Here is a 71,519-nt window from a genome sequence, read left to right on the forward strand (position 1 = left end):
GAAGAAGTTTGGGGAAATATTGTGGGATACAGTACTAGACGATGATAAGTCAGCAAAGAAATTCGGGAAGTTATGGCGGGTGGTGTATAACACGTTACTTCAGCAGGTCTCTGAGAGAAAGGCAGCAGAAAGGGCAACAGAAGCTCATAGGAGGATAAAGGGTATGGTCGTGAAGATGATCCCCTGGCACCTTCTGTAACTAAGGTACTTATGCCTAAGAGTCCCCAGCAAAGTGGTGTGGAGGATTTTCCTATAGGCGCAGTGGAACCGTCTGCACCTTTTCTGTCAGAGGGGGAGGGCGAGTCGGATGGTGGGGGTAAGAGCAAACCAGCTTTGCCTCCGCCACCAGCTTCAGGCGGGTTGGAAGGTGGGGGTGGGAGCAAGCCAGCTTCGCCTCCGCCGCTACCCCTCAGCGAGCCGGCTCCGGTTACGGCTCCGGCGAGGGGGCGTTTCCCCCGCGCGAGCCAGCTCCGGCGGGGGGGTTGCTTCCCCCGCGTGAGCTGACTCCGCTTGAGTCGGCTCCGGTTTCAATGTCAGCTCCAGCGGGGCTTCCCCCGCGCGAGCCAGCCTCTGCTTCACTGCCCCCCCTGCGCGAAACCTCGGTGTCTGCACCGAAGCGCCAGCAGCATAGCACCCTTAAAGAGTCTGATCCCGTCCCAGGGGCGCACCGTGATCCATGGGGGGAGATGGCTAAACAGAGGAGGGAAGCTTGGGCTGCTTTGGCAAAAGAAGTAATGCAAATGGGGGATGGTGAAGCGGTGGAAATAGCTTCTAGTCTTGCATGTCCAGTTACATACACACCACAGTATGATGCACAGGGGAACCTTACGCATAATATAGCAGAATATACTCCCTTAGATTGGAAGCTGTTAACTCAGCTACGTTCTACGGTTAGTCAGTTTGGAGTAAAAAGTGAACCTGTTAAGCAAATGTTAGATTATCTTTTTAATACTCAGATTTTATGTCCTAATGATTTAAGAGGAATAGTTCGGTTGATATTCACTCAGCATCAGCAGTTATTGTTTAATGCACATGACCCATTACATGGAGTAACAGTAAAGGAGCTGATGGGCTTAGAGGCATTTTTAGGTACAGAGGCACAGATGATATCGGGAGCTGATAAACTTAGAGAGTCTATGTGGTTAGTGTGTGCTGCAATAGATATGGTTAAAGAGCCAGGAGGGTTACCGGCTTATATGGGCATTAAACAAGGTAGGGAAGAATCATTTGGAAATTTTATTGATAGAACAGCTACTGCTATAGATCGGGCTGGTGTTGCAGGGCGCTATTGAAGCAGTGTGCCTTGCAAAATAGCAGTCCAGCAACCCAAAGAGTGTTAGCTACTTTAGGGGCAAATTGGACTATTGAGGAAGCATTAGAGCGAATGGCATTAATGCCAACAGCTTCACAGGCATTTATAGCAGAAGCCTTAAACGAATTAGGATTAGGGTTGCAAAAGCATAGTCTACTCAAAATCAGGTGTTAGCTGCTCTTGCTCCTCTCCAAAGCGGCTCACTGGCATTCACGCAAGGAGGTTCAAAACCATTCATCAAGTGTGGCAATGAGGGACAGATACAAGTTGCCACCGTGACATCAGAGACACCAGCTGCTGCCATAACATCGCTGCTACCTCCTGTCTGCAACCCGCAACAACAGGGAGCCTCGGCTTGGACTTATCAGCAGCAGTAGACGTCACACTAATGACGAACCGGCCTGAGAGGATACCCACTGGAGTAAAGGGTCCTCTTATATTAAATGGACAAACATGTGGAGCATTATTGCTGGGACGTTCTTCTACAACTATGTTGGGATTATTTGTTTTGCCTGGTGTTATCGATGCGGACTTTACAGGGGAAATACAAATTATGGCTTACACCCTTTATCCTCCGAATAAAATTACAAAAGGAAAACGCATTGCACAATTGGTACCACTGTCACAAATGACATCAGGAATACAATCATTTACTGGGCACGCACGGGATGAAAAAGGTTTTGGCTCTACTGGTGTTACACTTTTAACTGTGGATTTACAAAATAGACCAAAACAAAAGGTTTAAATTACCTATGGGCATCAAAGCATAACCCTTTATGGATTACTGGATACAGGAGCAGATACTAGCATCATTTCTCCAGAAGCATGGCCACAACATTGGCCTCTATTTCCTTCATCAAACATGCTCACAGGAGTGGGAGGATTTACATTGGCAAGCAGGTCACCGTCTTTGTCTGTGTGCATTGAGAATCAACAAATATCTGCTGCGTTTTCAATTGTTCAACTGCCTCCTACAGTTTCCTGCTTAATTGGAAGGGACATTTTAACACAATTGGGAGTGGTGTTAACTAATCAGCACCCTTTGGGCTAATTGCCATTGCTTGGACTTTCCCCATTCCACTCACCTGGAAAACGGATACACCGGTGATGGTTAAGCAATGGCCATTAAAAGGGGAGAGTCTTATGCATGCCCATGAATTGGTACAGGAACAATATACAAAAGGGCACCTACGACTGTCCACAAGCCCTTGGAATACACCTATTTTTGTAATCAAAAAGAAATCAGGGAAATATCGTTTGATACATGATTTGAGGGCTGTAAATGACCAAATGGAACCAATGGGGGCCTTACAGCCTGGTCTTCCAAATCCAGCTATGATTCCAGAACACTGGCCACTTTTAATTATTGACCTAAAGGATTGTTTTTTCACTATTGGCCTGCATCCTGATGACATGAAGAGATTTGCTTTTACTTTACCAGCAATAAATCGTGGGGAACCAGATAAAAGATTTGAATGGACATCTCTTCCGCAGGGCATGCGCAACTCCCCCACTTTATGTCAGCTTTATGTTGATGCTGCATTACAGCCACTACGTCGTAAGTGGCCAGCAACTATAATATATCATTACATGGACGATATTTTGTTTGCACAGCAACAGCCATTCTCCTCTTTACAGATTAACACCATTAAAAATACTCTTGCTGCATATTCACTTGTTATTGCTGCAGAGAAAATTCAGACTACAAAGCCCTGGAAATATTTGGGATGGACTTTGACGGATCAAATAGTGATACCACAAAAATTGGAATTACAATTGGACATTAAAACTCTACATGATGCACAGAAGTTTCTGGGAGACTTACAGTGGCTGAAGCCTATTGTGGGAATACCAAATCATTTATTAGAAGCCCTACGGCCTTTGTTAAAAGGCGTGGACCCTACTACTCCTGTACACCTGACAAAGGAGCATCGTCTTGCCTTGCAGCAAATTAGTAATTGTGTACAGCAAGGGTATGTGTCTCGTTGACAACTCGACTACCCCATTGACCTTACTATTTGGAATAGCCCTTACCACTTGCTTGGTGCTATCTCTCAGTTGCAAAAGAAAACGGGGGAGATACGGGTGTTGGAATGGTTATCACCACCACTACAGCACAAGAAAACAATATCTTCAAAAATTGAACAATTGGCTGCATTAATCAAAAAGGGGCGTCTCAGAATTCTTGAAGTGGATGGTAGGGAACCTGCTACTATTAGATTGCCTATGGAAAAAGAAACCTTGGACTGGTACTTGATAAATTCAAAGAATTTACAAGAAGCATTATTGATGTCACCTGCTAAAGTAGAGACTAGTAAATTAGTGCCTAGAGTTTTGCAATGGATGACAGAATGGAACTGGATTACTCGACCTTTGAGAGAAGAAAACCCCATAGAAGGAGCTATTACAGTTTTTACAGATGCAGGAAAGAAATCAAGACGTGCTGCTGTTACCTGGCAAGAAAAAGGACAATGGAAGCATCAACTCCTCACAGCAGACCCTGCAGATAGCTTAAGAACTTTGGAATTGTTAGCAGTAGTATGGGCGGTGTCCAACTTACAGGAGCCTTTAAATGTGGTCACAGACTCTATGTATGTTGCAGGAGTAGTCAAACGAATAGAGGAAGCAGCAATTAAGGAAGTGAATAATAAACGATTGTATGAGTTACTGATACAGTTAAGGAAGGCTTTACGAGAGAGAAATGCAGCGTATTCTGTGATTCATATTAGGAGTCATAAATGGTCTGAAGGTTTAGGAGAAGGGAATGAACGTGCAGATAAATTGGTTACCCTACCCATTGATAATTCTTGTCCTATTGACAAGCACACATTGGCCAGAGAAGCACATAGTAGATATCATAAAAATGCAAGAGGTTTAGCAAAACACTTTGAGCTGAGTTTGTCAGAAGCCAAGGCCATTGTCAGAGCATGTCCAACATGTAGTTACCATAATGGTGGGATAGGTCTAGGCATCGGGGTTAATCGTCGAGGTTTAAAAATAAATGAGAAATGGCAAATGGATGTTACACACATAGCTAGATTCGGTAAGGTCAAGCATGTGCACCACCATAGATACATATAGTCATTACATATGGGCTACGGCTCAGGCAGGAGAGAAAGCTATACAGGTTATCAGATGCCTGTTAAGTTGTGTCGCTGTTATGGGAGTTCCAAAGAGTATCAAAACGGACAATGGTCGAGCTTATGTAAGTGCTAGGGTCCGGAAATTTTTGAATCAGTGGTCTGTTAAGCACGTGACAGGTATTCCACACTCTTCTACTGGACAGGCAATAGTGGAAAGAGCAAACGGTACCCTTAAGCAGTATATTGAAAAACATCAAGATTTGACAGATCCACAAGCATGTTTGGCTAAGGTTTTGTATGTGATTAATCATTTCTGCATTTTTGGGGAAGATGATACCCCTCCTGCAATGAAACATCATCCGAGGTCAGGTCAGGAAAATACTAAGGAAACAGAGGTCTGGGTTAAGTATAAGAACCCAAGTACAGGATTATGGGAAAAACCTGCAAAAGTATTATATTGGGGTCGGGGGTATCTTTGTGTTTCCTCACCTACAGGACCTTTGTGGGTGCCTGCTAAGTGGACTAAACCTGTTTTTGATGCAGCCTCTGGTGGATCGCCTTACGGAGGAGGACAAGGAGCGGCTGGGGAAGAAACTGCTTCTAGTCCTACAACCACTACTGTTACAATTGAAGGAGTACTCAGAAGCGGTGGAAAGAGCACTGACACGTCACTACCGGACAGCCCAGGAGTTGATTGGTTTTATTGACTCATTATCAACTTTTCGCTTAACAAATCCAGCGAAAGAACATTGTCTTGACTGTCACAATCCACATTGTGCTGCCTGGATAGCTCTACGTTGTAGGGGTTGTGAAAGAACTTTTTGGATAGAACAATCATTATTGTGGGATTTGTGGTGTCACACTTGTGAACACGAGCACACGTGGGGCAAAAGCTGGCAAGATGAATTAAGGAGACAAACAGGGCAAAACGCATATATAGCTTTAAATCTTTATGAGTCTCCTGAACAGAAAATTCTTGCTTATTATCGATGGGAGGTACAATGTATTGTGAATAGAATTAAGGTTCAAAGTAAATCACGTATAGTTTCTATAAGGTGTAGGAAATTAGTGCCTTTAACACAGCATTCAATTGTAAGACCCTTCAAAGGGGATCCTGATAGGGCATTAGATTGCTGCATTGACAAGTTGCAAAAATTGAGTTTGCAAGTGGCAAGACCGGTAAAATCAAGAGCAGCAAGATTGAAGACAGATAAGAAAAAGAAGACAAAAATGGAACGGTCTCATTTGAATAAGGATATCAGTGATTGCTAATTAATTTTCTATGATTAGAACAATTTTACAGTTGTGGGACCCTCGAGAGGATATAGTTGTTGAGGAGGTTAACGAACAAGAACTACGATTACGAAATAAGATACGCCTTGTATTAAAGAAAGAGCTTGAACTATTAGCCTCATATAGTAAAAAAGCTGAAGAGGCTTTGCGATCACCACCATTGAATTGGTTGCTTTAGATTGAAGAAACAGACTTTTATACTGGTCCTTACTTATATTCACTTCCTTGTTATGTTTGCAAAAGAGATAATGATAAGTGCTATGCATGAGTAGCTTTGCATTTTGCAGATTGTAATCAAGTTTATTGGTATTCACAGAAGTCAGTAGATTATTTATAGTGTGCACCTTGTTTTAGAAGGTAGATTTGAAATTTTATCTGAGTTAGAGCTCTTGAACAAAGTACTGGCCTGCCAGGACGGACAAGATTACAGCTTTTTGAAAGTGCAGAACAAGTAGTTATAGCATATCTTAGATGGAAGTTGCAGGAAATACTTAGAATATTTGAAATTAATAAAGCCTCACGCATCATAGCAGCTCGCTGTAAAGCTGATTTGCCTTCAAACTTACCTCATGCTATACCTGTGAGCAAGGATGCTGATTTAGAATTAGACCAGCATATTCAAAAATTGACTCAGCCTTACAATAGACAATCTAGCAAACCAGGGAAAAGACAGCGAAGAAAAGAAAAACAATGCAAGCAGAAGGAAGAAAAGGAGAAGCAAAGCAAGCAGAAAGAAAAATGAGGTTTGTTTTTGTTGTACTGCTCAATGCTGTAGCAAGTGAAGCAGTAGGAGTAACACACTTTAGTCAACCAAGGGAAAATTTATGGGTAACACTTGCTAATCAAACTAACCAATCATCACTTTGTCTTAGTCTTGGAGGAGTCACTAACCCATTTCGAACATGCCTGGTGGGACTTCCGGTGTGGTCTCCTGGAGAATTTTGTAGTTTGATAAACAATCAAACCTTATGTATGTCTAACATGTCAAACATCACATTGCAGGTGCAACAAGGGTATACTGTAGGTCAGAGTGATGGCTATCGTCAATGCTTACTAATCCAATCACTTAACACCTCTTTGCATTCTCCTCCTGAAGAATTGGATCTTTTTGGAAGTACAAATGCCAGCCTATCTAACACTACAGCTGGTGGATGGTTTAGCTTCAAACTGTCGGGTGCTCAGAATTTAAACCAACCTAAAGAAACATGGGCCACCCTAGATTCATCCCTGAATGTGAGTGAATTCTCTCCACAGCATTACAGTCAATGTAACGGCACAAATATCACAGCACCAATGAAATTCCCCACAGGAATGTTTTTGATTTGTGGAGACAGGGCATGGAATGGTATACCAGCTAAACCACAGGGTGGACCCTGTTTTTTGGGAAAATTGTCACTGTTTCATCCTAATGTGTCCTTGCTAATGCAGCTGAGTCAAAATTCAAACAGGAGAAAATGTAGCATACATGATTTAGACTGCAGCAAGATAGGAGATCCACGGTTTTGGGGCACATTCAAACAGGTGGTGGTTTCAACTATCTTGCCAGGAGGATCTGCCAATAAAGCCATGAATTTAGCAAAACAATTTGGATGCTGGGCAAGGGATGAGCTGAACAAGACATCACAAATTCTAGACATGCTAACTGCAGATGTGCAAAGTGTTAACCATGCTGTTTTGCAAAATAGAGCTGCTGTAGATTTTTTGCTCTTAGCACAAGGGCATGGATGTGAAGAGTTCGAGGGAATGTGTTGCATGAATTTGTCTGATCATTCAGTGTCCATTCACACTAAGATAAAAGAACTGCAACAGGGACTTCACAAACATAAAGAAGAAGACGGTTTAGGAATTGACGAATGGCTTAAAGGCTTAGGACTTGGACCGTGGCTGAGGAACCTTGTGATCTATGCTATAGGACTGCTGGGTGTAATTTTACTATTTTTGCTTATTTTGCCTTGTATCTTTAACTGTATTCAAAACATGGTCAGCCGTACAATAGCAAAAACATGACAAACTAATCTCCTTGCACAAGAAGAAAACGGGGGAAATGTGGAGAGTATTATTAATAATTGGTTAGCTGAGAAAGGCCCTACTGACATAATGCCGCTGGTTAAGCTGAAGGAGAAAAGTCAGCAGTCAGCAAGCTGAAGGAAAAGTCAGCGGTGACCTTGCTGCAACATGAGGATAGGGAGTTGAGATTAGTCCTGAATATATCCTAAGAATATGTAGAAAGTATCAAAAGTAGAACCATAGGAATGTAGAAGTAGGCGTAGGTGCTGATATGTAACTGACCAATCCTGAGCTCAAGTTTTGCAATATGTATGAAGCTCATTATTAACTGTATTTAACCCGCCATACTGATCAATAAAATTGAGCCTGTGATGATCAAACTGATGTCCTGGTTCCCTTCCGTCGACAGAGACATAAGAAAATATAATTCTGTGATAGATATAATGACAATTAGGTTGTTGTCTAATGTGATATATATTTGAACATCAGAATGTCTGGACAACTCCCTGAAGTTCAAAGCATGAAGCCATTCAGTTGAGAGGCGCTGTAATGACCAGAGAGCATCTGAAGAAGGAAATCTGGGATCAATGGGAAGGTCATAGATCAGGCTGGTCGAGTGAAGAGATGTCCTTAGACATGGCCATTTAAACATGAGAACTGGAAACACTGGAAGGAAGAGGATCATGAAATATTAGACTAAGTGTTGGAGACTAACATAGAGAAGAAGACTGATATTTTTTCCTGGAATCAGTACAAGAATCCAGTAGATCCAGAAAATTCGTGTTCCTTGTGGAAAAATATGCCATCTCCTAAAAGTACTCAAGTGAGTCAGATAATAAAGATTTGCTTGTATATTAGGAAACTAACAGGTATTAAAACCTCTGCCCCTTTATAGGCAGACATCAGCTGTGTGCCCATGAACAGGAAGTGCCACTTGTGCCCTGAGGTGCCCAGCTGGGATTAGATCTCTCAGAGAGCACCTGAAGGAGAGCAGAGCACTTTGCAAGCTGCAGGTCCCTGAAAGCCCTGCAGGGCTCCTGTCCCATCAACATCTGCTCTGCTCCAGTCTGAAACAGGGCCCAGCACGGTGCCGGGATCCTCAGAGAGCTGTGTGCTGGAATTCAATGTCCTCCCCATCTCGCAGCAGCCCTGCATTTCCCTCCTGCAGCCTTGGTCTCCAGCACAGCCATGGAGGCTCTTTGGGCTCTGGACTGTTGCTGCAGCCCCCAAGGGCAGCTGAGCTCTGCCTTTGGCACAGTCACGTCTGGCCAGCACAGGCCATGCTCAGTAATTCCCTGTGTGTGCCTGGCCTTGCTGTCAGCCCCAGCAGTGGCTGCGTGGCCCCTTTGTGGTCCTGTGCTGGCCCATCCATGGTGGCCCAGCCCCTGTGCAGGCCCAGCCCAGGCCAGTAGCATTGCAGCTGGGAACGGCCCCTGTGCCGTGGTGCCCACAGCAGCCTTGGGGCTCTGTGCCCCATGGCCTCCCTGCTGGGCAGCCTCTGCCAGCTCCTGCAGAGCCCAGGGCACCTGTGGGGCTGGCACAGACAGCCCTGCCCCGGGCTCTGCCGGCCTCTGGGCCAGCAGAGAGGCAGCCAGGGCCGGCCATGACCAGGAACAGGCCCTGAGCCCTGCAGGAGGATGGAGCTGGGCCACAGCCAAACTCAGCCCAGGCCAAAGCTGGGCTCAGCAGCCAGGGCTGCCAATGCATGGGGACAGAAGCTGGTGCTCAAAAATGTCCTGGGCCCCTCCCTACTCTGTCCATGCCACCAAGGGCACAGAGCAGCCTCCTCTCTGGGCCACTTGCCTGTTTGCAATGCCTTGCACAGGCGCTGGCCCTGCCCCACAAGGCCTGTCCTGAGTCCTGCCCCTGCACGCTCAGCCAGGCTGAGATGGACACTGATGGTTTCTGGGCCAGGCTCTCTGAGCCCAGCCCAGCTCCCTGCAAGCTCTGCCAGCTGCCCTGAGCTCTGGGCAGCACCAAGGGCCTCTCCCCAGCCCAGCCCAGCCCAGCCGGCTCTGGCCCCAGAGCTCTGCTCAGGCCAGGCTGCTCTGGGCACTGCCCCACGGCCTCAGCGCCTGGCAAGGGCACAGCAGCAGCTGCAGCTGCCACAGGACTCAGCCCCAGCCCTGGGGGAAGGTGCTGGGCCAAGGGCAAAGGAGGCTCCCTGGCCCTGCCCTGCTCCCCTCAGGCTGAGGTGCTGAGAGCTCTGCAGTCCCTGCTGCCATCCCATCTGCCCAGGGCAGCACAAGAGGCCCGGCCTTGGGGCCCTCAAGAGCTGCTCCTGCTCCAGGCCCAGGGCCCATGCCAAAGCTGGGGCAGCTACAAAGCTGTGCCCATTTCTGTTCCTTGCTGCTCTGATGGGGATTGTTTCTCAGCCACTCAGAGTTTGTTGATGAATTTTCCTCCTGCAGAGGCCTCTTCTTTCTTGAGCTCTTCAGTTCAGTAATTCATGGGAAAAGGCTCATAAACATTTGTTCAAAACACCTGAACAAGAAAAGCCACAGGGAATACTCCAGGTTTTCAATTCTTTTGTGGTTAATTAGACACATTTCTGAAGTCTATTCAAACTGAATATACTGTATTGAAAACAATGAAGAGAGAACTGATTTATCCTGTTAAATTTTCTTTTCCTCTTTACAGAGTGATTTCAGCAATGTCCAATTCATATTGACCCCATAACCTTCTAATGCAGTTTGAATAAATATTAAAATCAAGAGCTTTAAAGCTGACGATCAGTAACGCTTTGTCCCCACCACTTACCCACAATTTCCCTCATCCAAGCCCTGAGAATCGTATGGATCAGGAACAGGTAAGATACCATCCCTGGAAGTGTATAAGGAAAGACTGGATGTGGCACTCAGTGCCATGGTCTGGGTGACATGATGATGTTGGGTTCCAGGTTGGACTTGATGCACTCCAAGGTCCTTTGCAGCCTGGTTAATTCTCTGATGATTGTGACACTAAGCAAGGCCCTGGGGAAGCAAGGGGCCATTGTGACACTCAGCAAGGGGCCTGGTAGCACTAAGGGGACAATGGTGACACTGCGTGTGACATGGCAGCACAGAGCCAAGGGGCCACTGTGACACTGTGGGACTGAATGGAAGCAAGGAGTCCATGGTGACAGACAGTCTGGGTCCTGCTGGAACCACAGAGGCCACTGGGACACTGTAGGGCCTTGTGGAACCAAGGGGCCATTGTGCCACTGTGGAACCAAGGAGACCCTTGGGAGAGCGTGGGGACAATGGAATCAAGTAGACATTGCAGCATTGCAAGGACTCTGGGAACTGAGGGAACAATTGTGACACTGTGGTGCCCCGTGGAACCAAGGATCCCTGGTGACACAGCAGGATCTTGTGTCGTCAGGGCTCGATTGTGACACTGCAGCACCAAGGAATTCATTGTGGAAATCTGAGGCCTCATGGAACCAAGAGGCCACTGTGACCCTGCAGGGCCTTGTGGAACCATGCAGAGCATTGTGACGGAGCTGGACCTGGTGTCATGATGGGGCCGTTGTGACACTGCAGGCCCCATGGGAGCAAGGGGCCAGTACAGCTCCTCAGGGACTCCTGGAATGAAAGAAACATGTTTGACACCATGGTGGCCCTTGGGACCAAGAGGCCATTGTGACACTATGGAACCAAGGAGAGCATTGCTGCACTGCCAGAGGTCGTGGAACCAAGGATCCACTGTGACACTGCAGGGCCTTGGGGGACCAAGGGCCATTGTGACACTGTGGAGCTCAAGGATCCAAGGGACTTTGTGACACCAAGGGGTCCCATGGAACCAAAGGGACATTGTGACACCAGGAGGCCTCATGGAATCGTGGAGAAAATTGGGACACTCTGGGGCCCAATGGAACCGTGGTGAAACCAAGATGTCTGGGAGTGTGGATCAGCTGGAGGGTAGGAGGGCTCTGTAAAGGGCCCTGGAAAGGCTGGATCCAGGGCCCAAATCCAACAAGGTAAGGTTTAAAAAATCCAAGTGTCAGGTCCTGCACTTTGACCACAACAATCCCTGCAGTGCTACAGGCTGTGGACAGAGTGACTGGACACCAGCCAAGCAGAATGGGACCTGAAGGGACTGATGGACAGCAGGCCGGACATGAGCCAGCAGTGTGCCCAGGTGGCAAAGAAGGCCAATGGCTCCTGGCCTGGCTCAGGAATGGTGTGGCCAGGAGGGGAAGGGCAGTGATTCTTCACCTGTGCTGGGCACTGGTTGGACAGCACCTCGAGTGCTGTGTCCAGTTCTGGGTCCCCCAGTTTAGGAAGGCTATGGAGGGGCTGGAGCATGTCCATAGAAGGACAACAAGGCTGGGGAGGAGTCTGGAACACAAGTCTTGTGAGGAGTGGCTGAGGGAGCAGCTGGGGTTGTTTATCCTGGAGAAGAGGAGGCCCAGGGCAGACAAGGCGGTGTCAGGGCATAGGCTGGACTTGATGATCTCCGAAGACTTTTCCAGCCTTGCTGATTCTGGGATTTTACTGGAACCACCCTTGGAGCAGTTGCAGGATGAGCCCTGGGCCTCCTCTTCAGGAGCTCCAGCAGCCCAGGTCCCTCAGCTTCTCCTGCCAGCCCCAAAGCCCATCCTGTCAGTCCTGCAGAGCCTCTGCAGCTCCTCCTCACTGCCCAGAACAGGGAGCCCCAGAGCCAGACACAGCAGCCCAGATGTGCCCCCCTGGCCTGGGGTGCCTCTGGCAAGGGAGCAGCAGGAGGCACTGCAGGAGCCTGCAGACAATTGCTGCAGCACTTGTAGGATGATCCTGCTGCCCAAGGGACTTTCCCATGGTGCCAAGTAAGGAACTGCAATGGGGAGTGGGGCCAGAGAGGGAAAGGCAAACAGAGATGGTCTGTTTGCAGGGCAGGGAACAAGGCTGTGTTATAGGAAGAGATTTGTAGTAGGAAGAGTAAAGAAAGTAAAGGTGAAGCCAAGGAAATGCTCAGGGCATTTTGGGGGTGGCTGCCAGGCAGCCCTGGCTCTGAGCAACAGCGTCTGCAGTGGCACAGGAAACTCCCAGCTGATGGGAACAAACTTTCTGGCTGACTGCCGAGGCCACGACAAAGCTGAGTGGTTTCCCTGGTGTCCCCCAGGCCTTGCTGGCCCCAGGGGCTGATGGCATTTGTGCTCCCTCAGGTTCATGTCCCCACAGCAACAGCATGGGGGTGCTCCCCCTGCTCTGTGCAATGCAAACACGGGCTGCTGAGCCAGTGCTGCCGTGTCTGTGCCTGCAAGGATGGGGCACCTGTGTGAGCTGGGGGAGAGGCCAGGCCTGCAGAGGGGGGATGTTGTTGGCAGCTCCATCAGGACGCTCTGGGACACTGCCCTGGGCTGTGCAGCGCACTGGGGATGGATCAGCCCCTGCTCTGCTGCTCCTTCCCGTCTGCCCCAGGGCCCTTGCAGAGCCCCAGCCATGCTGTTTGCCCTCAGCCTGCCCATGGACAGCCTGGGGCTGCTCGTGGGGATTTTCTGTGCTGAGCATTGGCCTGTCCATGTTCTTGAGAGAGCCTGGGCAAGGGGCCTGGAGTCCCCAGGCCCTGGGCTGAGGTGTCTGTGCTGCCCCAGCAGTGCCCATGGCCTGTCCCTGCTGCAGCCCCGGCACTGCCACCCCCAGAGCTGTGCCCGGCACCGAGAGCACTCAGGCCCTGCAGCAACACCAGAGCCAGCAGGGCAGTGGGGCAGGGCCACGGCAGCAGCACTGGCAACACGAAATGCTGGTGCTGCTGCATACAGCTGCTGGGGAAGCCCTGATCAGCCCCCAGCTCTGCACACAGACATTGCTGCTGCAGCTCCAGAGAAGGCAACAAAAGGCCATCTCTGCAGAAACCTTTGCTGGGACATCCTTTAGTTCGTTTAAAGGAAGCAAGGGCATAGTCCCTCATTGACACAGTCTGTGACCATAGGGATGGTAGAGAGAAACAAAATGGGAAATGGCATAAAAAGTGACCTTTCTTTGTGGACAAGATTAAAAAAGTAAATAAAAGAAAAAACCCACAACCAAATGAACAAAAAGTATAAAAAATTACTTTTATTACAAATGATTGGCAGAAATAGGCCAGCTCTTTAATATTTCCAAAACCATCCAGTCAGCAGTCTCCTCACAGCAGCCTTGAGCTCCTGGTTCCTCAGGCTGTAGATGAGGGGGTTCAGGAGTGGAGGCACCACCGAGTACAGAACTGACAGGGCCAGATCCAGGGATGGGGAGGACATGGAGGGGGGCTTCAGGTAGGCAAAAAACCCAGTGCTGAGAAACAGGGAGACCACAGCCAGGTGAGGGAGGCAGGTGGAAAAGGCTTTGTGCCGTCCCTGCTCAGAGGGGATCCTCAGCACAGCCCTGAAGATCTGCACATAGGTAGCAACAATGAACACAAAACAACCAAATAGTAAAGAAATGGAAAAAACAATGAGCCAAAATTCCCTGAGGTAGGATTTGGAGCATGAGAGCTTGAGGATCTGCGGGATTTCACAGAAGAACTGGCCCAGGGCATTGCCATGGCACAGGGGCAGGGAAAATGTATTGGCTGTGTGCAGCAGTGAATAGAGGAAGGCACTGGCCCAGGCAGCTGCTGCCATGTGGGCACAAGCTTTGCTGCCCAGGAGGGTCCCGTAGTGCAGGGGTTTGCAGATGGACACGTAGCGGTCGTAGCACATGATGGTCAGAAGGGAAAGCTCTGATCCAATGAAGAACATAAAGAAAAAGATCTGAGCAGCACATCCTGTGTAGGAGATGTCCCTGGTGTCCCAGAGGGAATTGTGCATGGCTTTGGGGACAGTGGTGCAGATGGAGCCCAGGTCAGTGAGGGCCAGGTTGAGCAGGAAGAAGAACATGGGCGTGTGCAGGTGCTGGCTGCAGGCTACGGCACTGATGATGAGGCCGTTGCCCAGGAGGGCAGCCAGGGAGATGCCCAGCAAGAGGCAGAAGTGCAGGAGCTGCAGCTGCCGTGTGTCTGCCAATGCCAGCAGGAGGAAGTGCCTGATGGAGCTGCTGTTGGACATTTGCTGTGTCTTGGCATGGGGATCTGTAAGAAAAGTAACCATGGAGTATTTGGGTTTTGAGAGGACTTTAACTATCCCAGCACAGCCTGGGGGAACTTTCCCCCCTCTGCCTGCTCAGGGCTCTTCTGCCTGGAGCTGTCCCTGCCAGCAGCTGCTTTCCTGTGCCCAGGACTGGGCCCTGCCAGTGCTGCCAGAGCCCAGCCCAGCCCTGGGGGCTCAGCTCTGCCCTGCAGACCCCTCCCTGCCCAGGGGCAGCTCTGGCTCTGCAGGCTCTGATGGTGACATCAGTGCAACCCTGAGGAGGCTGGAGAAGTGATATTGACACTGCCTATGAGGGGTCCTGTGCTGATTTCTGTCACTGCTTGCTTTATTCAGAGCTGAGATCAAATTATTTATTTTTTCTAAACATGAACTGAGAGATAAATATCTACGTGCATTTTTCCATCCCAGCAATCCAAAGCAGTAGATTAATAAATTTTTCTCTTTTATGCAGCCCCTGCCTTGCTGTGCTCCCTTTATAATCTACTTGGAAATGTTCTGCAGTTAAATGCCGGGATGGGAGCAGTCCTGAACAATGCAGCAACCTCCACACATAAGGAGAACACTTCCAAGCTTTACCAGCTGTCTCCTCCCACCCAGATCTTGTCACCCAGTGCTGGGAGCAGCTGCCAGGGATGGCTGAGAGCTGTCCCTGGCAGGCAGCAGAGTCCCTGCCCCAGCACAGCGCCCTGGGCTGCAGGACCCTGCTCTGCAGGACAGCCCTGGGCACCCCTGGCTGCTCTGCACAAGAGACAATCAGAGGATGTACTCACAGGGTCTTTAGGCATTAGGATGTTCCAGCTTTAGGAGATGGCTCCAGGAGCTGCAGCTGCATTGTCCTGCAGCCAGAGGTTCCTGTGCCAAGGGCTGGCAGAGATTCTGCCCCAGGCACTTCTCAGCACCTACCCAGCCCTGGCTGATTGAAGCTCTCTGTGCCTCTGTGCTTTGCCCGGGATGGCTGCAGGCAGTGCCCCAGCCCTGCTGGGCTGGAAGAAGAGCTGCTCATCAAGAGAAATGTGCTTTTGAAGCTCCTCTTGGTTACCAGGAGCTGCCTCTGTGCCATGAGCCCAGCCCAGCTCAGCAGCACAGACACAGCACAAGGACTGTAACGAGCCTCTGGGGCTTTGTGCTCAGGCCCTGAACATCAGTCCCTGAGAGGCTGCTGAAGAAACCTCTCCAGAACTCCAAGTCAGAATCCGACTCCAAAATTTCTTGGACTTTTAATGGGTCCCACTGAAGGACACAACTGAGAAAGTGTCCCCAGGCCCCAAGCAGAGCAGAGAACAGCAGGCAGTGATGGCAGGTGGGGACAAAGAGAAGCCAAGTCTTGGTGCCCTGGGGCACAGCAGTGTCTGTGCCACCAAGGGCTGGGAGGAGACACCTTGTCCTGAGGCGCTGGGGCCTCCTGGCACAGCCCCAGCCAGGCTGGGCACTGTCAGCCCCTTTTCTTCCCCTCAGCAGGCCCCCCTAGCCCACATCCCGGTGGCCTCAAGGATCTGCTGGAAGGAGTCCCTGGGGAGCCTTGCCCAGCAATGGCCCTGGGGGCTCCTGAACGCTCCCTGTAGGGACTGCAGGATTTTGAAAGGACTTTGGGTTTGGCTTTTGCGTTGGAGTCTCTGAGTTTTGTCTGCCATCCTGGCCTCCAATTATCTGCTGTAATTATTCCCTGGAGAGACTTTGTCAGTAACAACACTCAGTGGGACGCATTAATACTTAGAGGTACTTCAGTTATTTTAAGGTACTTGGTATTTCCCTTTTGATACTGACTCTGTGAGAGGTTTGTGCAATCATGGCCCCAAGTATGTGCCTTAATGAGTCCCTTGAGAGCTTTGCACTGACACTCAGTAGGGCTAATTACACTTTGAGATACTCAAGGTTTTTATGGTACTATATGGATTTAAGAATACTTTTAGGTACTTTTATGGATTTTGCTTCCAATACTGAGTCTCTGAGAGGTTTTTGTGCCACCCTGGCCTCCAGTTCTCTCATCCAAGTAGTCCATGACGATCCTGTGTTAGGTATCTTCCCCCTTTTCTCTTGTACAACAAAGATGGAACTGAAAGAATTTTGTAATACTTTCTAAAAGCATCCAAACAAACATGGGACAATTAACAACACAACAACAACCACAAAGAGAATTAGCAGTCTTCTTTTAGGTAGACATCATCCAACCCTTTAGTCCTCAGGATTGGAAGAGTTTATTGAATTAATCTTTGTTTTCCACTTGAAGTTTCTTCAACCCTTCCTTCAGTACCTGAATGCTCTTGTGGATTGACTCGCTGTGGATGGAGAGGTTCATGCAACACATGCCCTCAGAGTCTACACAGCCATGCCCATGTGCCCAGAGTAAAAACTTTATCGCTCTTTTGCAAGGTGGCATGTCTGATGGTGTCTATGTCTGAGAGCAGGCCACTCAATGTGCGGGAGGTAGCATTGGTTTGCTTACTTAACTGGCACCCAAGATGGTCTAATTGTCCTAAAGCTTTAGCTGCAGCCACCCAGGGTAGTCCAAATTGGGGGTGCTACCATCTGATACCTGGATTAAAGCTTTCAAAGCCATCTCTTTGATATCATCCAATACTTCTCTCAGGACACCTACTGCTTGATCATCTAGTAGGCTGTGTTGTCCTTCTCCAGCTGGATGATTGTTTGTCAATTCCACCCTTGCCTCATTATTAACATAGTCTGCTATTAATTGATTTAATAAACACTTCCAACCCCCTTCCCAAAGGGTGTATTCTGTAGGTGAACAACAACATGGTCATAATATATTTTAAATCATATGAGGTTGAGACATGTGCTGTAAACATGGCCCTCATTAGTCCATTAAAACAAGGTAAGTCCTTCCTATGGTCTTTAGCTGCCCTGCACAGATCCTTGATTTCCACATTAACCAATGGCTGATACCTGGGATTCTGCCCCCTTCTTTCATAACATACCGGGGCAACGAGGAGTTTCGAGACTATTTGCCAGTCTCCTTCCTCAACTGATTTTTCCAGATCGTTTCCTAGGGATCATCTGGGGTTGAAGGGTGGGGTGGCTCTGGGGAATCCAATTCTCGGGAGGAAGAATAACTTGGAGGAGAAACATTTGGATTAGTAATAGTGTGACAGTTGGGCTTAGTATCTGTGAGCATGGGGTTATATTTTTGCCGGAGGGTGAGGCAAAGGGCACTGCCATTTTGTCAGGTGTTGGGGAGGAAGGGTCTTGATTAAGGATGGCATACCCCTGGGCTGGCATTCTGGAGGCATGGCCCAGGCTGAAGGTTGAATGATGGAAAGTGGGGGCATGACCTGCAGTTCTGGGGGTGGAGTCTGGGGGTTCATTCAGGGTGGAAGAGAAGGTTGTGGTAGCAGGAAGTGGAGGAGCCAAGATGGAGGGAGGACAGTCAGGCTCAGGGGCATCTGGAAAATTTTTAATGATCCACTTCACAATTGATTTTTATTTGTTCTTTGAAGATACATAGTCATGATCAGTGAGAATTAACTTAGAGCATCCATATATGCACCTTTCTACTTTGGAGATCCGGCTGCCCATTTTTCTCTTTCTCCACCTTAGGTGGAACAGCCACTGGAATACCCCAAATCAATAATGGGACATGGGTGCGTATTGTAAAAACGCAGTGGCAAAATAGGCAATAATTGTCCTGCGTTTCCCTAAACCCACCTGCAATCCTACACAGGTGAAACTGTCGTTGTCCCTGGGGATCCTGGCCGAGATCCCTCAAAGGAGTGATGAATCTGCCAGCCTGACACAATCCAAAATCCTGGGGAGCACTGGTCTATGCATCAGCTAACCACTCTGACGTGACTAAATGTCATGGTCCCTCTTCAGGCGGCAAAGGTCGCAATGAGGGTGGGTGTGACAAACCTTTCTGGTTCCCCAGCTTCAGGGCAAGGGTGGTGAAAACGAAAAGAAGCAGATGCTGGGGAAGATGAAACAGGAAAGCCTTATAAATATGATTGCCTGGCAAAAGATTTTGAGAATATGGAAACTATAAGTGAGATTGAAATGAAAGCAAGCTTTGAGACACCAAGCCTTAGTTACTGAACAACTGGAAAACAATGGTATGGCCGGCTGAAGGTAATCTTCCTTTGATGAAACAATACCCTCTGCTTGCAGACAGGTCCAAGGGTCAGAGCAGACCCTACTAGCTTGGCAGAAGGAGTCCAAAGAGTAGTTTTTAGGGTTTAAAATGTAGCACAGTATGGTAATGTAATGATCTTTATAGGCTGTATGTAAATGCTATAAGATTTTTATCTTGTACTATATTGGTTAGTGAAAATTAGAATATACAGCACAGAGGAATATTTATGGTATAATAATGGGAACTCCCCTCCTCTTTTGGGCATCCATTTTGGGTGTCTCTTTCGATCTCCTCTTTTGGGCCTCCTCTGAGCTGTGGCTGGCAGCTCCAAACAAGGTCCCTGCACCCACACCCTTTGCAATAAACCACAACTTCCAAGGCCTGGCTTCAGAAATCTCTGGTCTCCATCCGTCCCAACCGTCCTAGCCTCCGATGATCCTACAAGCAGGATCAATGGAGTTGCCCAAAAACAACTTTAGTAACAGGGTGAAAAACAACTAACATGGAGAAGTCATGCGCAGTGCAAGGGGCGGCATTCAAAGACATGAGATAAAGGCGAAGCAACAATATATACACTCGAGGGTAGAACACTCTAGAACAATAATCATATAAGGGACACAAGTAACCAGTAGGGGAGGAGAACTTGGACAACTTAGCATAATACACTAAAGGCTTATGGGGGAACTCTCTAACTCACCTTAAGTTAAACAAATGATTCCCAGGGCTTGAAACTCGAGCCCGATACTTCCGAGGTAAAATCTGTCTGACTGAGTTACAGCTGGGCTAACTCACACACCGCTGCTTTGCTCTGGTCCCTTGGGACCATTTGGCCTAACAGAGCCACAAAGATATCCTGGGTTTCACAGTGTCACAATGGTCCCTTGGATCCATGGTGCTCTGCAGTGTCACAATGGCCCCTTCATTTCACAAGGCCCCCAGATGTCACATTGGTCTCCATAGGAAGGAAATCGCGGAGCCCTCATGTTTCAGGAGCTGATGAACAGCAATCACCAGAGGCCAAGGCAAGACTGACCTGTCTGTCCTGGCAAGTTTGCTTGGAGCAACCCTTGGATATTTGAAATGATGAATGTGAAGTCCTAATTTAAAATATTTGTGCCTGGAGAAGAGGGATGGGGGGTTTTTCATAAAAAGAAAAGCACAGAGCCCTTTCCAGTGTTTGGAAAACAGGTGAGTGCTGCCCCTCAGGAGTCAAAGACCAGCCAGACTGTCTGTCCTGGCAGCTTTTGTCTGGGAGCAATCCTTGGATACACAGAAATTTGGAGGTGGAATACTAATTTTGGCCATGGATGCCTGGAAAAGATGGATAGTTCTTTTCCATAAGAAAGAAAGTGCAGAGCCTCAGAGTTTCAGGGGCAGATGGGAGTGACCTTCCACATTCCAAGGTCAGTCAGACCTGTCAGGTGAACCCTGGGATGCCAAGGCAGCCACACCTATTTCATGTTCCCTTGCTTCCACAGGGCCCTGCAGTGTCACAATGGCTCCTTGCTTCTATGAGGCCTTGCAGTGCCGCAATGATTCTCTTGCTTCCATGATGCCCTGAGGTGTCATAATAGCTCCTTAGTTACACAAGTCCTTAAGGATCCTAATGGTCTCCATGGCTCCACAAGCACAAAGTCCCACAGTGCCATAATGGACTTTGGTTTCCATGAAGCCTTACTGTGTCCAATGGCCCCCTGGTTCCATTGGGGCCCAGTAGTGCAACAATGATTCCCTTGGTTCCACAACTTCCCATAGTGTCACAATGGCCCCTTCCTTCCATAAGGCCCTGCAGGGTCACAATGGTCTCCATGATTCCACGGGGCCTTGCAATGCCATGGTGCTCTCCATGGATCCATGGTGCCCTGCAGGATCACAATGGCCCTTTGGCTCCACGAGGCCCTCAAATGCAGCAATGGCCTCTTGGTTCTACAAAGCCCTGCTGCTTCACACTGGCCCCTTGGGACTGTGAGGCCCAACTGGGCCACATGTTCGAATAGAACAGAAAAATGTTCTTGGTTCCACGAGGCCCCAGAGTGTCACAGTGGCCCCTGGAATCCATGGTACCCTGCGGGGTCACAATGTTCCTCTTGGTTCCACAAGTCCCTAAGTGCCACCATGGCCCATTGGTTCCACAATGCTCCGCAGTGTCACAATGGTCTCCATAGGAAGGAAAGAAGTGAGCCCCAGTGGTGCAGGGGCAGTCACCAGAGAAGCAGTCACCAGAGGCCAAGCCTAGCCAGACTTGTGTCATCCTGGTTTTTTAAGATTTTCTAAGCCTTCTGATGTTGACATTCTTGTAGTGAACTTTCTCACACACTTTCTGTAAATAACTCATTGTTTAGCATTCCTTTATGGAGGAGGAGAGAGTTGAAGGGCTGTTGGTTTGACCAGTATCATTGGAGAGGTGGCACTGTCACCTTCCAATCCGCTGTCACTTTTGGAAAACTATAAATGTTGGAGTCAGAATATAAACTTCCCTTTTTTCCTTCACCTTGAGAACAGCCATGTGTGCTTCTGTTCTTTCCTGTCCTCTAGTGACATCTGGTGACTGCCAAAGTGTACTGCAGCCTAGGCTGAGACAGAGTCCGGATTGCCGGTGAGGTTTTATTGTCGCCCCTCTTTGGTGCTTTGCCTGCTGTTCTTGGGGTGATGGCAACCTCTGTGGGTTTCGAGAAGGATTCCCTCATTTTGGACCTCTGGAGGGGGGGTTCTGGAGTGGAAACAGGTTTCTATTTCCTGGAATGATTTTGAGCGATTGTTTCTGTGGGCCCTAGAGCGAGGGCTCTTTTCGGACTCTGGGAAGGTGTTCTCCAAGGAGGAGTGGTCTCTCGTGGGGGTCCGCCGCATGGAGGCCCTCTTTGATGATTGCACTGTAGAGGTGGGATTGCTGCTGGTGCAGTGGAAAAAGTGTGAGGATCTTTGGCGGGGGTCTGGTTCTTGTACCCCTCGGAGTTCCCAGGGGACCCCTTCGGGGTCTCGGACATGGACGAGGGGAAGTTTGAGTTTCTGTGTTATGTGGAGCTCTCTCCCCATCCTGGGACGATGTGCTGAGGGACGGGTCCAACACAGGGGATGGTGATGGTTCCCCTGGGGTGGATTTGGCTGTGCCAGGCTCCCTTGTGCCGCTCTGCAGTGATGCGGCTCCACAGGCTGCACCTCTCTTGGCACCCCTCCCCTCCTCCATGTTGGGGACAGGGGCCCCTCGCCGGTCTCGTCCTGTCGCAAACATCTTTTCATTAAAATCTTTTCATTAGGATTTTTCCTGCTGAAGCTGGGACCTTTCAGCAACAAAGTGTAAACAATGGTTATCTGCTGCTGTGCAATGCAACAGGTGGATCCGTGATTGGTTTCCTGTGGATGTTTGGATTTACTGACCACTCACGGCAGAGGTGGGTCTCGCTCTCTGCCAAGACACAGATCTTTGTTATTCATTCTTTTCGATTCTATTCTTAGCTAAGCCTTCTGAGAAACCTTTTGCTTTCTATTTCTTTTTAGTTTAGTTATAATGTAGTACATATATAATAAAATAATAAATCAAGCCTTCAGATCATGGAGTCAACATTCTCGTCTCTCTCTCATCCTGAAAACCACTGTTACCACGGTCACATTGTCCCAGCCCGCAGTGGGTTTGCAGGCCATGCTGGAACCTGTGCCCACCAAGGCGCCCCTGCCAGGACTGTGGCATGACAGGGCGCTGAGGTATTTACCTTTAGCGTGAATGCCGACACGGCCGGTGGGAGGCTGGTGGGTTCCGGGGGCCGTGGCCCCTCCTCTTTGATATTGTGGACGCTTCCCTCGTGCCAGGTGACTGTGTGTCTGAGGAACCCCGAGCGTTTCTGGCGAGAAGCCAAAACTAAGATTGACAAGATGACTGAGCCTGTCTCTTCATGGCATCTGCTGGGTCGTGGAGCGGCCTCCTCTGGCTCTGCCAGTGCTGCAGGGGGTGCAGGGGGGAGTGGTGTTGACCTGTCTCCCTGTCAATCATCTGCTCTTGTCCCTGTGGGGCCCCAAGGACCAGGACACAGCAGGTGCTGTGGCTTTGCCAGGGGGTTCCCAGGCTTTCCCTATGCTCAGGGGTGTCACTCACAACACCCCTGAACCCCTTTCACATAAGCTGGAGCGGGAAGTCTGTGATGTGGTTGCTCAGCACTGTTATGAATAAGAAGCTTCACTAGGCCAATATTCAAGCAGCAATCAATTTATTATTTAATATGGTAAAGTATGAGCAATACAGCTCTGTGTACAGTGGGGGAAGTTTTCCCTCAAACTGCACACCGATAATTGAGGGTTACAGGTATTTATAGGGGTACTCATCAGGTTTTTTTCAGCAATTTTTATTTCCAACCTTTTACTCATCAGCAATTTTTATTCCAAATTACTACATCAAAATTCTATACACTATTGTGATTTTAATTTCTCAGGATGTATCTCAAATGAGTATTCTCAGATGGTGACGGTCCAGTTTCCGAAAGAAGAAAGACGAATCCCATCTGGTGGAGTCCAGCTTCCCAGATGTGTGTCCACCTTTGACCTGCAGAGACTCTAAATCTCATAACAGTGATGTCCAGCTTCCCTTCGGTCGAAACCATAAATCCTTGAGGTGATGCTCATCTTCCTTTCTCAAGCTGTTTTTCTCTGCTTCAATAAGGCGTGAGATAAGCATATTTCCTTTATATATATTCCAAAGCTATAGTTTCAAGGATAAAAGTAATACTCTAAAATTACACTTCAAAAGGTTATTATTGCAGAGCTTATTATTGATTAAATGCAAGCAAAAAGCAACATCTTTAACACCTTAATTCCAGTGCTCTTAAATCAACCAGGGTTAATTGCAAACAAAAGATAAGTTCAAAAGCCTTTTTCCATGCTTTATTTTCTTCAGTTAATATTAGAATTCACAGCTCTCCCATTGTCGGGGTCCACACATTTCGCATTCACAAATACACGTCGCCTGTTTGTACCTGACATGAAACACAGCTTTGCATCTCACACTGCTTTGCTGCAAAAGTCCTGCTGCACACACTGCGCAGTGTGGAAAGCCAAGAGAAGCTGCAGCTGGTGGCAATCTTGTGACAGAAGCTTGACCTTGTTCTCCATGAGAGGTTCTTGGGAAGAGCAGACAGGAGAAGATTCCTGGAAAACTTAAACAGCTTTCCAGAAGTGAAATGAAAATGAAAGAAACAATCCAAGATGTTTTCCTCTGTTTATTTCTATAGTCCCCTTTTCCATGTTGCACTGCTTCTCCAGCCCAATAATTCCAGATGCGCCTCACCTCTAAAATTGGTGACTTAGTGATTTTTAGATGCTACAAAATACCATAAGCCACACACAGTTTTCCTTCCCCTGTTTTTACAGGAAAGCAACACTGGAGATGTAAGTGCAGTACTGGGCTCAGGTAGGAATCCTACCCCAAGGGAAGGTGGCCCGACAGTGTTTGATGCTCAGCAAGGACAATGCACAGCAGCAAGCGAGGGCATCGCTGTGGCAGAGTGCAGGAGTCAGGGCTCTGCATCTGGGCTCAGCACTGCAAAGTTCCCGTGTTTGGGCAGACGGAGGGGCTGTCCCCGGGGCGTGCGGGGCTCGAACGTGGGGCTCGTGGGGCGAGCGGCGAACGGACACGGGGACGAACGGCCCCGGTGCCTCAGTTGCAGCGGCGGCAGCGGCGGCAGCAGCGGCAGCAGAAGCGGCGGCAGCAGCAAAAGCAGATAGATTAGAAAAATCGTTCTTTCTCTCGCTCTTTCTCTTTCTCTCCCTTTCCCACTGTCGGGCACCCTTCTCTCGGGGTCCCTTGCCCGGCGTCCCTCTCCTCTCCCCGCCTCCCTCCCCCCTGCAGGGCCAGGCCATGCCCCCGGCCCGCCCCCGGCCCCGGGCGGGGCTGCCCCGTGCCCGGCCCCGGCCGTCCCGCCGCGGTCTCGCCTCCGCCCGGCTCTGGCCGTGCTGGCGGTGGCGCTGCTGGGCGGGCATCAGTGCTTGGGGCGGGGGCGGCATCGCCACCCTTCGGCTCCGCCTGGCCCGAGCCCGGCCCCGGACCCGACTCAGGGTCCAGTCCCGACCGCGGCCCCGGCCCCAGCCCCAGCCCCGGCCCCGGCCCTGGCCCTGGCCCCGGCGCCTCCCGGACCCCGTGGAGGACACGCGGCGCGGTCGCCGCCGCCGCCTCCGCTGCGGCTTCCCCGGCCCGAGCTCCGCCGCTCGGCAGCGCGGCCGCCGGCCCCGAGCCTCCCGTGCCACGTTCCCGGGAGCGAACGCCTGGGCATGGCCGGCCCGGGGCGGGTGATGGGCGCTCGGGTGCCCTGGCTGGCCCCGGGCCGAGCGCTGACAGCCGCGTCCCGCCCGCAGGGACGGCGCAGGAGGCCCTGCAGGAGCGGTACCGGCTGGGATCGCTGCTGGGGCGCGGCGGCTTCGGCAGAGTCTTCGCGGCCACGAGGATCTCGGACGGCGCCCCGGTGAGCGGCGGGGCCGGCGGCGGGCGCAGGAGGAGGGGATGGAAGAGGAGGAGGGCAGAGGGCGGAGGATGGGGCTCGTAGTGCGGGCAGCGAGCTCACCCCGCTGCTGCCCTTGACTTGCAGGTGGCCATCAATAGGGTGCCACGGAACCGCGTCCGGCACTGGGGCGAGCTGGTGAGTGAGCGGGGCCAGCAGCCGGGGTTGCCGGCCGGGGATGAGCTGGGCACCGTCACGGTGGGAGCCGCCAGGATGCCCCGAGGGAGAGCGGGCGTGGGGCCAGCACAGGGCACAGAGCATCCCGGGCTGGCTGAAGGCTCCCCGAGCCCCGGCATGGCATCAGCCCCACTGATGGCATCGTGCTCCTCCCGCAGCCCGACGGCACCAGCGCACCCCTGGAGGTCGTGCTGCTGGCCAAGGTGTCCACTGGCTTCCCCGGTGTGGTCCAGCTGCTGGAGTGGCTCGAGCTCCCCAACTGCATCGTGATGGTGCTGGAGCGGCCAGAGCAGTGTCAGGACCTGCAGCGTTTCATTCGGGCACGGCGGTTCCTGCCCGAGGAGGAGGCGCGGGAGCTGTTCCGCCAGGTGCTGGAGGCCGTGCGGCACTGCACCAGCTGTGGGGTCCTGCACAGGGACATCAAGCCAGAGAACATCCTGGTTGACCTGGACACCGGGCAGGCCAAACTGATTGACTTTGGCTGTGGCACCTACCTGCAGGACACAGTCTACACTCACTTTGCAGGTGAGCCTACACAGGGCTGTGCTCCCGCTGCTGACATCTCATGGCCCAACATCTCCCATCCCAAGCTGGCTGTGGCAGCGGGAGTTCTCCCTTTTGCTGCCAGTCAGGGCACTGAGTCTTCAGCTGAGTTGCTTTAGAGTGGGGCTGGGTGGGCAGCCATCTTCCAGCCCTGCTGGCAGCCTTTGCCAGCCACTCCGCCCAAGACTGGGGCTGGGCTGGGGCAGCCAGCCCGACCAAAACCCCCGTGGGTGGGGGTAGCAGAGAGGGGGGCTGGAACCTGTGCCCCAGCCACTTTGGTGTGCAGATGAGAGGAAGGGCTTGGACTGCTCCACTCGCACTGTTTCCCTTGGCTTCATAATATTTTTGGGCAATGTAGGCAGGGAGGATAAAGGCAGGTTTTTTCCCCAGCATGGAGTGGGTTTTTCCTTTGCATGTCATGGTCGGGCCTAGCCAGGGCTGCCCTCTTCCAGCACCAGAGGCTTCTTTTCCAACCCTAACTTTGTGCACAAGTCCCAGGTGCTGGCGAGAGGGCAGTGGTCACCTTGTGTCCCCCTGATGCAGCCCCCGCAGCCGCAGGGATGCTGGGGCCAGGCTCTGGGAGCAGCAGCATCCCCCTGATGAACTCCATCTGTATTCCATAGGAACACTGTCCTACAGCCCCCCGGCATGGAACGACTTTGGCTGGTACCATGGCGAGGCAGCAACGGTCTGGTCCCTGGGCATCCTGCTGCACCAGATGGTCTGCGGGGAGCACCCTTTCAGGAGGGGCCAGAACCTCAGCTGGGGCCAGCTCCCGCTGCCACAAAGGCTCTCTCAAGGTGGATCCTCTTCTCTGGGCACGGGGGGAATGCCAGTGCTGGGAGCCAGCAGCGAGGTCATGGGCATCCCTCTCTGGCAGCTGCTGAGGAGGTGGCACATGTCCTGCTCTCCTCCAAAACAGGGAATTGATGGGAAAGTTTAGGCCCAGCTCTGAGCACATCCAGCATGGCCTGGGCACGGGAATAGTGGGGTAAAGCAGACAGGAGCCTTCTCTGGCTGACCGTCAGTTTCTGCTTTCTCTCCCCAGAGTGCAAAGACCTGATCAGGTGGTGTTTATCCGTGAACTCCTTGGACAGACCCACACTGGAAGACCTGTTCTGTGATCCTTGGATGTGGGATATTCCTTTGCCATAGAAGAAGGGAGAGAGCCACAGGCACACTTTGATCCAGGGCCCTGGTAAGTTCCTGCTCTACATATGCCTTGGCAATGAGAAGCAAAGGAACCCAGAGCTTTTTGTGCTGCCAGTGTCACTGCACTGGGGTCATGGGATGGGAACACACAGCCCTTGTGCTGGAGCTGAGCTGCTCTGCCCAGCACTGGTGGCCACCATCCCAGCTGGTTTTGTGTGTCCTGGTTCCCTGACAGCTGGGGCCCTGGGCAGAGCCCTGAGAGCCTGGTCTGCCCCCAAGGAAGGAGAAGGAGCCCCTGGAGAAGCTGTACCCGGTGGGGATGCTGCTGTTGCTGCTGGAGACAGCGAGGGTGACATCAGGGGTGACAAGCTCTTCCTCAGCCTGGCCACGGGAGGCTGAAGGTGATGCACTTTGATTCTGGCACCTTCTTCAAAGCCAAACTCCACAGGGAATTTGCAGATGAGTCCCCATCTGGGGAAATTCTGCCAGATGTGGGCATGACCCAGCGTGGCGGGGAACCAAAGGCTCCCCTTTGCTGGGGCAGATGCAACTCATTCTTCAGTCACTGCCCAGATGCTTTTGGCAGGGCTGGGAGGATGGGCTGGGGTGGGTACGAAATGGGAGTGGGCTCCTGGCCCTGCCAACAGCCCCCAGCACCCACCGTGCCCCGGGCTGGGGCTGGGGCTGGTGAAGCCAGCCCGACACAAACAAAGACCCATGGTGGGAGCAGAGGTGGGGCTCCAGAACCTGTGCACAGCTGATTTGCTGTGCAGGCAAGGAAGGGCTGGGCTGCTCCACTGCCCTTGTTTGCTTCAGGGTCACCGTGATTTTGGGGGGCAGTGCAGGGGGGAAGAAAGTGTAGGTTTTTCACAGCCATGGCTGGGTTTTTCCCTACCATGTAGGGGTTGGGCCTTCCTCAAGGCCCTGAAACAGATAAGAGTTTTTACCGTTTTTCTTGTTTTCCCTTTTTGTCTCTAAACTCTTTTTAATAATGTGTTGTTTGTTTCTCCAGAGGAAGCATTCCAGATGGTCCAGTGTGGATGGGGAAGCACTTGGGAGCAGCTGTGGCGTGGATGGGCCATGCCCTTGGAGAAGGCTGAGGCCATGGTTTGGGAGCAGCTTTCCTTGCAGCCGTGGGTGGCGTGAGGTGGGTCCCTGTGTGCTTGGCAGGGTGGGATCAGAGCTTTTGGGAGATGGCAGCGAGCACAGGAGCATCCTGCTCTGGGCAGCTGTTGAGGGCTGAATGTGCCGTGGCTGGCTGCAGGCTGGGAACATGTCCTGCCCTCCTGCTCTGTGCCAAAGGCAGCAGGGATGGGCAGCTCTGGGCACAGCTCTGGGCACAGCCAGCATGGCCTGGGCACCGCAGGCCTTGGCACAAGGGCACAGGAGCCCTCAGCTGACGAGCACTTTCTGCTTTCTCTCCTTGCAGCCGGGCTCTGCGGGTGCTAAGGCTGCTCTGGGCTCTGCCAGGGCTCTGCTGGGCTCAGCCCTGGGCCCAGCTGGGCTGGCTCTGCCCTCACATTGCTCTGACAGCTTTGCATCAGACGAGCCCATTGTGAGCACAGCGCCTGAGCTTTCTGCTTTGGCAGGTGAGTGAGACTCTGCTGCAGGCCCAGAGATTGCAGCTGGGGACACACATCCAACTGGCAAGGACCCAAACTCTCCACAGTCCCAGCTGAGCGCCTGGATCTGCACAGGGTGTTTTGTCTGTCCCATTCGTCCTTCTTGATTGGATGGAATTGTGCAACTGCACTTTGTTCCTCCTCTAGAAGTGCTGTGAGTGGGCCAAAGCTGGCAAGTGGGCCGTGCTGCTGAGGCAGTGCAGTCTGGAGCTGGTGGATGGAGAATTGCCCTTCTGCACTGCCAAACCAGAGCAAAAAGCCGTAAGTGGGACTTTGTGACTCTAAGAAACTCCTGGTGGTTTCAAAGGGAATGTGCAGCTCATTCCCAGGCTGAGAAGGAAGGTCATCTTCTAAAGGATTTGGGCTTTGACAGAGTTTCCATTCCCAGTCCTGCTTGGAGCTGGAAGGGCACAAAGCAATTTCCTCTTGCTTCGAGCACAATTTCAAACACCAGTGTTGGGAACAAAGCCCAAAATCTTTTAAGAGGCTGCTGAGGTCAGTAAGATGGATCCATGCCATCAGCACATTTACAATGTAAATGACTGAGTTCTCTTTTTAAAAAGATCATTTACCTCTTAATGCAAAGAATGTATCTTTGCATTTATGTTTTGGTTTTTTCACTAACGTTGTGTTATGTTTGTTCACTAACACTTGGATTTTATTCTTAACTTTTACAATTTACCTATTTTTTTCCTTTTTCTTTTTATTTCCCTCTAAATAGAAAACATGTCCTACAAAAGGAATGTCCTTTGCTCCTGATTCCCGTGTGGAGCAGCTCCCTTCCTGCTGGCTGAGCTGCTCAGGCAGAGCCCGGCAGCTCCTGGCCCTGCAGGGCTGAGGCTTTTCCCCGTTGCTGGGCACAGACTGATGGAGCAGCACTGCTCAACACGGGCAAACACAGAGGGACCAGCAGCAGCTGCCTTTGCCAACCTGAGGCTCCAAGGCCCAAACTCTGAGCAGCCAGGGCTGGAAGAGACTGGCAGGATCTGATCCCTGACTCTGGGCAGACAGGGCTGCACAAATGACCCCACAGCAGCAGCAGCAGCAGCAGATGGAGCTGACTTTGAGCACAGCCCCTGCCCCTCTTCCCTCCCGTGTGCAGCGGTGTCACAGCAGCCTGAGGCACCTGGGAGCCCCCAGTGCCAGCAGGGACTGGAGATGGCAGCCCTGGGCTCCTGGAGGCTGTGAAAGGAACAGAGCTGGGCACTCCCTGTCTATGGGGAGCTTCCAGATGGAAAAGGCTGCTGTGCCCAGGCAGCTGCAAGGGCACAGAAAGGAGGCTCTGGAGCACTGGATCTGTGCCAGTGCCACAGTCCTGGGCAGCAGCCAGCGAGCCCTGGGGCAACAGAGGGCACAGCAAGAGGGACAGAAGCAGGCAAGGGCAGAGACTGGGAAGAGCCAGGCCCGGGAGCAGGAACAGCTGCTCCATTGCACTCTTGGAGAAAGCTCTTGGCTGGTTCAAAGCAGTGAAAGGCGTGAAGGGCAGAGAGGAGGCCACAGCAAACAATGCTCCTGTTTGCACAGCCTCCCCTCTCCGTGTCCCAGAAGGAATTGCATGGGCTGTGTTCTTCTCTCCGAGTCGTCTCATTCAGCATGAGCAGCTCAGCACCAGGAGCTGAAGCCTCAGGCCACAGGAGCTGGGCAAGACGGAACTTTTGGAGCAAAGGAATGCTGCTAAAATAGCCCCAGCTGAATGCAGTGGATATAATCATGGAATCACAGAATCCTTTTTGTTGGAAAAGCCCTCTGAGCTCGCCCAGTGCAGCCGCTCACCCAGCAGTGCCAAGCCCAGCACTAAACCACGTCCCTGAAGTGCCAAGGCCTGGACACCAGGCCTGAGTGAGGCCTGGACAGCAGGCCCTGAGCCAAAGGTGGCCTCTGGATGAACCTTCCAAGCAAAGGTTATATTTGTATCTGCTGCCTGATGAAGTATGCATGGTTTTTAGCACTGAGATAGATGTAGCCACTCATTAGTGAAACATGTATTGACCTTTGTGTATTTAGAAGCCAGACAAGGCCATGAAATCTGACATCTGGCCTTGTTTGGGGCTGAAGGATCAAAGTCAGCTCCCTTGGTTCCTCCTTGAGCCCTGGCCAGGCTTTGGGAGGGACCCAAGAGGAGGATGAAAGCAGATGTTGCCACCCTAGCAGTGCTGTCAGCTTGTTGATTCAGCACTGTCAGAGCTGGGCCCTCTCCCAGCGGGGTTGGAGCCTCACCTGGGTCTGGAGGCACCTGCAGGAATTCCCAGTGCCCAGGAGTGGCTCTGCAGCCCTTGGCTGTGACAGCTTCCCCAGCTGCTGTGTGGGTCTGGGGGATGGTAAAGGCTGAGGGTAAATGCTGCTGGATCTTTCTTAATCACTGCAGGCAGTCTTTGGTGGGGATGGTTGGGTGCATTGCTGAGCTGATCCTTTTGTGATTCTTTGCTACTCTGAACTGCAGGAAATGACACTGATTCCTTCAGTTGGAGTCTGTGTCTCTGGTGCTGACTTTGCCCACTGGTAAAACAAAACTGGCACAGTCTGGCCAGATCCCAACAAAATGTCACTTGTTCAGTGTCAATGTGAGGAATCAGTCCCCTCAGAAATACCCTGATGGGAAGCCCTTCCCTGGAGTTCCCTGGCTCTGGAGTGGGCTGAGGTTGGATCCCTGTGTGGGCAGTGGGGCAGTCAGGTAAAAGAAGCTGCACCCCTGGATGGCTTCAAATGCATCCAAAAATTGCAAATGGAAAAGATCCTTTGGGTTTGGGCAGACAAAGATGAATTTGTTGAGAATACATTGGGAACAGCACCTTCAGAAGAAACAGTTATGGTTGGAATGCTTCCACATGGAGCAAGTGAAGAAGGTTTTTATCCTGAGCTCAAATGCATTTGTGCAAGTGAAATATCTATATACATAACAATTATATATGTATTTATAGTATAATAAGACCTCAATATATCTATTTATATATATTTATTTATGTCTGTATCTATCTATATTTCTATATCACTATCTATGTATAAAATTATATAATAATGTGAAATAGTGCTGACAATACTAATTTTGTAGCTTTACCTGCTCAGGGATGTAACACTAAATACCCTACAGAACAGGATTGGCCAGGACCCTCATGTCAGTGGTCAACTTTTTGAGATTGTATACAATGAAAAAGGGAGAAAGGGAGGAAATTGGCTATTTTTGCAGGGTTTGCTGATACTGTGATGCAGAGTGCTTTGTCTGTTCCTGTGAAAAATACAGTGATTTTGCCTCCAGGGTTTTTCATGTACCAGATTATGCACAAGCTGCAGGATTGGTTAAAAGGGTGAAGGGGTTGTTAAAAGAGCAGTTGGAAAAATGAGGAGATGGGAACCTTTGCCCATGGAGAACCCATCTCCCAGATGTGCTCCATGCCCTTCACAATGGCCCACTGGGGAAATGGAAACCCCCTGGCTGTGCACGGCTGCCCCCAGTTTGCAAATCCAGCCATGGGCAGTGAGACTTGGGCTGCCTGGGAAATTGTTCTGGCTGTGATGGCCCCTGGCAGGGCCAGCCCAGAGGCTTCAGGGCTGGGCCTTCATGCATTGGAATTAATGAGAAGAAATTCAAGGCAAATGAGAGCTGTCAATTCTGAAACAGGAATTCAGATTCCTCCAGGACACTTTGCTTTGGTAACTGCTCCCTTGGAGCTTGGCATTGCAAAGTATTCCTGTCATGTCAGGAGGAAATGATGCAGAATATCAAGGAGAAATTACAGTAATTCTGTTAAGCTATAGTGACCAGGATTGGATTGTTCAACCCCATGACAGGGTAGCACAATTATCAATCTTGCAATTTTAAGAACGATTGTGAAAAAAAAGAGATCCACCTCCAGTCACCACCATTTGTGGAGATAAAGGGTTTGATGCAGCAGCCCTGATAATGGAGCCAGAGTGTGGGTCCGGAGGCCAAATGGCCCTCCCAAGGCAGCTGAAGGAGCAGCTCCTAGGAAAGACAACTCTGAGTCCTGAACCCTGGGCAGGAACAATGGGAATGCGTCCCTGCAGCCAAGGATTCTGTGTGAGAACAAGTAGATCTGCCAGGAGATTGTTTTACCCATCCTGCCAGACCAGATCTCCCTGTTTGCCCCAAGGGCCCTTTGGAACATGCTCTGATCCACGGGGCTCCATGGGAAGGCTGCTTTGACACTGAGGGACTTGCACAGGAATTCCATCCAGGAGCCTGGGTGCCCCTCAGGGACTGGGACCCGGCCCCTTCCAGCCAGAGGGGAAAGGGCCCCCCCAAGCCCTGTTAGCCACAGACAGCATGGTAAAGCTGAACAGCAAAGGGCCTCGGGGCATTATTCTGGAATTAAAAAGGTGCCAGCTCCATGCACAACATAATTCTTGTTCCTAACTTGAATGAGATTGAAAAAAAAGAATGAAGAGCAGTGTCACTAAAGTACTACTGATGTCTGTAAGGTGTACCTTGATAGTCAGCCAGAATATTTGTCTGCCACAAACACATCTGGTGTTTCACCAAGGAATTGGTCATCAAAATGTAATGATGGGTTATGATGGATTGCTGAGCCTCTTTTGTAATTCTTTGCTAATGATGATGTGCTTTGCTGAGCTTATCCTTTTGTAAATCTCTGCAGCTGTGCATGATATAAATGACACAATTCCGTTCAGTTGGTGTCTGTGTCTTTGGTAGTGACCCTGCCCACTGGTGAAACAGGGCCCCCTCTTGCCTAAGTGTTCCCTGGGAAGGCAAAAGCCCTCACTCCAAAATTCCCCCCTTTCTCCCTGTTCCCCCCTTCATACCCTGAGCATGATGTGCTCTGGTCTGGGCTATGCCCAGGGTCAGTTGCGGTCCCCTGTCCTGGCTGTGTCCCCTGCCCAGCTCCCCCGCAGCCCCAGCCCTCCCCAGCGTGGCTGGATGAGGGGCAGGACAGGCCTTGGCTGTGCTGCCGCTCAGCAAGAACAAAACCATCTCTGCGTGCTCAGCCCTGTGCTCAGCACCCGGCCCAGCAGTGTCTCAGTGCCAGGGGCTGTGCCCTCAGTCCCTGCCAGGGGTTTCCATGGCAACTGCCAGGCCAGGTGACCCAGGTGTCCCCCCCAGTGCCGGTTGCCATGGAAACAGTGCCCAGCCCTGCCCCTTTCTGTCTGGCTGACCTGGCCTTTGGCCCTGGCAGTGCCGGTGGCTGCTGGTTCCTGGTGCCAGAGCGGCCAGCGCGGCACAGGGCAGGTGGCCATGGCACAGCCCCCAGCAAGGGATCCATTCTGGCTCTGGGCACTGACACCAGCCCTGAGCAAGGGCCCAGGGCAGCTTTCCATGGCCACCAACCATCACAAGGGGGCCGGGCATTGGTTGCCATGGCACCAAACCAAGGAACAGGTCCCCCGTGGCCATTGCCATGGCACCTGGTGGCACCAACGAGTGTCACTGCAATTGTACCTGGAACAGCCCTGGCACCGCTTTGTCCTGAGGGTTGCCGTGGCAGCTGAGGACAGACACAGCTGGTGCTCTGCAAGGGCCCTGGGGCAGACAGGAAGGAGCAGCAGAGCAGGGGCTGATCCATCCCCAGTGCGCTGCACAGCCCAGGGCAGCGGCCCAGAGAGTCCTGATGGAGCTGCCAACAACATCTCCCCCTCTGCAGCCCTGGCCTCTCCCCCAGCTCACACAGGTGCCCCATCCTTGCAGGCACAGACACGGCAGCACTGGCTCAGCAGCCCCTGTTTGCATTGCACACAGCAGGGGGAGCACCCCCATGGTGTTGGTGTGGGGACATGAACCTGAGGGAGCACAAATGCCATCAGCCCCTGGGGCCAGCAAGGGCTGGGGGACACCAGGGAAACCACTCAGCTTTGTCCTGGCCTCTGCACTCAGCCAGAAAGTTTGTTCCCATCAGCTGGGAGTTTCCTGTCCCACAGCAGATGCTGTTGCTCAGAGCCAGGGCTGCCTGGCAGCCACTCCCAAAATGCCCTGAGCATTTCCTCTGCTTCACCTTGGCTTTCTTTACTCTTCCTGATACAAATTTCTACTAATTCCCCCCCCCCCCAGGGGACCCAGAACTAGACTCTCGAGGTGCTGCCCAACCAGTGCCCAGCACAGGGGAAGAATCCCTGCCCTGCTCCTGCTGGCCACGCCATTCCTGACCCAGGCCAGGAGCCATTGGCCTTCTTTCCCACCTGGGCACAACTGCTGCCTCATGCCCAGCCTGCTGTCCATCAGTCCCTGCAGGCCCCTTTCTGCCTGGCTGCTCTCCAGCCACTCTGTCCCCAGCCTGTAGCGCTGCAGGGGTTGTTGTGGCCAAATTGCAGGACCCGGCACTTGGACTTGTTCAACCTCACCTTGTTGGATTTCGGCCCTGGATCCAGCCTGTCCAGGGCCCTCTGCAGAGCCCTCCTACCTCCATCCCCCATCAGATCCAAACTCACACCCAGTTTGGTGTCATCTGCAGATTTGCTGATGTTGGACACAATCCCCTCATCCAGACCATTCCATGCAGACACTGGAATCCACGCTGGCTGGCTCTGATCCCTCGGCCATCCTGTGGGTGCCCTGTGATGGCACTCAGGGTGATCTGTTCCATAACCTTGCCGGGCACCCAGGTCAGGCTGACAGGCCTGGAGTTCCCCAGCTCCTCCTTCCAGCCCTTGTTCGGGGTGGGCTCACACTGGCACCTCCAGTCCTCTGGGCCCTCCCTGCTGAGCCAGGACTGATGGTAAATGATGGAGAGCAGCGTGGGGAGCTCATCCACAGCTCCCTCATCCCCCTGGGATGGATCCCATCTGTTCCCAGAGACACCTGTGAGCATCTGAGTGGCTCAGCAGGTCACCAGCTGCTTCCTCCTGGATTACAGGGGCTGTTCTGCTCCCTGTGCCCATCAACCAGCTCAGCAGAGCACTTGTCCTGAGGACAGCCTGTCCTAATATCGAAAATTGAGAGAAACAAGATGTTAAGTAGCTCTGCCATCTCCTTATCTTCAGTTACTATATTCCCCACTGCATCCAATAAAGAGTAGAGGTTTTCCATATCCCATGTTTTGCTATTAACTTAATTGTGGAAACATTGTCCATTTTTTTTTCACGGAAGTGGTCAAGTTAAACTCTAATTGAGCTTTCACCTCTTGACTTTTTTTCTGCACGACTACACAACATCCTTAAACATTTCCTCAGCTGCTTGACCTTCTGTCCAAAGTTGATGCACCTCTTGTTACCCTTGAGTTCCCACAAAATCTCCACGGCCAGCCAGGCCAGTCATTTTCCACACTAGCTCATCTTTTGCCACACTGGGACAGGCTGCTCCTTTCCCCTTAAGATTACTTCCTTGAAATGTGTCCATCCTTCCTGGACCCCTTTGTTTTTAAGGGATGTTTTCCTTAATAAAAATCAGTGCCTGATTCAGTACCCCACACATCAGCATCCTAAATAGTTCAATGTCTACCCTTCCTAATTCCAGTCCAGAAGTTTTGTTGCTGCCCCTCCTTCTTTCCCAGAACATTGAAAACTTGATTATTTCATGGTCACTGTGGTCCAGGCAACCTCCAAGCCCCACATCTGCCACCAGCCCTTCTCTGTTTGTGAACAGCAGCAGACAGAGCTTTCCTTGCCAGTGGGACTGTTACAAAAAATTTGGTGAAAAAGAAAACTCCTGAACCCCAATGTAGCATTAAGAAGCAGCATTCATTATTCAGCTGGATGCACGGGGGATAGCTCCTCCCAAAGCCGTGCATGGTGAGTACAGAAAAGTTTCTGTTTATATTCTGTATTTTGCACACATATTCATTGATTTTCCCTGACTAAACACACATATGATGATCATGTCCCCAAAATCATTAACATATTTCCCCTTCTCTTTACCCATGTGTTCTTCCAGACCCGGGGGTCTCTCTGGTGGTCCCTGGTGGTCTCAGACCCCAATGTTCCAGTGGCCCTGGCTGAGCTGGCAGGACTCTGAGGCTGCTGAACTTGCTGTTCCCCTTCTCACACAATGGGCGTTGTGTGGTTTCCATAGGCTTGGGGTTGTGGAGAACAAGCTCCACGTGTCAGCTCAGCAGGTGGAGACAATTTATCATCTCGTAGCATGAGGTCACAGCGTGGACTATGACATTCCAAAGGGGGAGATGTGAGGTCATGGAGGAGCTGTGACATCATAGGCCATATCTGTGACATCCCAGGGCAGTGGTCTGACATCACAGAGTTGTCTGTGACATCAGAGACCAGCTGTGTGATATTAGACAGTGGCTGTGACATCACAGAGGGGCTGTGTGACATCCCAGCAGGGCTGTGTCAGGTCACTGGGTTGATCAGCCCCAGCTCCCCCTCACTGTTTCTCCCAAAAAGTCCAATGCTATTCGTGCCCAGCAGGGTCCCTGTCCCCCGGGATCCCCCCGGCCCACCTGGAGCCACAGCCTCCACCAAAGGATGCTCCACAGGATCCACCCCAGAGCCTGACAGGGGGACAAGGGACCAGGGCTGTGTGACCAGGACATCAAGGACAAGGATTATCCAGGTCACTGTGGCCTGGGTTGGGTTGCCCAGGGCAGGAAAGATGTCTGGCAGCTGGAGCAGGGTCTGGGAAGGGCCTCCAAGGTGGGGCTGCAGCCCTTGGGCTGTGAGCAGAGGCTGAAGGAGCTGGGCTGGTCCAGCCCAGAGCAGGGAAGGCTGAGGGTCTCTTCATCCCAGCCTGGCAGTGCTAGCGAGGAGGGGATGGAGAACACAGAGCCAGGCTCTTCACTGGGGGGCTGGTGGGAGACAAAAGCCAATGGGTGGAAGGCGAAAGAGGAGACATCAGCCAGGGCATGAGGAGATGAAATGAGTCAAGCTGGTTTCAGCATTTCCTCAAGACCAAAATCAGCCTGACCTCCCTTCTCCACCCACCACTGACAGCTTTGCAAATCAGGAATCATTCGAGCTGTTTTACACCCACTCCAGGATGAGCATCCTGATACAGGAACTTAATTGTGTTTACATCGATCATAGAACCATGTTTGTCTAAATAATTTTAGTATGGAAATCACTCGTGAATGGTGCACTCATCAGACACTGCTGGGACATTGCACATAGCTCAGGGAAGAGCTGTGATTGATATTAAATTTTGTCCTGTTCAACTGTGGTCTGTTGGCCATTAAGAGAAACTTCCTGTGCCTCTGAGTCCCACCAGTTCCTGACCCCCAAAGGACACAAACCCGGTGAGTTCTGGTTCCCACTCCAGTGGTGGCACCTGCACCTCCCTCCATGGCGAGAGCAGAGCTCCCTTGTCCCAGAGAGTCCCTGGCAATGCAGGGATGAAGGAAACAGGACAGGCTGTGGGGATCGGGGAAGGGCACAGCCAGGGATTTGGAGCCTGGTTGTGAGCCCAGGGCAGGACCCGGCCATTGGCCTTGGTGAACCTCATCCCATTGTCCTGGGCCCATGGATGGCTCCAGCCTGGCCAGATCCCTTTGCCGAGCTTCCTGCCCTTCAGTACAGCCACAGTCCCACCCAGCTTGGGCTCACCTGGGAACTGACTGAGGGTGCCCTCAAAGGCCTCGTCCAGATCAGCAATAAAGAGATTTCACTGACTTGGCCCCAATCCTGAGCCCTGGGGACACCCCTGGATGTGACTCCTTTCCTCAGCTGCTCTGAGTGCCAGGGATTGGATTAGGGAAATGGTGGGGAGGGGTGGGGACAAAGTGATTGATTGTCAGCCATGAAGGGTCTTGATTTTCATAGCTGTTCAGACTGCATGAGGAGGTGCTGGGGATGAATTATCAGTTGGAGATTGCTGATATCAATCTATAAACAGGAAAACTAAACAGAACAAAACAATTCTCTCTTCATTGTTTTCGATATAGTAGATTCACTTTGAAAACACTTCTGAAATCTGTCTAATTAACCACAGAAGAACTGAAGATTTGAATTATTCCCATTGGCTTGTCTTGTTTGGATGGTTTCAACAAATGTGAATGAGCCTTTGTCACTGAATTCCTGAACTGAAGAGCTCAACAAAGAAGAGGCCTCTGAAAACTAAAGTTCATCAGCAACCTCCAAGGTGCTGAGGATCCATTCCCATCAGATCAGCAATGAACAGAAATGGGCACAGCTTTGTGGCTGCCCCAGCTTTGGCATGGGCCCTGGGCCTGGAGCAGGAGCAGCTCCTGAGGGCCCCAAGGCCACGGCTCTTGTGCTGCCCTGGGCAGATGGGATGGCAGCAGGGGCTGCAGAGCACTCAGCACCTCAGCCCGAAGGGAGCAGGGCAGCCAGGGAGCCTCCTTTGGCCTTGGCCCAGCACCTTCCCCCATGGCTGGGGCTGACTCCTGTGGCAGCTGCAGCTGCTGCTGTGCCCTTGCCAAGGGCTGAGGCCGTGAGGCAGTGCCCAGAGCAGCTTGGCCTGAGCAGAGCTGTGGGGCCAGAGCCGGCTGGGCTGGGCTGGGGAGAGGCCCTTGGTGCTGCCCAGAGCTCAGGGCAGCTGGCAGAGCTTGCAGGGAGCTGGGCTGGGCTCAGAGAGCCTGGCCCAGAAACCATCAGTGTCCATCCCAGCCTGGCTGAGTGTGCAGGGGCCAAGAAGAGCAGCCCAGGGTCTGCAAGTTCTATGGGTGGGAGCTGAGCTTGGGAGCCCTTGAGCCCTGCCAAGTGCTGGGGCTGCACCTCCAGCTCCAGAGGAGATGGGACAGATGGGAGCAGAGACAAATCATTCCTGCTGGATTCCTTCTTGTGTCTGCTTAAACAGGTTACCTGGATCCATATGTGGAGGAGGTGTTTTGTGTCAGATAACACTGGTAGAACTAGAAGATTAATGTTATTTACCTGAAAATAATATTTCATGCATAATACACAATAAGTAATAAAAGACATATATGATCAGAAGAGCATCTGAGTTTTTCAGAGGAGGAGAGACTCATTGATATTTCAGAGGTCAAACCTGTTCAAATACTTTCCTCAGGGCTTCCTTGAGATGAGAGGTGACCAGCAGAGGACAAGGCCAGCCAGAGCTCTCTGTCCTGGCAGGTTTTGTCTGGGAGAATCCTTGCACATAGGGAATTTTTCAGGGGGAGTATCAGTTTTGTCCATGGACACCTGGAAAGAGGGATGGTTCTTTTCCATAGGAAGGAAAGCACAGAGCTCCAGTGCTCCAGGGGCTGATGAGAGGCAGCTCTCAACATTCAAGATCGGCTGGACCTGTCAGGCGGACCCTGGGAGGCCAAACCAGCCAAACCTGTTTCATCTACCCTTGGTTCCAGGAGGCCCTGCAGTATCACAATGTTCTCCTTGCTTCTGCAGTGTCACAATGGCCCAGTGCTTCCATGAGGCCCTGCAGGGTCACAGTGGCCTTTTGATTCTATGGGGCCCCACAGTATCACAATGGTCTCCATGATTCCATGGGGCCTTGCAATTCCACAATGCTCTCCATGGATCCACAGTGCCCTGCAGGATCACAACGGCCCTTTGGTTCCACGAGGCCCTGAAAGGCAGCAATGGCCTCTTGGTTCCACAAAGCCCTGCTGCTTCACACTGGGCCCTTGGGACCATGTGGCCTAGCAGAGCCACACTGATGGCCTTGGTGCTCAGTGTCACAATGGTCTCTTGGATCCATGGTACCTTGCAGAGTCACAATGTCTACTTAATTTCTGAAGGCCCAGAAGTGTCACAATGGTCTGCATTGTTCCATTAGGCACGTGAGGAAGCTCTCAGGAAGTCAAGGGCAGGCAGGCTTGTTGGGAAAGGCAGCTTTTGTCTGGGAGCAACCCTGGATATTGGGAATTTTGGAGGGGGAAGCCCATTCTGGCCATGAATGCTTGAATGAGAAGGGCAGTTCTTTTCCATTTGAAGGAAAGCCCAGAGCTCCAGGGTTTCAGGGGTATGTGAGAAGAGACCCTCGACATGCCAAGGGCAGTTGGACCAGTCAGGCCAAGCCAAACAGACCTGTTCCCTGTTCCCTGGGATCCATGGGGCCCTGCAGTGTCACAGTGGTGGTGTCATATTGGATCCTTGGTTCCATCAGGCCCAGATGTGTCACACTGGCCTCTTGTGTCCATGGGGATCCAGAGTGTCACAATGGTCCCTTGCTTCAATGAGGCTTTGCAGTGTCATAGGGGTCTCCTTGGTGCTGCAGTGTCACAATGGCCCCTTGGTTCCATGGGGACTCACAATGTCAGAAGGGTCTCCTTGTTCCATGAGGCCTTGCAGAACCCCTTGATTCAAAAAGGCCTCCAAGTGTCATCATGGCCTCCAGGATTCCATGAGGCCTCACAATGTCACAATGGACCTTTGGTTCCATGGGGTCCTGCACTGATCCATGAATCCTTAGTTCCATGGGGCCCTGGAGCGTTACAATGGACTCCTTGGTTCCATGGTGCCGCACAGTGTGACAACTGCCCCTTGGCCTGCCAAGACCCCACAGCGTCACAATGGTTCCTTGCTTCCATGAGGCCTTGTAGTGTCACAATGGTCTCCATGATCCCATAAGGACTTGCAGTGTCACAACAGACCATTGGTTTCATGGAGCCCCACGGTGTCACTGTGGTCCCCTTGGCTCCACAAGGCTCTGAAATGCCACAGTGGCCCTTTGGTTCCACAAGGCCTCCAAGTGTAAAAATGGCCTCCATGGTTCCATGAGGCCCTGCTGTGACACAATAGACCTTTGGTTCCATGATGCCCCAGAGTGTCACAATGGAATTGTTGCTTCCACGGTTTTAGAATGGACTCTTCATCCCATGGCCACCAACAGTGTTCACTGTTGTCCCCTTGATTCCACCAGGCCCTGCCATGCTCTAATGGCCCCTTGGTTCCAGTGGGTCCCAAAGTGTCAGAACAGTCTCCATTGTTCCATGAGGCCCCACAATGTCACTGCGCTCCCCTTAGTCCCACAGGTCCCCACAGTGGAACAAAGGACTCTTAGTTCCATCAGGTTCCTCAGTCCCAATGGTCTCCTTTGATCCGCAGTGTCACAGTGGCCCCTTGGCTCCATGTGGCCACGCTGTGTCACAATGGCTCATGGTTCCATGAGACCACACTGTTTAACAAGGGACCCTTGGTTCCTCGAGGCCTAGCTGTGTCACAATGGACTTGTGGTTCCATGAGCTTTCACACTGCCAGTAGCAGTCTCCTTGGTTCTGCAGTGTCACCATGGACCCTTTGTTCCATGAGGTTCCGCAGTAGAACACGGTCACCTTGGTTCCGTGAGGTTCTGCAGTGTCACAATGGACCCATGGTTCCAACAGGCCTTGCTGTGTCACAATGGCCCCTTGGTTCCAAGAGATTTCTCAGGTCACAATGGTCTCCTTGGATCCGCAGTATCACAACAGGCCATTGGTTCAATGTGGACCCAATGTGCCAAAATGGATTTTGGTTCCATGGGGTTCTGCTGTGTCACCATGGACCCTTTGTTCCATGGGTTTGCTCAGTGTCACAGCTGACTCCTTGCTTCTATGAGGCCCCGCTGTCAGCAAATCTCTTAAATATCAGAATAAGGCTCCTTAACACTCATTTGCTATTTCAGAGGGTATCATTTATTCAGGCCTGAGGTCTAGGAGGCATAACCATCAATCTCACATGGACATGTAGTTCTACCAGTTGGCCCTGCCAGAGCCACCTTGGGCAACACTTTGGCCATGGCTGCTGGCCCTGGGCCTGAGGCAGGAGCAGGAGACAAGTGACCCTTGCAAGGCTGGGGCCTCATTGCCTCCTTGTCCCTGCTCAGCAGCCTGGCAGGGGATGCCCCATGCTCCTGCCCTTGGCATTGCACAGCCCCACATGCCAGTGCCCATCCCGGGAAGAGCCCTGAGCAAGGAGGGAGGGACGGGATCTGCCTCGCCAGGGGCTGGAGCTCAGGCCTTGGCCCTTTGCATTCCTCAAACACATCCAGCTTTGCTCAGCACCAGAGACACCTTTGCCTTGTTTGTCCCCAGCTGTCATCACTGCCTCCAGTGTTCTTCTCTAACTGGAACCTGGGGACCCTTTCTCAGTCGTGTTCCTCAGTGGGAACCATTAAAACTTCAGGAAACTTCAAACTTTCAATTTAAGTTTGAGTTCTTGAGAAGTTTTTTGAAGACACTCTCAGGGACTGAGTCTGACGTAAACAACAGCAAAGCCCTGAGAGGGTCATTAAAATTTTCCAAGTCCTGTTATGGAGAAAGATTTCAAACACCTTGTAAAAAAATACACATTCCTATTTTAAAGGAAGTATTTTATTTTATTTCTCTTTTGAGCAGATCTGGTTGCAGGATTCTGTGATTGATATTGACCCAGGGTCTCCCCTCAGCAGATCTGGTCTGCTCACAGAAGCCGTGCCTGGAGCTCTGACCCAGTGTGGACAACCTTGCTCCACATTGCCCAGCCCCATCCTGTCTGTCCTCACTGCCCTGAGCCCTGCTGTGCTTGCAGAGCTGGATGCACTAAGCCTAAGAGCGGATTTCTCTTTTTGTACTTTTTGCAGCAATCTGAAACTGTTGAGTTTCTCACTGCAAACAGACACACTGCTCAGGCGTGTGCCAGCCCCAGGTGCCACCAAAGGCACTGCAGAGCTGCCCTGGGCCAGCTGTGAGGGTGGATCATCAGCCCAAGCTGAACTGGGCCCCTGCAAGGGGCTGTGGCCATGGGCACTGCACTGACCCCACTGCTGGGTTTGGCTGCCACGGCCACCGAGAGAAATGAAACTGTCCTTGGAAACACTGGGGAGGAATGGGACATACTGGGAACACTGCGAACACTGTGGGAGACACTGAGACATACTACGAGTGACACTGGGGAGGACTGGGACAACCTGAGGACACTGGGAGCATTGCGGAGAAAACTGGGGACACTGCGGCATCATGTGGATCACATTGGGAGGAACTGGGAACGACTCGGAATGAACTCAGGTGTATTGGGACGGACAGGGCTGCACTGGGAGGGACTGGAGGGCCACTGGGGTTGAACTGGGTGGATTGGGATGGACACTGAGGGTACACTGGGACATACTGGAAGGTACCAGGATATACTGGGAGTGATAATTAGCGATACTGGGGACACTGGGGACATTGCGGGGAAGGCTGGGGACACTGGTGCATCCTGTGCATGACATTGGGGGGAAACTGAAAGGGACAGGGAGGAAACTCAGGTGTATTGGGAGGGACTGGGCTGTACTGGGAGGGATTGGAGTGGTACTGGGTTTGTACTGGGTTCTACTTGGGTTGAAATGGGCTGTACTGGGATGGAGTGGAGGCTGGTGCATGGGCTGTTCCCGCCTCCTCTCCAAACCATTTGCCGAGGCTCCCGCCCATCACTTCCAGCAGCCTATCAGCGCCAGAGATCTGGGCCTGGGGGCGGTACCTCGATGGACGCCATCTTTTATTTTTGACTACAACTCCCATCATGCACCGTGGCCGGTTATAGCACTGTTGCAGCCGGGACTACAAGCCCGTCAGGTCCAGCGCTCCACAGAACCCCGGGATCCTCCCCCATCTCTTCCCTAAGTGTCCACCAGACCCTCCAGTATCCTTCAGTGCCCCCTCAGTGCCCATTCTGGACAAAAGCGTCCCTGAATGCCCTGAGTGCTCCCAACCCCACAGATGTCCGGTACAGCCACTTCTGGGAATTCATTTCCTCTCATCTCCCGCGGCCCCAGAGCCCCTCAGAACACAGTCCTGCGCCAAAAAATCCTGCCGTGTCCCGCACTCTAAGGAGCCTGGTTGGAACACCCAGAAATTCTTGCAAGTGCTCCCAAACCATTTAAGTTCCCCCGAGGTCGTCAAGTCGCGGCTTGGACACAGAAGTGTGCCCCAAGAGCCTTCCCGGACCCCCAAACATCGTGTTTTGACCACTTCCGTAACTACAGCTCCCACCATGCTCCGCGCCTCACCGAGAGCCATTGCAGCTGCGCCTAGAACTCCCGTGATGCTCCGCGACCCCGTTTAACCCTTCGATACCCGTGCTTACAATTCCCATCACCCCCTGCTCCCCTGAGCGCCCCGTTGGAGTCCCCCAAGGGCCCGCCCGGATCCCGAAGGGCCCCAAATTCCCCTCCCTGACCTCCAAGGGCCCTCCTGGACCCCCAAGTGCTGCCCCGCACCCCGAACTGTCCCTCAGAATCCCTGAGTGCCCCTCCATGTGCCCACCCGGCTCCCCAGAGTGTCCTCCAGATCCTCAAGTTCTTTCTGAATTCCCTCTCCAGACCCAAAACTCTCCTAAATGGGCCCCAGAAATGTCTCCGTGGACCCCAAAGTGCCGCCCCTTGACCCTATTGGAGAAAAAGTTTATAAAAATGGTGTCAAAAGGACTACAAATATTATTAGTTACCATAAAGAGGAAGAAATAAATAGTCAATAAAGCTTAATTATCTAATGAACGGTGATGTGTTTACTTTGAACTAATGAGAAATAATTTTTTTGTTTGCTAAAATTGTATTGATTTTTAAATATAAATATAAAAATTAGGTAGTAAAATATTGAATAATACTATCATAATTAGAATAATATAAATATAATTTTGTTACTTAATTAAATTTTATTTAGAAGGAAAAATGCTTAAATTTTTTTCATGTTTTGTGATGTGAGATATGGTGAGGTTTGAGGCGAGAAACAGCTTGTCCAAACAGGCTCAGCCTGCAAGGGGCTCATTCTTCTCCCTGCCCAGACCTCCTAAGGAGACATTCAGCATCAAGATCACCTGAGGAATGTTTCTGTCCCCTCTTCTCTGAAATAAAAATAAAAAAATATTTCCTTGACTAAAACCAAAAATCCTGATGTGCTTTTTGGAATTTCCCTCCTGAAAAGAACTCCAAACTGACTCCAATCACTGCACAAGCCCCGGAGACTGGAAGACAATGGAAGGGAGACAAAGAGCTCCTGAGGGCTTTCTGTATTTTAATCAGCTCCACGCTGGATTTGGGGCTGGCTCCAGGAGCCTCAGGCACACAGAGAAGGATGGAGAAGCTGCTCAAGGAGTCAGCAGCAAAACTCCAAGTGCCTTGGAGCATGGCTGCGCCCCAGGGAGGGCAGGGAGTGCCAAAGGCTGCCCAGGGCCTGGTGAGAGCAGATCCTTGAGGCCAGGATTGCAGGGAGCCCAAGGCTCTGAGCAGGGAACTGCAGTGCTGGGCAAGGCCTGGCTTGGCTGGGTTTTCTCTCCTTTCAAGAGTCTCTGGGTAGGCACTGTTGGTTTCAGGTCCATGGTCCCTGTGCTGCTCTTGGCCTGCTCTGGTTAGGGTGACGAAGGCAAAAAGCTCTGACCATGGTCCTGATGTTATGTTTTCTCTGGGAAGAGGTGCTATTTTAATTCTTCATTTGCACGGTGGGTCATTGTTCTAGGGGTTTTTGTTAGGTCATTCTTTTCTTCCTGGTCTTATGGGATTTTCATATTTGGTTATTATGTGACACAGTCCTCTTCTTTATGGTGTCGGGTGGTTCAACATCTTAGATGAGAGTGGGAGTGATAGTATAAGGTTTTAAAATCATAAAATTCAGGGAAGTAGAAAGAAGTTAGACTTAGGAGGGCCCTAGAAAAATGTTAAAAATAGACTCTGAAAATGTTAGAATTTGTGTTTGCCAGATCATGTGAAATTGCACCTGCGTAAGCAGTATATGATAAAACATATAATTGTTAGATGTGATGATTGTTTAGTAATTAAATACAATTATTGTATAATCATAAGAAGAATCATGAGAAACTATGTTAGATGTTTGAGGGGGGGCGTCACGAGGAGCCTATGCTTGGCTGAAATCTATGTATACAATAGAACAATATAAGTTTAATAATTAACATGAAAGTTATATAAGGATTGATTATAAAAACATTTTCATCCCGAATGCATGTCGGAGACAGATTTGGGTTTGTACCCCTGACACCCAGAGCTCTTCAATAAAAGCACCTGCATAGAATCATTCTCATGATTATGAGCTTCTGAACGCTGACAGGAGCAGTGGGGGTGACACCTGACAGTGAGGGGATTTACATAATTATAAATCCTTTAACTGGCATTGGAACTTGACATAACTATTAAACATTCAACAAACAATCTATAACTAACATTGGAACTTTATATTAGCTCCTTTAACAATGAACTTTATATCAACTCCTTTACAATCGATTCTCTACTATTTCCCCCTCTAATTGTTCAATTGGGCTCAAGCCTGATCATGTAGCAATTACTTCTTCTTGAAAGTACAATTTTTAATATTGGTTGTAAATTTGCTTGGCATCTTCACGTTCTTGGTCATTCATTACCATGATTACTTTTACTTCTTTTTTATTAAGCTCTTTTGGTATCATTAAACTTGCTTGTACAGCAGATGTTACAACTCAGATTATACAAGGGAGCATGCAAGGTCAGAGGATCAAACCAGCAATTTCACATAGGATGAAAAAGGTTTTTTTTCCCCACCAGTTTCCTTTTAATGACCAGAAATTGTCCCACCAGCTGTTATCGAATGTAGGGGTCCACTCTTGTGTTCCAACATAAGCTAATTTCTGAATTTCCTTTGAGATATTTCTAATGACTTCACTGCAGTCATCCATTTCTAAGCAGCACTGGGGGAATTAAATTTTCCACAAATAATAAATAATCTACTGGTAGTCTGATTTGATACACCGCAGTTCTAGTCTGGGATAGTTGGTCATTTATTTAGTGGTCTAAAGCAAGAGAGGCTCAGTTCGATACCATCTCGAGTACTGCCTGTAATCTCAGAATCCGATTTAACCCCGTATAAATTGGGGTCCGGTGTCCCCAGGACCCATCTTGAGCCCAGGTTGCCAGTCCATGAGTGCAAATTATTTCCTGGGTGTTCCATACTGTATTTTTCCGTGTCTGTGTTCCTCCAATTTCAATTAAGTTTCTTTTTGGTCAGCTAGATTAGCTGAAATTATCACATACTGGGACCCCTAGGTTCGATCCAGACTCTTTTGGGAGTAAGAAAAATGACGGTTTAATAATTCCGATAGTGCAAGTGCTGCTCCACTCCCCGGGTAATTCAGTGTAAGCCACATTCCCACATATCCAAACCAGGTTTTCTGGAGCTTTCCAGGAAGCATCACTGATAGTCATTGGAAATTCCCAGTACTTGGATATTTCTCTCACTCCCCAGAATGGGTCTATTCCTTTTATTCCTTTATTTACTCTTTTATTTTTCCTTTATTTATTCCTTTATTTATCCCTTTTCCAGTACACTTATGGAGTTTAGATCGTTCTCGGTAGATACACTCCATTTCTTTCTTCCCAAAGGATTTTCAGTGTTTAATTTATTATATTAAAATATTCATATCAATACTCATGTTAATAATAATATACTTTATTAGTATATAATATAATATATATTATGTTATGTTATGTTATGTTATGTTATGTTATGTTACTTTTATATTGATTATTAGTTTATATTATTATATATAATAATAATATATAGTAATTTATAGTTATTATTACTATATTAAAATATTATTTTAATAAATAATATTACTTCCTATTATTTTATAAATAATATTTTAATAAAATATTATTTATAATTATTTAATAAATATGAAAATTATAAACTAAAATGGTATTATTTATTATTTAATAAATAATATTTATTTATCCAATATATAAATAATAAATAATACTTACAATATTTATTGGGTTCTCTAGGGACATACCCAGCTACTGGATGTTTTATTTTTAAATATCTCTTACAGGATATTTCTCCTACTGGGGTTTTATAAATTTATACATTTTATACATTTTCCCTTTCCTAGATATACACTACTCTTCTCCAATTATTTTAGACTTTAATTCCCACCATTCTTTTCCTTTTTGTCCAATAGCTGGTACCTTTTGCCTTGTTTGTGTCCATTTTAACATATCTATTGGTCTTAAGCTGATCCTTTTTCAAGGCGAGACTTTGGCCATTTGTGTATTTCCACAGATCCAGCAATTAGTTAAATATAACTCTTTCCTGATCTTTTCCACTAAATCTATGAACAAGTTTTTCCCACGAGATGTTTCTAGGTCCTCTTTCTCATTTACTGATGTTGTTACTTCTTTCTCTTTTATTAAGTTTTCTGTGCCTTTTTGATTGGACTTACGTTCAAAGCAAAGCCAAGCATCTCCTATAGGATGCTTCCCAAGCAGTCATTGCAGTCATTCTATATTTTGTGAAATCCAGTAAGTCTTCCCGTGCCCTTGACAGGTTGCTAACAGAGAGAGGTTTACACAGTTTAGGTTTAAATTTTTATGTACTTGTATTAAAGATCCCATTTCTTCCCCTCTGTAAAGGGGGTAGTAACATTTAGCACATGGGCTCTTCTGACTTCCCAGCGTGATGTTAACCAGTAAGATCAGTAAGAGCATTCCCAGGAGTCTGGTATGAGGCATTCCCCTAAACTCTACAACTACTGAGCTGCACCCAGTGATTGGAGTGGCTGTTTTTAGGTGGACTGTAGACTCACCCAGCCTTGCCTCCTGGTTATGCTTTTCTCATACAGAAGAGCTCGTTGGTTTTAGTACAGAGTTTTTTATTCTCTCAGTGTGAACACATTTGACTTTTCTTTACTAATTTATTTTTGCCCTGTGGGATGTTTTATAGAAGATTGCTTTGTACACTAAGATTGGAGTTAACTGGGGTATTTAAACTTTTTCACACAAAAACATGACCTAAAAACCTTGAACTCAATGGTCAGATGACTTTAAGAATTATCGGTATCCAAAATGATAGAAAAAATACTCCAAACAAATAACGAGGTATTTACTCTTACGCCTAATCCTACAAAATCACAATAGACACCAAAACAAACAAAGGCTCCAACACAAAATAAAAACTGTACATTCATTAATAAACACTAACTAATAATAAATGCAGCAGGAAAATATCTGCTTTTCAAACTCAAAAGTAAAATATAAATAACATTAACTGAAATTTTTAACACTTCTTTACAAGTTTTGATTATTTAAATAGTTCTTAACAAGTTTTTGACTATAGACAGTCTCCAATAGTCTTTAGGTCTCCTCTGGAGGGTTAGGTTTAGGATGTCTCCGTGACTGGTCACAATCCATTCATTAGAAGACTTAGTAGGGGATGTGGTTGGTTTTGACTCTTCAGTGGGAGGTGATGCAGGTCCTTTAGTCTGGGTTATATGTGTCCACCCCCTCTCTTGGGTCATATGGCTGTATTGGTGGTGAGTAGGACCTGAAAATTGCCTTCAAACTTAGGGGTTAAAGGTGCAGAGTTCCATGATTTAACTAACACCCAGTCTCCTGGATTGATGTTATGTCCCTTAGTGTCTAAGGGAGAGGTTTGAAGGACCTTTTTCCTAAGATCTTTGAATCTCCTTTCTATGGCCTTTACCTATTTTTGGGTGGCTGTCTCTCCTTCTGGATAAATTCCCGTGCTATACGGGGTTCTCAAGAAGGGGAGTCCAAACATAATTTCATAAGGTGAGACTCTTATACCTGTTCGAGGCCTTGTTCTAATTTTTAACAGTGCTAAGGGTAGACATTTAAGCCAATTCATCTGGATTTCTGTAACTAATTTAGTTAACGTGTTTTTGATGGTTTTATTCATTCTTTCTACTCTTCTGGAGCTCTGGGGATGCCAATGGGTTGTGCAACCTCCATTTCATTCCCAGGGCCTCAACAACTTGTTGTAAGACTTTGGCAGCAAAATGTGGACTTCGGTCAGAATCAACATTGTTTATCAACCCATATTGGGGAATGATGTTTTCTAGGATTGCTTTTGTGGCTGCTTGGGCTGTCTCTGTTTTTGTCAGGAATGCCTCTACCCAATGGGTGAGGTGATCCACGGTCACTAATAAGTGTCTGTGTCCCTGGACAGGGGACATTTCTGTGATGTCTACCTGCACGCTTTGGAACGGCCGCAAGGACAACTCTCTTCTCCCAGATCAGACAGTACTCTTCTCATTAATTTCTGATTGATTTGTTGGCAAGTTAAACATCCCTTGGTAACTGCCTTTGCTATGTTAGGTACTCCTATGCACGTTTGATCCCTTGGAAAGGGGTCACATAATCCTTGTATTCCCCAATGGGTCAACTCATATAACTCTGTCATCACCTTTCGGGCTAGAGCTTTATTTAAAATTTGCCATCCATCAGGGGTCCACCATTCTCCATTTTCTTTTTGCTGTCCTCTCATCTTTTCTAACTCTCTTAATTCGTTCTCGTCAAAGATGGGTCTTTCCTCTTTTCTTTCTCTACTAGGTGTTCCCTCTATCTTAAGAATTTTAATTGGTCTACCTTGGTCCAAGGCTACTTCTTTTGCTACTTGATCAGCTAAATGATTTCCCTTTATTTCAAGGGTGTCTCCTTTTTGATGACCTTCTATGTGACCTTTGGCTATCTCTATTGGTTTCCTTAGGAACTCTAGTACTAATTTTCTTATCTCTTAATGTATTAAATTTTTGCCTTTAGAATTTAGGTACCCCCATTCTTCCCATATTTTTCCAAATGTATGGACAATTCCAAATGCGTACTGGGAGTCAGTATAGATTGTTCCTTTATCTTTTTCTAGTAAATCTAGCCTCTCTTCAGGGCATAGATTTCACAGCACTGGGCAGATCAATTTGAGGGTAGCTTTCCCATTTCCTCAACTTGCATGTTCTGCCCATTTATGATTGAACACCCTGAGACCTGTTTACTGGCTACCATTTGTGATGATCCACCTGTAAATAAAATTCTCCCATATGGGAAGGGCTCATCTTCTATATCTTCTCTCACTTTAGCCTGCATTTCAATAATTTCTAAACAATCATGATCCAGGTCTGTTTACAGCTCTCCCATGAGGAACTGGGCTGGATTTAAACATTTTGAAGTGACTAATTCGAGGCCCTTGGTACTTATTAGGATGACTTCATGGTTTAGTATTTGGGCGTTGGTTAGCCACTGAGGGGCCTTGTGACTTAAAACATCTTTCACATTGTGTGGGGTATGAACCTGGATTTTCCCCTTTCAGGTAAGTTTCTGTGTGTCTTCTATTGAGGTGGCTGTTGCCTCTATCACTTGTACACAGGCTGGCCACCCTCTGGCTACTGGATCTGGTAACTTGGAGAGAGATGCGACCGGCTTCCTGCATCCTCCCCAATCCCGTGTAAGGACTCCGCAAGCTATCCCCTCTTCCACGTTTACCAATAGGTCAAAGTTCTTTATAAGGTCTGATAGGCTCAGTACAGGGGCAGAAGACAATTTAGTTTTCAGATTCCGAAGCTGTTCCTCGTCATTTGAGGTCCAGGTTGCAGGCCCTGAGTCTATCAATTTGTCATATGGAAATTTAACACTTTTAGTATACTGATCAAGCCATAATCTGCAATACCCAAATAAACCTAGTAATTTTCTAACGTCTCTTTTGGTCTTTGGGGCAGGGATGGACGGAATTCCCAAAATTCTCTTGGGGCTTGACCTTTTATACCCTTGGCCCATTATATGTCCTAGATATGTTACTTCTTGTTCCACAAATTGCAGTTTCTTTTGTGATACTTTTAGGCCTTTTTTCCCCTAAGAATTTTAGATGCTAGTATGTTAGAACTTCTAACTTTGTCTTGTTCTCACCCAGATACAAGTAAATCATCAATATATTGTAAAATAGGCACCCCATTCTCAGGTTTAAAGTGTTCTAAGTCTTCTTCTAAAGCTTGCCAAAGAGGTTGGGGGTTCTTTAAACCCCTAGGGAAGATGTGTCCACCTTCGTTGTTGTTTTCTTTTCTTTTCAATGTCCTCCCATTCAAAGGCAAACCAGTTCTGGCACTCTTCAGCCAGGGGACATGCCCAGAAGTCATCCTTTAAATCCATGACAGAGACCCATGCATGCTCCTCAGGTACTTGGCTTAAAACGATGTATACAGGTTTTGTACTACCGGGTGCCTCGCAACCATTCTTTTATTAACTTCTCTTGAATCTTGTAGTAATCGATACCTTCCATCAGCTTTTCTCACTGCTAGTATGGGAGTATTATGTGGAGACATGCATGGTGCTAAAATCCTTCCTTTAATAGCTGGTCAATTACTGGGGCTAGTCCTTTCTTTCCCTCTGGGGAAATTGGATACTGCCTTACCCAAATGGGGGAGATGTCTTTCTGCAGCTCTACTTCTACTGGTGAACTATTCAAACAACCAATTTTCCCTCCTCTGCCCACACATTTGGGTTGATTTCATCTATGTCTCCCTTTGTTAAGACCATTATTTGTACTACCATTTTTCCTTCTTTTGGCATTACTCCAGTTCTCAATTTGATTTGTAAATCATGTCCTAATAAATTACAACCTAACTTGGGGATGTAAATGAACTTAGCTCTACACTCTCTTGAATTTCATCAAATTTCTACATCTTCTATAATCTGGGCCTCAAATGGTTCTCCTTTGGCCCCTTGTACTTTGCAGACCATTTTACCAACTGTGATTCCTGTTGGTATTTTAGTCACACATGACTTGTCTGCTCTGGTATCAACTAAAACTTCAAATTCATCATTCTGGGGACCAATCTCAAAATTTACAAAGGGCTCTTCTAGATGATTAATTAAATTCTCCAGGGCATAGAACTTATTTCGCATACCTCTCATCTCTTCTTAAGTTTTTCTCTAGAGTTTCTTGCTCCCAGGCTATGGCTTCATCTAATTGGAGTTTCTCACAATTTCTCTTTAGGTGTCCTTTCTCTCCACAGTAATAACAATATTTGTCACTGAGTAGAGCCCTCGCCCCTTTTGGTCCAATAAAACCTTTGTCTCTTCTAAGTGGTTCTACTGGCGTGTATTTCTACTGGCTCCCACACTTTCTCTGGCTATGGCTGCCATAATTTTAATTTTTATTTTTTGTCTTTTCTTGTTCTCTTTCTATATATACTCTTATGGCTTCTCACAGCAGTTCATTAATACTTTTTTCCTGCCAGTCCTCTATTCTTTCTAACTTTCATCTGATATCTTGCCAGGATGTAGTGACAAATTGTACCTTGAGAAGGACTTGGCCTGTCGGAACCCAGGACACACCTCTGGGTGCCCTGGAGGACATGTGCCCCTGGCAGGGGGCTGGGGATCCCTGGCAGCGGGCTGGGGAGTCCTGGCAGGAAGCCAAAGACGCCTGGGATTTTGATCTTAACCCATGGAGCAAATTACCACCCTTGTATGAAGAATTACAAGTCACAAAATTTAAGTAGAATGATAATGAATCTGTCACAGGGTATAAAATGGTATTTTGGGGATTTTTATATAGAGGTCTAGGAGGCAAGATGGAGGGACTTGGGTGTTGTCCTATTCTTCTTCCTTCTTCTTCTTAGTCTCCATGTTCTTGGTGATGGTGGCATTTTAGGATTGGTTTAGAGTAGAAGTAGACTGTCTAACATAGGTGATAGGTATTGGGAAATAATGATAAATAAAGTACACGTAGTTCATAGTATAAAATGTAGACACCAGCCCTGGGATGGGGAGTGTGCCTCTGTCTGACCTGCTAAAAACATCTCGGCAGGCCAGAGAAAAAATGTTATAGATAAGAAACAATAAACAACCTTGGAAACCAGAGCCGAAGAATTCAGAATCCTTCTTGGAAATATCAGGCTGAGAAAAAAGGATTCTTGGGGTCATCCCCGACTGCAGGGAACCCAAGATTGGCCTTCTGGGCTGTCTGGGTCAACATTAGAGTAAATCTGGAAGTTTTGCTTTAGCCTATTAAGCCATGGTGCTGGGGTCTCATCTTTTTCCTGGGTGCCATCAAACGCTAACCTGGTATTACTCTCTCTAGGGACTGATTCTTTTATCCCTCTGGTCATCAGGGACCTGTTATCTCTCATGTTCCTTCTCCCCTCTTCTTGATTAGAGTCCCAGCTAGGCTCCACTAAAGGCATTTTTTTTGTCACCTGGGGGCCTGGGTTGGCTTTTATGCTCCCAAATTTTCATTCCTGCAGTTCTTATTAATCGAGTCTTTTCTGGGGAAAATAGGATGTTAAAGGTGGAGTTCAATTCTCCCCAAAAATGGATTATTTGATTTGCTATTCCTACTGGCCAATCTCACTGGCCACCCTGCACATGGGAACCTCTCTGAGGGGGAACAATTTTTCCACTTTACCCACTTTGGACCGGGTGTTACAACATCAGTTGTGGAGGCTGACTGGTTAACTTCACTCTTGGGCATGAGATTCTGAGATGTTGTTTGGCTTCCCATTTGTCGTGGGGGAGGCAGAGCAGGAACTTGCTGGTGAATTAGGGTGCATGAGATGGCAGAGGTAAGGGAACAGTAGTGAAGGGTAAAGAGAGTGAGCAGAGGGTTGAGGGGAAGGTGGTGGAGGTATAACTGGGTTAGCAGGTGGTAAAGGAATGACAACTGGGAGAGGAGAAGGAACTGCGTCCACAGCAAGAGGAATTGGAGGAAGGATTTGAGGTACTGCAAGGGTAGGAGGAAGTAAGTGGTCAAGGGGGTCCCAGTTTTTGTCAGCCTTCTCAGCCTCTTCTTCTTCTGTTACCTTACTAGATTGCTTTCCCTCTTTTACTTTATAGACTCTTGTATTTTTCTCGTGTGAGGTGTACATTAGGCAACAGGTGACGTTCTGTACGTGATGGGCCTTTTGCAGGAACTTGGGGTAAAAAAAGAAGGTGCATCACCTTTGGACAGAGAGGCAGGTAACTCAGGAAATGTGTAAGGATGTTATTAGGTCATGCAGAAAGAAAGTTAGAGAGGTGAAAGCTTAAGGCTTAACCAGGCCATTTCTGTGAAGGATAATAAAAATGTTTCTATAAATACATTAATAGCAAAAGGAGGTACAAGGCAAATATCCATTCATTATTGGGGGAAATATGGTTTCCAAATATGAGGGAAAGGCTGAGGTACCTAACCGCTTCCTTGTCTTAATTTTCAAAAATCAGACAGGTTGTCCTCAGGACAAGAGTTCTCCTGAGCATGTGGATGGGCACAGGGAGCAGAACAGCCCCTGTAATCCAGGAGGAAGCAGCTGGTGACCTGCTGAGCCACTCAGATGCTCACAGGTGTCTCTGGGAGGAGATGGGATCCATCCCAGGGGGATGAGGGAGCTGTGGATGAGCTCCCTAAGCTGCTCTCCATCATTTACCACCAGTGCTGTCTCAGCAGGGAGGGCCCAGAGGACTGGAGGTGCCAATGTGAGCCCATCCCCAAGAAGGGCTGGAAGGAGGAGCTGGGGAACTCCAGGCCTGTCAGCCTGACCTGGGTGCCCAGCAAGGTTATGGAACAGATCACCCTGAGTGCCATCCCAGGGCACCCACAGGATGGCTGAGGGATCAGAGCCAGCCAGTGTGGATTTCAATGTCTGCACTGATGATCTGCATGAGGGGACTGAGTCCAGCATCAGCAAATTTGCAGATGACACAAAGCTGGGTGTGAGTGTGGATGTGGTGGAGGGTAGGAGGGCTCTGCACAGGGACCTGGACAGGCCGGATCCAGGGCCCAAATCCAACAAGGGGAGGTTGAACAAGTCCAAGTGCCGGATCTTGAACTTTGGCCACAACAACCCCTGCAGTGCTGCAGGTTGGGGACAGAGTGGCTGGAGAGCAGCCAGGCAGAAAGGGGCCTGCAGGGACTGATGGACAGCAGGCTGGGCATGAGCCAGCAGTGTGCCCAGGTGGGCAAGAAGGCCAATGGCTCCTGGCCTGGATCAGGAATGGTGTGGCCAGCAGGAGCAGGGCAGGGATTCTTCCCCTCTGCTCAGCACTGCTTGGGCAGCACCTCGAGTGCTGTGTCCAGTTGTGGCCCCCCAGTTTAGGAAGGACACGGAGAGGCTGGAGCGTGTCCAGAGAAGGGCAACGAGGCTGGTGAGGGGCCTGCAGCAGAAGTGCTGTGAGGAGTGGCTGAGAGAGCTGGGGTTGTTTGTCCTGGAGAAGAGGAAGCTCAGGGTAGACAAGGCGGTGCCAGGGCACAGGTTGGACTGTATGATATCCAAGGCCTTATCCGGCCTTGCTGACTCTGGGGTTCTCTGAAATCACCCTTGGAGCAGTTGCAGGATGAGCCCTGGGCCTCCTCTTCAGCAGCTCCAGCAGCCCAGGTCCCTCAGCTTCTCCTGCCAGCCCCAAAGCCCATCCTGTCAGTCCTGCAGAGCCTCTGCAGCTCCTCCTCATTGCCCAGAACAGGGAGCCCCAGAGCCAGACACAGCAGCCCAGATGTGCCCCCCTGGCCTGGGGTGCCTCTGGCAAGGGAGCAGCAGGAGGCACTGCAGGAGCCTGCAGACAATTCCTGCAGCACTTGTAGGATGATCCTGCTCCCTAAGGGACGATCCCATGGTGCCAAGTCAGGAACTGCAATGGGGAGTGGGGCCAGAGAGGAAAGGACAAACAGGGATTGGCTGTTTGCAGGGGAGGGAACAGGGATGAGCAAGAGGAAGAAATTTCTACAAGCAAAGACTACAGAAAGCAAAGGTGAAGTAAGGGAAATGCTCAGGGCACTTTGGGGGTGGATGCCAGCCAGCCCTGGCTCTGAGCAAGTGTCTGCAGTGGGACAGGAAATTCCCAGCTGATGGGAACAAACTTTCTGGCTGAGTGCAGAGGCCAGGACAAAGCTGAGTGGTTTCCCTGGTGTCCCCCAGCCCTTGCTGGCCCCAGGGGCTGATGGCATTTGTGCTCCCTCAGGTTCATGTCCCCACACCAACAGCATGGGGGTGCTCCCCCTGCTCTGTGCAATGCAAACAGGGGCAGCTGAGCCAGTGCTGCCGTGTCTGTGCCTGCAAGGATGGGGCACCTGTGTGAGCTGGGGGAGAGGCCAGGGCTGCAGAGGGGGGATGTTGTTGGCAGCTGCATGAGGATGCTCTGGGACGCTGCCCTGGGCTGTCCAGCACACTGGGGATGGATCAGCCCCTGCTCTGCTACTCCTTCCCATCTGCCCCAGGGCCCTTGCAGAGCCCCAGCCATGCTGTTTGTCCCCAGCCTGCCCATGGCCAGCCTGGGGCTGCTCACGGGGGTTTTCTGTGCTGAGCATTGGCCTGTCCATGTTCTTGTGAGAGCCTGGGCAAGGAGCCTGGAGCCCCCAGGGCCTGGGCTGAGGCGTCAGCGCTGCCCCTGCAGTGCCCATGGCCTGTCCCTGCTGCAGCCCCGGCACTGCCACCCCCAGGGCTGTGCCCGGCCCCGAGAGCACTCAGGCCCTGCAGCAACCCCAGGGCCACCAGGGCAGCGGGGCAGGGCCACGACAGCACCACTGGCAACACCAAGTGCTGCTGCTGCTGGGCACAGCTGCTGGGCCAGCCCTGATCTGCCCCAGCTCTGCACACAGACATTGCTGCTGCAGCTCCAGAGAAGGCAACAAAAGGGCATCTCTGCGGAAAACTTTGCTGGGAGATCCTTTAGTTCGTTTAAAGGAAGTAAGGGCATAGCCCCTCTTTGACACAGTCTGTGACCATAGGGATGGTAGAGAGAAACAAAATGGGAAATGGCATAAAAAGTGACCTTTCTTTGTGGACAAGATTAAAAAAAGTAAATAAAAGAAAAAACCCACATCCAAATGAACAAAAAGTATAAAAAATTAGTTTTATTACAAATGAATGGCAGAAATAGGCCAGCTCTTTAATATTTCCAAAACCATCCAGTCAGCAGTCTCCTCACAGCAGCCTTGAGCTCTTGGTTCCTCAGGCTGTAGATGAGGGGGTTCAGGACTGGTGGCACCACTGAGTACAGAACTGACAGGGCCAGATCCAGGGATGGGGAGGACATGGAGGGGGGCTTCAGGTAGGCAAAAAACCCAGTGCTGAAAAACAGGGAGAGCACAGCCAGGTGAGGGAGGCAGGTGGAAAAGGCTTTGTGCCGTCCCTGCTCAGAGGGGATCTTCAGTACGGCCCTGAAGATCTGCACATAGGAGAAAACAATGAACACAAAACAACCAAATAGTAAAGAAATGGAAAACACAATCAGCCAAAATTCCCTGAGGTAGGATTTGGAGCAGGAGAGCTTCAGGATCTGTGGGATTTCACAGAGGAACTGACCCAGGGCATTGCCATGGCACAGGGGTAGGGAAAATGTATTGGCTGTGTGCATGAGAGCATTGAGAAAGGCACTGGCCCAGGCAGCTGCTGCCATGTGGGCACAAGCTCTGCTGCCCAGGAGGGTCCCGTAGTGCAGGGGTTTGCAGATGGACACGTAGCGGTCATAGCACATGATGGTCAGGAGGGAAAGCTCTGATCCAATGAAGAACATAAAGAAAAAGAGCTGAGCAGCACATCCTGTGTAGGAGATTGTGCTGGTGTCCCAGAGGGAATTGTGCATGGCTTTGGGGACTGTGGTGCAGATGGAGCCCAGGTCAGTGAGGGCCAGGTTGAGCAGGAAGAAGAACATGGGCGTGTGCAGGTGGTGGCCGCAGGCTACGGCGCTGATGATGAGGCCGTTGCCCAGGAGGGCAGCCAGGGAGATGCCCAGCAAGAGGCAGAAGTGCAGGAGCTGCAGCTGCCGCGTGTCTGCCAATGCCAGAAGGAGGAAGTGCCTGGTGGAGCTGCTGTTGGACATTTTCTGTGTCTTGGCATGGGGATCTGTAAGAAAAGTAACCATGGAATAGTTGTGTTTGGAGAGGACTTTAAATATCCCAGCACAGCATGGGGGCACTTTCTCCCCTCTGCCTGCCCTGGGCTCTGCTGCCTGGAGCTGTCCCTGCCAGCAGCTGCTTCCCTGTGCCCAGGGCTATGACCTGCCAGTGCTGCCAAAGCCCAGCCCAGCCCTGGGGGATCAGCTCTGCCCTGCAGACCCCTCCCTGCCCAGGGGCAGTTCTGGCTCTGCAGGCTCTGATGGCAACATCTGTGCAACCCTGAGGAGGCTGGAGAAGTGATATTGACACTGCCTGTGAGGGGTCCTGTGCTGATTTCTGTCACTGCTTGATTTATTCAGAGCTGAGATCAAATTATTTATTTTTTCTAAACATGAACTGAGAGATGAATATCTACATGCAATTTTCCATCCCAGCAACCCAAAGCAGTAGATTAATAATTTTTTCCCTTTTATGCAGCCCCTGCCTTGCCGTGCTCCCTGTATAATCTACTTGGAAATGTTCTGCAGTTAAATGCCATGCTGGGAGCAGTCCTGAACAATGCAGCAACCTCCACACACAAGGAGAACACTTCCAAGCCTTACCAGCTGTCTCCTTCCACCTAGATCTTGTCCCCCCGTGCTGGGAGCAGCTTCCAGGGCTGGCTGAGAGCTGTCCCTGGCAGGCAGCAGAGTCCCTGCCCCAGAACAGCGCCCTGGGCTGCAGGACCCTGCTCTGCAGGACAGCCCTGGGCACCCCTGGCTGCTCTGCACAAGAGACAATCAGAGAATGTACTCACAGGGTCTGTAGGCATTGGGATGGTCCAGCTTTAGGAATTCACTCCAGGAGCTGCAGCTGCATTGTCCTGCAGCCAGTGATTCCTGTGCCAAGGCCTGGCAGTGATTCTGACCCAGGCACTTCTCAGCACCTTCCCAGCCCTGACTGATTGAAGCTCTCTGTGCCCCTGTGCTGTGCCCGGGGTGGCTGCAGGCAGTGCCCCAGCCCTGCTGGGCTGGCAGAAGAGCTGCTCATCAAGAGAAATGTGCTTTTGAAGCTCTTCTTGGTTACCAGGAGCTGCCTCTGTGCCAGGAGCCCAGCGCAGCTCAGCAGCACAGACACAGCACAAGAACGTTAGTGAGCCTCTGGGGCTTTGTGCTCAGGCCCTGAACATGAGTCCCTGAGAGGGAGCTGAAGAAACCTCTCCAGAACTCCAAGGCAGAATCCAACTCCAAAGTTTCTTGGACTTTTAATGGGTCCCACTGAGGAGCACAAATGAGAAAGTGTCCCCAGGCCCCAGGCAGAGCAGAGAACTGGAGGCAGTGCTGACAGGTGGGGACAAAGAGAAGCCAAGTCTTGGTGCCCTGGGGCACAGCAGGGTCTGTGCCACCAAAGGCTGGGAGGAGACACCTTGTCCTGAGGCCCTGGGGCCTCCTGGCACAGCCCCAGCCAGGCTGGGCACGGTCAGCCCCTTGTCCTGCCCTCAGCATCCCCCCCTAGCCCACATCCCAGTGGCCTCAAGGATCTGCTGGAAGGAGTCCCTGGAGAGCCTTGCTCAGGAATGGCCCTGGGGGCTCCTTCATGCTCCCAGGCACTGCAGGTTTTTTAAAGAACTTTGGGTTTGGCTTTTGCCTTGGAGTCTCTGAGAGGTTTGTGCAATCATGGCCTCCAATTATCTGCTGTAATTATTCCCTGGAGAGGCTTTCTCAGTAACAACACTCATTGGGGCTAATTAGTACTTCGGGGTACTTCAGTTATTTTAAGGTACTTGGTGTTTCCCTTTTGATACTGACTCTGTGAGAGGTTTTACAATCATGGCCCCAATTATCTGCTTTAGTGAGTCCCTGGGGAGCTTTGTACTGACACTCAGTGGGGCTCATTAATAGCTTTAGATACTCAAGGTTTTTAAGGTACTTTATGGATTTAGGTATACTTTTAGGTACTTTTAAGGAATTTCCTTCCAAAATTGAGTGTCTGAGAGGTTTTTGTGCCATCCTGACCTCCAGTTCTCTCCTCCAATGAGTCCATGAGGAGCCTGTGTTGGGTATCTTCCCTCTTTCTGTTTTACAACAAAGAAAAAACTGAAAGAATTTTGGAAGACTTTCTAAAAGCATCTAAGCAAAGATGAGACAATTAACAATACAACAACAACTAGGAAAATTAAATGTCCTGTTTTAGCTAGACATCATCCAACCCTTTTATCCCTTGGATTGGAAGAGTTTATTGAACCAGTCTTTGTTTTCCACTTGAAGCTTCTTGAACTCTTCATTCAGTACTTGAATGCTCTTGTGGATTGACTCGCTGCGGCTGGAGAGGTTCATGCAACACATGCCCTCAGAGTCTACACAGCCATGCCCATGTGCCCAGAATAAAAACTCTATTGCTGTTCTGCAAGGTAGCATGTCTGATGGCCTCTATGTCTGAGATCAGGCCACGCAATGTGAGTGAGGTCACATTTACTTACTTAACAGGCACCCAAGATGGTCTGATTGTCCTAAAGCTTTAGCTGCAGCCACCCAATCTAGTCCAAATTGGGGGTGCTGCCATCCAATACCTGGATTAAAGCTTTCAAAGCCATCTCTTTGATATCATCCAATACTTCTCTGAGGATACCTGCTGCTTGATCAACTGGTAGGCTGTGTTGTCCTTCTCCAACTAGATGGTTGATTGTCAATTCTGCCCTTGCCTCATTATTAGCATACTCATTGCTATTAGCATAATAAACACTTCGATCCCTCTTCCCACAGGGTGTATTCTGTAAATGAGAACAACATAATATATTTTAAATCATAGGTGCCAGAATTTTGAGGCACCCTCGGGGTTCACATCGGTGACCTCAGCTATACTTGCTGCCAGAAGCCTGGAAAGCTGCAAGAGCGCTCACGAAAGAGGTGTGAAAAGGCAAGCACCATATAAGTTATTCGCCACGTATCTAGAATGGCGAGGGATAAAGGGGATAGATTTGTTATTAGCCTACTTTTATGCTGAAGAACCTTTCCTTAACCCACATGAACTTTCGAAATGGAGAAAATCTGGGGATATACTGTGGGAAGCAGTGTTAGAAGATGATAAGTCAGCAAAGAAACCGAGCAAGCCATGGCGGGTGATATACAATACACTTCAGCACGTCTCTGAGTGCACAGCAGCAGCTGTGGCTCAGGGTGGCTGCAGGGCTGTGCCGCTCCAAACTCGGCATGGGCGCAGTGGCAGCAGCGGCGGCATCCTCGGGGGGGTTCGCCCCCTCCGACACAAGCGCCGCGGGACCGGAGCGCTTCTTGCAGCAGGAGCGCTCTCCCTCCGCCCCACAGCTGGCAAAAGCTTCAGTGTGAGACCTAACAGCTTAATAAATGTAACTCTTGTCAACAAAAGAAAGCTTCCTACTGCAATTAAGAGACCAGTGAAAATAAACAAGTGACACAAGGACCATTGTGGCAGCGTTTCTCACCCAAGTTAAAAAGGCTTTTTGTTCTTCCTAGCAGAGACTGTAAAAGAGACTTTAACATCAGAAGCCCAAATAACTCAGTGAGTGAAACATCAGACTCTAAAATTATATTTTGAAAAATTTAAAATTTTTAAAGCACTGAATTCAAAAGAATTTTTTCACAGGTATACCTTGAACAAATTTCTTATGTTTAAGTGCATTCAAGTATAAAAATGCTGCAGCAAATACACGAAGAAGGAAGTTGTTTTAGCTTGGTATTTTAGAATCAGGCCTGTAAGTAAGTTATAGTAAATGCTATATTCTATTTCTATACTAAGTTTTATCTGTTGTTAAGTAGTTAAAGTTAAATTATCTATTAGGTGTTATTAAGTTTAAGTAGAGCTAGATTCTGTTTAAATTATATTAGGTTTAAGTTATGTAGAATTTAAAGTCGGTTAAGTTTTGTTAAAGTTTTGTTAGATTTAAGTGATTTTACATGTAAGTTCTGTTGATTTAAAAATCTGTTAAGTTTAAGTAAAGATAAGTTTAAGTAATGCTAAGTTCTATTAAGTTTAAATATTTTAAGTTTAATTATTTTAAGTCTAGGTACTATAAAGTTTAAGTGATGTTAGATAGATTTATCCTTTTATGATAGGCGTTTATTTTTATCACTTGTGTGTAAAGTGTTGTTGTGAACATCAGAGAAATTCTAGTTAAAAAAGGACAATCAGAAGCATTTGTAAGTAGAGCCATTCCTGTTTGAAGTATATCTGCTGTTTGAGAATAGAAAGCAAACTGACCAGACAGTTGACACGGGTGAAACCTGCGCACATGTTACTCCTTTAGCTTATTTTTGTAGGTTGTATTAGCACAGCTGAGTTTGGTTTGAGCCTTGTAGCACATAGAATTCTTTTTGTATCTGTTATATAGCATATCTTATAAATAGTGACAGCCTTTTTGGTTTGTTTCCCTGGCTTAGATCCCTTGTAGGGGAGAAACCTTGCTAGCTGAGAATATTGTTTAGTTGTTAGAATTGCCTATTTTTGTGTTGCAAAGAGTGTGACACAGTTAGCCCATAGAATTTTGCTTTTTTAAAAAAATAAAAACAGGGGAGATGTTGGGAATTTAGCTGCTAGAGATTGGAAAATTACAAAGCTGTGGCTAATTCCAAGTCCTGCACCTGTGAGATAGTGTGTCCTTGGCCTAGCTGTACTAGGATAACAAATAGTAAAAGAGACATGAGAAAAGAGAGATGTAACCCCTAAGGAATGAGGAAGAGTTCATGGTATAGTTTAACCAGTAGATTGCTTGGCTTACAGAATATTCATAAGGTTATTATTTGCTGTATAAGTGCTTGATGCTTTCTTCAATAAACTGGACCAGTGATGAACCACCTGGTGTCCTGGTCCCCTTCCTGCGACACCCCCAGACAGAAGAAGATCCCTCCCCCAGAGGTTGGGAGGAGTTGAAGTAACATGAGGCCTAACCCAGGCTGTCTGTCCCTCTGGGTTCGCAACCAGCATGGGCCGCAGGCTCACATAGCATTGCGCTGTCCCTTTCAGACCCGCGACAGATGTCCCCACTGGATCCAGGGGCCACTCTGAGGGCCAGGCTGAAAGGGAGAGAACCATGAGGTCAGCACCGCTGTTGAGAAGCCGGCGGAGGTGGATTTCTGATGGCATCGCACCAGGAACAGACAGGGTACACAGCATCTCGGGACGGTCCTTGGTCAGGACAGCAACTCAGCTAACTTGAGGCATCCCAGTGGATCCAAAGCCACCAGCTACACACAACCGGTCAGCTGTCCTGCCAACAGAGGACTTAAAAGGCACAAGTTGACAGGAGGGGGTGGGTGTGGAGACCATGGAAAAAATCTGCCCTGTGAAATCTGCATCAATGAGCCCCAGGGGCACAATGATGCCCTGAAGGGTGGCACTAGATCTCCCTATCAGGAGAGCACTCATGCCCCCACCCAAGGGATCAAATGAATCCAGGGGAACCTTGTGTATTTTACAAGATTCTAAGACAACTGTTGCTGTGGTGCAGACATCCACACCTGCTGATCCGCGGGTGCTGGCTACAAGCCGGCAAAGGAGACCTCCATCATCTTCGGGGTCTGGAGAGAAGCTTGTGTCTGGGTGCGTCCCTTCTGCGTGCTCCGCTTCACATTTCCCAAGCACGGTAAAGCCTGGCCATTAACATCAACAGTCCCCTTGCAGATATTGGACATGTGATTCGACCTACCACACCGACCTCATAAGAACATGGGAAATCTGAACTTCTGTGCTTTCTTCCCCTGCTTCTTGCCAGCCTGTGCAGTCCCCTGCTGTGGCCGCCCACCCTGCGGTACTGCCCAGACTGGCTGCACGGTGGCAGCCACGGCAGCCAACTTCTGGCCCGAGGGGATGATGTCCGCACAGGCCTCCGCCATCTGAGAGATAGAAGGAAAACCAGGCAGAGCCAATATGACCCTCCTACAAGCATCATTCCAATTACACCTCACATGGTTTGCAATCACAATCCTCTTTGCCACAGGATCAGGAACCTGCCACTCCACAGACGCAGTCAGCCTTGCTGCAAATGCCATGAAAGGCTCATCATCCCCCTGGACAATGGTTGCAAACGGCTGCCTCGGAGCAGCCATTTCCAGGGTCTGAACAATCGCTGCCATGCCCAGTGTGGGGCACTGGTCAAGCACAAGGGGATCGAAGCCAACGTGCCCCTGAGCATTTTCATAAAGCCCTGTGCCCAGCGGCATGTCAGTGACATCCACATGCCTGGGGTCCTGCGGCGCCAGTGCAGCATTCTGCACCACCGCTGGGCCACCAAACGAGCCCACTTGGTCTCAAAAACATCAAACTACACAAAGTCAAAAAGTGAATGTGCTACACGACAGAGGTCATGAGATGTCAGCACATCCATAGCAACCCTCCCGAGAGTCTGCATAACCTCAGCAGACCCCAAACCATGCTGAGCAACCGCATCATGGACTTCCCTCTCCAGCTTATACAAAAGCGGTTCATGGGTGTTATGAGTAACACCCCTGAGCATAGGGAAAGCCTGGGGACCTTCCAACAAAGCCACAGCACCTGCTCTGTCCCAGTCCTTGAGCCCCACAGGGACAGGAGGAGATGATTGACTGGGAGCCAGGTTACACCACTCGCCCCTGCACCCCTTGCAGCCAGAGAAGCCCCCTCCATGACCCTGCAGATGCCATGAGGAGGCAGGCTCAGACATCTCATCGGACTTGGTTTTGGCTTCTTGCCAGAAATGTTCGGCGTTCCTTGGACACACGGTCACCTGGCATGAGGAAAGTGTCCACAAATTCGGTGAGGAAGCGCCACGGCCCCGGGCACCCAACGGCCTCCCGCTGGCCATGTTGGCATTCACACTAAAGGTAAATACCTCAGCGCCCTGTTGTTCCACAGCCCTGGAAGGGGGCGCCTTGGCGGGCACAGGGGCCAGCACGGCCTGCAAACCCAGTGTGGACTGAGACAATGTGATGGTGGTCACAAGGGTTTTCAGGATGAGAGAGAGACACGAATGTTGACTCCATGATCAGAAGGCTTGATTTATTACTTTATTATATATATACACTACATTTTAACTGTACTAAAAAGTAATATAAAGGAAAAGATTTCTCGGAAGACTAAGCTAAGAATAGAATCGAAAAGAATGAATAACAAAGATCTGTGTCTCGTCAGAGAACAAGAGCAGCTCTGCTGAGAGTGGTCAGTAAATCCAAACATCCACAGGAGACTAATCACGGATCCACCTGTTGCATTGAACAGCAGCAGATTACCATTGTTTACAATTTGGTGCTGAAACTTCTCAGCTTCGGGAGGAAAACTCCTAATGAAAGGATTTTAATGAAAAGATGCCTGCAACAGCACGAGACTGGCGCGGGGCCCTGTCCCCGACATGGAGGAGGGGAGGGGTGCCAAGAGAGGTGCAGCCCGTGGAGCCGCATCACTGCAGAGCAGCACAAGGGAGACTGGCACAGCCAAATCCACCCCAGGGGAACCATCGCCATCCCCCATGTTGGACCCGTCCCCCAGCACACCGTCCCAGGGTGGGGAGAGAGCTCCACATCACACAGAAACTCAAACTTCCCCTCGTCCATGTCCAGAACAGAAGGGCTCCACTGGGAACTCCGAGGGGTACAAGAACCAGACCCCCGCCAAAGATCCTCACACTTTTTCCACTGCACCAGCAGCGACCCCACGTCTACGGTGCAATCATCAAAGAGGGCCTCCATGCGGCGGACCCCCACAAGAGACCACTCCTCGTTAGAGAACACCTTCCCAGAGTCCGAAAAGAGCCCTCGCTCTCAGGCCCACAGCAGCAATCGCTCAAAATCATTCCAGGAAATAGAAACCTGTTTCCACTCCAGGACCCCCCCTCCAGAGATCCAAAATGAGGGAATTCTCCTTGAAACCCACAGCGGTTGCCATTACCCCAAGAACAGCAGGCAAAGCACCAAAGAGGGGTGACAATAAAACCTCACCGGCAATCCGGACTCTGTCTCAGCCTAGGCTGCAGTACACTTTGTCAGTCACCTGATGTCACTAGAGGACAGGAAAGAACAGAAGCACACATGGCTGTTCTCAAGGTGAAGAAAAAATGTGCAGTTTATATTCTGACTCCAACATTTATAGTTTTCCAAAAGTAACAGCGGATTGGAGGGTGACAGTGCCACCTCTCCAATGACACTGATCAAACCAACAGCCCTTCAACTCTCTCCTCCTCCATAAAGGAATGCGAAACAATGAGTTACTTTCAGAAAGTGTGTGAGAAAGTTCACTACAAGAATGTCAACATCAGAAGGCTTAGAAAATCTTAAAAAACCAGGATGACACAAGTTGGGCTAAACTTGACCTCTGCTGACTGCTTCTCTGGCGACTGCCCCTGCACCACTGAGGCTCAATTGTTTCCTTTCTATGGAGACCATTGTGACACTGCGGAGCATTGTGGAACCAATGGGCCATGGTGACACTTAGGGACTTGAGGAACCAAGAGGAACATTGTGACCCTGCAGGGCACCATGGATCCCAGGGGCCACTGTGACACTCTGGGGCCTCGTGGAACCAAGGACATCTTTCTGTTCTCTTCGAACCAAGAACATGTGGCCCAGCTGGGCCTCAGAGTCCCAAGGGACCAGTGTGAAGCAGTAGGACTTTGTGGAACCAAGAGGCCATTGCTGCATTTCAGGGCCTTGTGGAGCCAAAGGGCCATTGTGATCCTGCAGGACACTGTGGATCCATGGAGAGCATTGTGGCATTGCAAGGCCCCATGGAATCAGGGAGACAATTGTGACCCTGGAGGGTCTCATGGAAGGAAGGTGACATTGTGACACTATGGGAAGTTGTGGAACCAAGGGAATCATTGTTGCACTACTGGGCCCCAATGGAACCAAGGGGCCATTGGACACAGCAGGACTTCATGGAACCTATAGACCATTATGGCACTGTGGGGCCTTGTGGAACCATGGAGACCATTAAGATCCTTAAGGACTTGTGCAATCAAGTGACCGTTATGACACCTGAGGGCACCATGGAAGCAAGGAGCCATTGTGACACTGCAGGGCCCTGTGGAACCAAGGGAACATGAAATAGGTGTGGCTGCCTTGGCTTCCCAGGGGTCACCTGACAGGTCTGCCTGACCTTGGAATGTGGAAGGCCATTCCCATCTGCCCCTGAAACATTGGGGCTCTGAGCTTTTCGTTTTATGGAAAAGAACTGTCCATTTTTTCCAGGCATCCATGACTAAAATTACGATTCCACCTCCAAATATCTGTGTATTCAAGGATTGCTGCCAGACTAAAGTTGCCAAGACAGAAAAGTCTGACTGGTCATTGACTCCTGAGTGGCAGCAGTCATCTATTTTCCAAACACTGGAAAGGGCTCTCTGCTTTTCTTTGTATGGAAAAAAAAATCCCTCTTTTCCAGGCACAAATGTTCTAAATTACGACTCCGCATTCGTAATTTCAAATCTCCAAGGGTTGCTTCAAGCAAACCTGCCAGGACAGACAGGTCAGGCTTGCTTTGGCTGCTGATGGCTGCTGTTCATCAGCTTCTGAAACATTGGGGCTTTGTGATTTCCTTCCTATGGAGACCAATGTGACATTTGAGAGCCTTGTGAAATGAAGGGGCCATTGTGACACTGCAGAGCCTTGTGGAACCAAGGACAGCATTGTGGCTCTGTTTGGCCGCATGGTCCCAAGGGACCAGTGCAAAGCAGCGGTGTGGCAATTAGCCCAGCTGTAACTCAGAGTCAGAGAGATTTTACCCTGGAAGAACTGGGCATGAGTTTCAAGTTCTAGGAATCATTCAATTTACTTAGGGTGAGCTTGAGACTTTTCCCATAAGCATTTAGTGTTGTTATGCTAAGTTGTCCAAGTTCTACTCCTGTATTGGTTTATTGGTTACTTGTTTCTTCTATATGGTTATTGTTCTAGTTTTCTAGTCCCAGGTGTCTATGTTGTGACTTCCTCTTTGTCTCAGGTTTTAGGATACTGTCCCTCCTACTGTGCTCAACTTCTCCATGTTTATTGTTTTTCACCCTGTAATTAAAGTTCTTTTTGGGAAATTCCATCGAACCCACTCCTTTTCATTTTTGCCACCCTCGCCCTGAGGTCAAGGACTCAGAGAGGTTTGTCACAGCAACCCTCACTGTGACATTTGGCACCCGAACAGGCACCATGACATTCAGGCCTCCCTGTGTCAGTCACGTCAGCTGGGGTTAGCTAATGGATAGGTCAGTGCTCCCCGGGATTTTGAATTGTGCCAAGCCTGGCAGATTCATTGTTGCTTCAAGGGACCTTGGCCCAGGATCAGCAGGGGCAAAAACGGTTTCACCTGCATAGGATTGCAGGTGGGTTTGGGGAAATGCAAGACATTTATTGCCTATTTTGCCACTGTGTTTTTACAATATGCACCCACATCCCATAATTGATTTGGTGTGTTCTGGTGGCTGTTGCCCCTAAGGCAGAGAAGGAGAAAAATGGGCAGCCAGATGTCCAAAGTAGAAAGGAGCATATATGGATGCTTTAAGTTAATTCTAACAGATCGTGACAAAATATTTTCAAAGAACAAATTAAAATCAATCATGAGGTGGATCATTAAAAATTTCCCAGATGCCTCTGCTGATGAAATCAATACCACTGAATTTTAGGACTAAGTGGGACTTAAACTGTACAAGCTTTCAATCAAAAGGGAGCCCATTGGAGCCCACATGCTCCCCATCTTCCATACCATCCTTGAGACCCTTCACCAGCAAGCAGTGTCTCAAAAACTCAATCCGTTGGTCACTCCTAACTCAGGACCTCCCATCAAACATGCCTTTCTCAGACCTTCCACGATGGTCCTGATGGCAATTGCCACGTGGTCTTGGAATATCATGCCCTGGAGACTCAAGATGGAAGGAGCCTGAAAGTGGCTTGGGAGCCGGATCATCCTCCCTCCATCTTGGCTCCTCCACTTCCTGCTACCACAACCTTCTCTTCCGCCCTGAACAAACCTCCAGACTCCATCCCCACAACTGTGGGTCATGTCCCTACTGTCAATCATTCCACTTTCACCCTGGGCCATGCCTCCAGAACTCTACCCCAGAAGTCCGCCATCATAAATCAAGGCCCTTCCTCCCCAACACTTGACAAAATAGCAGTACCCTTTGCCTCACCCTCCAGCAATAATATAACCTTATGGTCACAGATACTAAGCCCAACTGTCACACTATTTCTAATCCAAATGTTTCTCCTCCAAGTTATTCCTCCTCCCCGGAAGACAGTTTGGATTCCCCAGAGCCACCTTTCCCCTCAACCCCAGAAGGTGCCTAGGAAAGGATTCGGAAGGAAGCAGTTAAGGAAGGAGACTGGCAAATAGTCTTGAAACTCCTCGTTGCCCGGGTATGTTATGAAAGAAAGGGGCAGAATCCCAGGTATCAGCCATTGGTTTACAGGGAAATCAAAGATCTGTGTAGGGCAGCTAAAGACCATAGGAAGGACTTACTTTGTTTTAATGACCTAATGAGGGCCATGTTTACAGCACATCATAACTCCCTATGATTTAAAATGTATTAGGACCATGTTGTTGTCGCCTACAGAATACAACTTGTGGGAAGGGGGATGGAAGTGTCTACTAAATCAATTAAGAGCAGACTATGCTAATAATGAGGCAAGGGCAGAACTGACAATCAACCATCTAGCTGGAGAAGGACAGCAAAGCCGACTAGATGATCAAGCAGCAGGTATCCCCAGAGAAGTAATGGATGATATCAAAGAGATGGCTTTGAAAGATTTAATGAAGGTATCGCATTGTTGTACCCCCAATTTGGACTACCTTGGGTGGCTGCAGCTAAAGCTTTAGGACAATCAGACCTACTTGGGTGCCTGTTAAGTAAGCAAACCAATGCTACTCCCTCACACTGAGTGGCCTGCTCTCAGACATAGAGGCCATCAGACATGCTACCTTGCAGAACAGCGATAGAATTTTTATTCTGGGCACATGGGCATGGCTGTGTAGACTCTGAGGGCATGTGTTGCATGAATCTCTCCAGCCACAGAGTCAATCCACAAGAGCATTCAAGTACTGAATGAAGAGTTCAAGAAGCTTCAAGTGGAAAACAAAGACTGGGTCAATGAACTCTTCCAATCCAAGGGACTAAAGGGTTGGATGATGTCTATCTAAAACAGGACATTTAATTTTCTTAGCTGTTGTTGTATTGTTAATTGTCTCATGTTTGTTTGGATGCTTTTAGAAAGTCTTACAAAATTCTTTCAGTTCCATCTTTGTTGTAAAACGGAAAAGAGGGAAGATACCCAACATAGGCTCCTCCTGAACTCCTTGGACAAGAGAATCAGAGGTCAGGATGGCACAAAAACCTCTCAGACACTCAGTGTGGGCAAGGAAATACTTAAAAGTACCTAAAAGTATTCTTAAATCCATAAAGTACATTAAAAATCTTACGTATCTAAA

The 71,519-nt window shown here is 49.5% G+C and overlaps 2 protein-coding genes across 2 annotated transcripts; both read right to left on the reverse strand.

Annotated features, from left to right (window-relative positions):
- Window positions 1-13,840: 13,840 nt before the first annotated feature.
- LOC134433969 (olfactory receptor 14J1-like) lies at window positions 13,841-14,302 on the reverse strand (the record flags this gene model as incomplete). The annotated part of the gene is made up of 1 exon (XM_063182655.1): window positions 13,841-14,302. A coding segment is annotated over one exon (462 nt), but the record flags the coding sequence as incomplete, so codon positions are not given.
- Window positions 14,303-22,662: 8,360 nt separating this feature from the next.
- LOC134433871 (olfactory receptor 14J1-like) lies at window positions 22,663-58,732 on the reverse strand (the record flags this gene model as incomplete). Its single annotated transcript, XM_063182571.1, has 2 exons — window positions 22,663-22,806; window positions 58,271-58,732. Coding segments are annotated over 2 exons (606 nt in total), but the record flags the coding sequence as incomplete, so codon positions are not given.
- Between the last annotated feature and the right edge of the window lie 12,787 nt (window positions 58,733-71,519).

Source organism: Melospiza melodia, unplaced genomic scaffold (assembly GCF_035770615.1).
Source record: "Melospiza melodia melodia isolate bMelMel2 unplaced genomic scaffold, bMelMel2.pri scaffold_28, whole genome shotgun sequence".
Taxonomy (NCBI): domain Eukaryota; kingdom Metazoa; phylum Chordata; class Aves; order Passeriformes; family Passerellidae; genus Melospiza; species Melospiza melodia.